The sequence below is a fragment of the Schistocerca piceifrons genome, chromosome 4, assembly GCF_021461385.2.
Source record: "Schistocerca piceifrons isolate TAMUIC-IGC-003096 chromosome 4, iqSchPice1.1, whole genome shotgun sequence".
NCBI classification, from domain to species: Eukaryota; Metazoa; Arthropoda; class Insecta; order Orthoptera; family Acrididae; genus Schistocerca; species Schistocerca piceifrons.
The window spans coordinates 300,603,387-300,675,475 of record NC_060141.1 but is presented as its reverse complement, the minus strand read 5'-3'; the positions used below and the strand labels follow the sequence as shown (position 1 = coordinate 300,675,475).

At 40.1% G+C, this 72,089-nt stretch overlaps 1 protein-coding gene across 1 annotated transcript; it reads right to left on the bottom strand.

Moving 5' to 3' along the window:
- Positions 1-29,522: 29,522 nt before the first annotated feature.
- On the bottom strand, positions 29,523-51,535 carry LOC124795081 (V-type proton ATPase subunit e 2-like). Its single transcript, XM_047258900.1, has 4 exons — positions 51,335-51,535; positions 51,156-51,203; positions 30,749-30,836; positions 29,523-30,638 (listed from the first exon to the last, which is right to left on the bottom strand). Exons 1-4 carry the CDS (start codon positions 51,430-51,432, stop codon positions 30,618-30,620), a joined length of 255 nt encoding a protein of 84 aa, XP_047114856.1. The 5' UTR covers positions 51,433-51,535; the 3' UTR covers positions 29,523-30,617.
- Positions 51,536-72,089: the final 20,554 nt, after the last annotated feature.

Below are 72,089 nucleotides of genomic sequence, written 5' to 3'. Positions count from 1 at the left end.
ATCACGATGCACTTTTGTACAGCTCATATGTCACTTGATCTCACCAGCCGATGACAGCGGACATTCAGAGCATACGACACTTGATGTAGTCCGCCAGTAGCACGAACACACAAATAGGAAAAGTTAATGGTTTAAATTAATATACACAGTGTTGCTACAAGAAAAGCAAAGCTATCACATACAATATTGGTCTAAGATTAACCCTTTCGACCATGAATTTTTTTCCTTTAAAAAATAAAAGGGGGGGGGGGGGGAGAGAAGGGGACACAAAGTGTCCCAAATGAAAACATTGTGTTCAAGTGGGTGCAGTATACGTCGAAAACTCAAAAGTATTTTATTTGATTTTTTTTCCATCAAAATACATAAAATACACAAAGCTTACTTAATGATTATATAAATAAACTATGGTTTTACACTTGTGAAGAATGATAAAGAATCTTTTTTTCTATCCAGACATAAGGGAATGTTACATTTTGCACAATAAAATTTGGTTTTGCCTTAGCAACCCAGTTTCTTGCACCTGTCAAATGATCTTTTTGTCACTGACCACTGGAAGATGCCCAATGTTGTCCAAACAAACATCAGCTTCTGGACGAACTTCCACATTGACTCGTTTTGAAGTACTTGGAGAAGGCATTGGACTCTCACTAGTGTGCCCCCCCCCCCCCTCATCCTTTTCCTGTCAGCTGGCTTATCTATTTTTGTCACCACTTTGACCACAGTTGCCCTAAAGTGAAGCAAATCAAGTGTCTTATTTTTTAGGAACACCTAATTCTGATGCATTTTCTTGTACTTAGTCCATTCATTTACACATGCAATATCAACTGTATGAACAAACCTGGTTGTTGAAAATCATGTACGGTTTCAAAAGCAGCAAACAACATGTTGCCTTCAGGTGCAAAGCCAGCTAAATGCTCAATAGGTGTGGTTGTCACCCTGCCATGTCTGGACACAAATCATGGGAACAGACATCAGAATTATCAATCTGACATTCAAAGCTACCTTTCAGTCTGTTACGATTAGACTGGGTATTTTTCTTATTCAGCTTTAGGCTGGCTGCGCTGTAACAAATTCGTACACAACAATAAGATTCTCGCTGCCAATGCATTGTCGTTTGTATGGGAGGAGTGTTTCGTGAGTATCTCAGTGTCACTTACCATGCAGTTAGTGGGCTTTGCGTCTGGACTACTCAGCTCGCTGTATACCGTGTGGTATAAAATGATTAACATTACTTCCATCATTGTCCTCTTGCTGAAAATTATCGCCACAATCCTCCAATTGATCGTCAATTTCAGATGAATTAAGGAGCTTTATAGCTGCTCACAATGTCCTCATTTGGATACTTGTATAAAGTTATAAATACGTCACTTATCTTTCGTTCTGAAAGACACCTTTAGTTTTCACCTTCAAGAATGCACCTTTCTACACACATTTTTTTTTTTTTTTTTTTTTTTTTTTTTTTTTTTTTTTTTTTTTTAGGAAACTCTGAAGATATTAACGTTTTGTTTTGTGGTACCACAGACTGACAGGAGATGTCGACCCTGTTCTCAAATACACTCTCTGTATGTGACAATATGAGGACAACAATCACAAATAGTAAAATTTAATGAATTTTAATAAACTAAGCATTTATTTGGTATGTCCTTATATGAGGACGCCATGACTGAAAGGGTTAATAAGCTGCAAAAGAAGCTAACCTTTCACATGTAATATTGATCTTTTTTGTGCATGTTATACTTTAAGATACTTCACACAAATGTGCCAGTAAAATTTTTAATAACATCATAAATGTCTGATCTTCTGGGCTCAAAATTCTTCTAAATATCTCGTCATCAAAGAGTCGATTTTTAAATGAGAGTCAAACACACTGTGATTGAAGAAATTCATTGTACACTCTTTGACATAAAACTCGACCGGCGGCCGGCCGCTTCAGAGGCTAAGTCCGCGCCGATCGCGACATGGGACAATAAAACTGGCCAACTCGCTAATTCTCCAAGTCCGGTTATCTGCACAATCTGGCAACACTGCAGACTGCGGCACTTCCTGGAGGAAAACATGTCCCATGATAGAGAAACACTAGGCTGATTACGCCTGTGGTCTAGCGGTAGCGTGCGTTGTTTCTGTTCGTGATGTCAGTGGAACGAGAGCAGCTGGCATAAAATATTTTTATAGCCTCTTCTGTCTGAATGCTGAAGACGTGAATGTAACGGTAGCGCAGATTCAATCTATTTCGCTTTCTGACACACCGATATCAAAATTTTATCCAGTAACGATTTTGCGGCAGATTTCCGGCAGACTGTCCTCCTCTGGACGCCGTATGCGGCAAAGCTCCGGGATCCATTTGCTGGCTACCGGCAGCGGCCGTGGCGACAGCAGCGGCGCTGCACTCCCCCGTTCTTTATCGAAAGCGCCTGCTCCCGCTCATCGCTTTTGATGATTTAAAACGCTTTATTATTAAATGTTGCTCCACAGAAAATTTCTACGATTTCCATTCACGCTCAAAAGCAACGTAGACAGACGCCCTGATTAGTAAGCGGGTATTATATTACATTAATCGGCAAGAGCTGAGTATGGCCCGCAATTAATTTTATAGACTGGGACGAAATTAAACCACCTCGCTACATTCGATGAATTTATAAATGCTTCATACCTCGTTTCTTTTCCTTTCAAACTCAATTATTTGTGCAACTTTTGGTCAATGTTCAGATGTTTTCGTCAAGCCGGGGTGAGCGTCTGTGGTGTAAAGTGCATTACAGTTCTTGTTTCATTCCTTATGGTAACTCTATGCGATAAACTGTTTGAATACCTTGCAATGCATGCTCTGTAGCAGTGCAGGAACACTGCACATTTGGAGTTCCATGTATGGGTTCATGAAGTATTTAATGTTGATCGGAAGTGATAGTTAAGGTCATCAGATTTAGACCAGAAAAATTTGTCGTTTTGGAGGTTTCAGAGAACGGAAAGGAATTGCTAACGCCGGTGTTAGAAAACGTCTACAGTTAAATGCTATTGCAAAAATTTAGAAGAGGGGAACTATATTAATCAACATGTGCACTTCATAAACAACCTTCTGACATGTTAGACCTATATGACGAACAAAACTCAAATTTATATCGTTGACAGTCGCTTTGAATCTTTTCAGGATCTATTTTACAGTGAAGCACCTTGGCATTTGCAAAGCAGACATCCATGATATTAACTTAATTTACTAAGTCGAATCGGACGAAGATTGATGTTTAAAGGCATTCTTCAGATTTCGTATAAATAATTTTTACTAGCCGTTTGCAACTCCATTAATTAAAATGGAAAATAAAAGGTTGTAGTCAGCGGCTTCCACTGAGATTGGAACTGCTGTGTCATACAGTACGACCACCGCAACGCACAAGGGAACCTCTTTTTTTTAATTTTGCTTTTTTTCTTTTACTTTTTTTGATGATTACCCCTTTTTTTCTCTCTTATTTTAAAGCCCCTTAGGAAAATGGCAATAAAAAAAGAAACTAAGTGCCACCGCCACTTTTCATCCTATAACAAAAAAAAAAATCTGGTCCACTTCAGGCGTTGGCTCCTGACTAAACCTACCCCAAGAGCTGCCTATATACCAGGGGAAATATGGGAATTCAAGGTTAGGGCTATCATTACAAACAAAACAAAATCTTCCTTTTTCTGAATTTTATTTTTATTTTGATTTTTGTTTTGTTTATTTTTGTTGTGTAATTGATCAGATGCCTTCTGCACCCCGCTGGTAATATGTTGAGTCACGTCTTCTCGTAATTGGTGTGTTCCGTTCAGTAGTTCAGAAATGTTCATTGGTTCAAACTGGAAACCTTCTTCACTCTTGGCTTAACACATTCCAGCTGCGAGGCGGGTCGTGGAAAGCACTCCCAAGGAAGTTCGAGAAAAATTGTCTGTATTTTGGGAGGCGGACAACGACATAATGACGGTCGAGGAGGTATGCCCAAAAATCGAGTACAGAGTCTACAGTTTGTCCAACTAGGTAGTGAATGGCATGTCCGCGAATCCAATTCACAGCATTGGTCTTTGTCCGAGGAAAATAGTCACGTCCCGGAACTAATAATGAAAGGGGAGTATTCCGATTCAGAATGTCCCGCGTTAGAAAAGCCACAATATGACGAATAACCTCTGAGCTAACGACACACTGGCGACCACAGACGGACTATAGTCACTGCGATGTTGCCTGAGCCTCAAAACGCAACCTTAAAACACACAAACAGGTGTTACTTATGTGAAGAACGCCGTTCTTGGAGTCCAGAAATTAATTATACTTTCTAAGTGTATCATCTTACAGTGGATTCTATAGTACGAGTCTTCGATGTGGAAAACGAATGTCAAGTGAATTTAGCGAGGTAACGCCGGCCTACACCCGGAAGTAAATACACTATCAGAGTGTTGACAAATACTTGCTACGACGCTGCCATTTCTCGGTTCTCTTACGAGGCAGCTCTTCAGCGAAATGCTCGCCGTGATTCTCCGATACGGTCCTTCAGAGTGGAGACGCGCGCGCACGTTTGGTTTTTATGCGGCGTTCTCCCCTGATGGTTTCTGACGTCGCCTTGTGGGCTATGTCTACATTTGAGACATTCAATTATCATTAATCCAGAATGATACAAGTTTCAGCTTCCGGCGTGGAAGAAGGCTGTTGACGCCGACATTATATCATTTCAACGTAGGGAAAGCAAAACGGGTCATTCAATGTTTCTCATTCAACATAAAGCACGTGAGATAATTTTCCGTAACGTTCATAATCATCTAAAAATACAAACGAAGTAAAAATACATCTGAAGCTTATTCGAATTGAATATAATGTAAGATACCAAACGCTTTGCACCTCGATGTCGAATTTGTCCACGTGCAATCTTTTGCAGCATACAAAAAGAATGTCATGATTACCACGAGAATGAAGAAATATGTTGGTACGGATGGAAGCAAGGAGAGACGCAGTCAACAAATATTCGATTCCTCATGGCATTCATTTCATTTGAGACGTAAGAAGAGTTAAAGCGGGATATTACTTTCGTTAACACGAAAAATATGCCGCACATATTGATAACGAGGAAGTCTGCGTCTTCATACGTTTCCTCCTTGAAATCTGTATGCTCTCTTGTATACTAAGTAGCCTGATCATTGTTTCAGTAATGTTACCCTCTTGTTTGACCCCGTAACGATGAACAGATTCCAAATGCATGTCTCTGCATGAAAGTAGCTGTTCGAACCCTTCCTGGGTTGCTTTTTGTGTTTTATTGCTTGGAATTCCTGAAGCAGGCCACTGTGCCTTCTCCCCTTGTGGGTTAGGTCTCAAAACTAAACCGCTTTTTATCCAATGGCATAATTTATTCAGACAGCATCAGCACAAGACTGTCAAACAAAGCCTTCCATTTACAGTTGCAACACTCTAACCAGCACTGACCGAAGTGTAATCCACCGTCATGGTCCGAAATTAGCAGCTGTCTGCTACTGTGGAAAAGTCCGTACTACACTTTCGATTCCGCAGCACCATTTTATCTGGTAACACTGTGTAGTTGCAGAGTTGTGCCAGCATGTCTGTCCTCACACTGTCAACTTTATGTATCTCACTTCTTCTGCAGCGTTGATCACGAGGAGCAGAAGTAAATGAGTGTATTCTGCATGACGTAACATTCAGTATTCCCGTCTTTCATAGCCACTCTTCATGTGCATCGATACCAAATAGGAATGTGAAAACTCTTGCGAGTGAGAGAATGACAATAACAATCGTAACAAGAACAATCAAATAATGAATGATGTTTATTCCAACGACAATGGCTTTAAATATAAAAATCTATATCTATATCCATATCTATTGATCTTTGAGTTGGCACAATGCAAATATATTCTTAGCATTTAGTTACTGAATTTAGTTCGGGATGTTTGCAGAGAAAAGGAAAAGTCGGTACTTCTCGCTAGTGTAATATAATGTGAACCAGCAACTACCCTTTCCTTAGAACACGACTCAAGCAGGTCCCCAAGTAGGTACCAAGGCACTGCTGCATTCTGTTCCCTGACATTGCTCTGATGACGGTTAATGCAGATAGTTCCGATTATGAAATACAAAACGTATTGCAGGTTAGTTCCTAGGATAGTAACATTAAATTTGCGTAGTAGATGGCACATGAACGTGACGACTATCCATATTACTCATCAATATAAAAAGACAATATTATGGGAATTTAGCAGGATTACTCAACATGAATTCTGAAATTGGTTGACTGACCGCACAGGTGCTAAACGTCGTCAAGAGTATACGATGTCCTAATCGCATTAGGAATATGAAGATCGTCTTCGACAGCTCGCAACTTTCACATTGCTATCTCCACCCTACTCCAGACAGCCCTCGGTGGAGTTGCACTAAGTTGCCGATGCAATGTAAGGCCTTCAAACCGACAACATACCACATATTGAAAAATACAAGCGAGTTCTCTTGCAGCGTAAGCTTATTGTAACTAATCTAAAAATTATTGGACAGGAACATTGTCCTATTAAAAAAAGCTGTCTAGCAGGTCCTCTAATCGCTCCTTGGTACAGTCGTTTGACTATTGAAAATGGTTCCAACAAGCCACCACTAGAAAACACTGCTCTGTACCGCAATAACTCAAGATGTAAAGTAATACCACGATACTACAAATATCAGGGAACACCTTATCACAGATAAGACTGTCCTTAAGGCTTGTAAGCTCACATTTATTACAATAAATGACATACCTGAAATGTTACCACTCTCATTATTACGTCAGATTGGTAATGCACGTAGTAAGTTCGTCGTATTCATGATTTCCTCTTCAAAGTAACATACCGTACTTATTATTTAACACAATATGACATTAAAAATTTAAGTTATTCACGAGCAGCTAGTTGAGAATATGTATGAACTTCAAATGACGCGACGAACCGTCTTGTTCCGCATATGGATTCAAACCCAGCTCATGCAAACTAAGCAAAGATTTCGTTACTGACGGAAACCAACAGTCATTCCTGATTAAGCATACAGAGAGTGATATACCTCGATTTTAGACAGTATCAGTTAGCAAATATCAACTTTAAATTGCATAACGCAAACATGTTTAACAGACGCGAATTCCTACCCATCATCTATTGTCCCTGTTAACGAACTACGAGAGATGTTAAATATTGCTTCTTCACAAGTAACTTACTTGAAATGCCGTGAGGTAAAGCTTTGTGTTGGACACGGATTCGAACCCAGAACCTAATCGGATTGCTATCGAAGCACAGTCAAATGTGACATATCGGATTTTCGCGGCCGTAGCTAGATGTTTTAACTGAAATGGCGAGACGAAACATTAATTTTTTCCTTCCCAGGACTTCTACCCGGCACCTATCGCTGTTATATTCTAGAGAAAACGAACGTTAAATATCGGTTTGTTGCGCCAGCAGAGATATGTGAGCATGTTTGAACTAGAAATAATATGACGAAGAGTTCAGCGCTCACTGGGAATAGAGCCCCACATAAATCGTTGTTGACTACACACGAAGAGACGTCAGCTACCGAATTTTTCTCCACCAGCTGCTCAGAATAACATCTTGAACTTACAGTCATCTCGCAAATAGTTCTGTGTCTCACTGGGAGTTAAAAACGTCAGATATCGTTAGTGTTGACAACGAATGAAAATACATTAAAAACCAAAATTCTTATCCACCAGCAGATAGGTTTTCTCATACTAGAGCTTGATAATACATAATTAAATCTTTAGTACCGGGCCAGGATTCGATCCCATTCACGAGTAATATGTGGAGATGTTGAGGAATCTGCAGTTTTGAACAAACAACAAATTGTAGCCGAGCTGTATTGTCACGAAGGGATCAAATTAAGCGTTAAGGGCGGTCTGAGTTGCATTCCCAGTTCAGAACCAATCTTATCGACATACAGAAGCTCAGATAAAAGATGGAATAAGTGTCCTGTGACCATAAATAGCGTTTGTTCCGTCACTTGAAATAAATAACTAGTATAAGAAAGGTTACTGGTGATAGAGTTTCTACAAGTCGCCACTCCAGATTTTATTGTGGTTCAACCTACCGTCTACTTGGTAGAGAAGGAAAATCATTTTTAATGTGAATTTTCAGACCACACTGCCATTACACCTTCTTCACTTGGTGTAGCCAGGAGAGAATGGACTCTGTCTCTCCCTATCTAAAATCATTGACAGAAGTGGGAATCCAACCCAGACCATAGGTATAACAACCTACCATCCGTCCAACAGACCACGAAATCCTCTTCTCTCATTTTTCTATCGTAACGCCGTTGCGCCACACTGGATGAGAATTCTGACACACAGGCGTCCTGTAGTAATTTGCACCATGTTCAGTAAATTCATTTACTTGGTTGACCGAATCACCATGAACTAGCTGCCTCGGCTACCCAGTGCATACATTCCACTCTATATTTTGTAATCACCGAAATAAAATCACGTAACTGCCACCTACACAGACTGCCAACAGTGTAGGATGCAGAAGTTTAAATAGGAAGTGTTCCTTTCCACTTGAGCTATTCTATTGCGCTATCTGTTTGTAGAAAACGTCGTTCAGTAAAAAAAAAAAAAAAAGAAAAGCTGTAACTGTTTGTCTCTCAGAAGTCAAGACCTGGCCATATGCATAATTTCACAGTGCTGTGGAATCAAAAAGTTCTGGAGGAATAGTTGCCGAGCTCTGGAGCTGTTGTAGCTACGTGTCAGCTAGTAGCGTAGATAAGATGTCGCGAGTTCGAATACATTCAGTGCTACATTTTTTAAAACGCAATTCTGCTGTCTGCTGAAGTTGTCAATCTAATGGAACTTTGAACATACTTCCCTTCACTTCTCAACCCAAAGTAGTCGCATGTGGAAAAAGGGCTAACTACTGTGACATTTTGTTCTGTTCAGGTTTAATAGACAGCAGGCAGCAGATGCATCTCGAAGATGTGTAGGGAGAGCGCATCATGCCATAATATGTCAGAAAAGTATTTTCTACATTAGCTGTCGTGTGGTAGTGAGATTTTATTCTTCTTCAAACTTTGTTTGACAGCTTTAACTCAGAACAAGTTTTCTACATGCATGTAATCAATAAACTGCACGTGCATTGTCATACTGTCATGGATAACATCAGAGAATTCGCATATATCGTTGATGATTAATTTCTCTCTCATGTTTACTATTGTTTTAACAACACTAAAGGAAACCTTACGAAAATTGTGCACTGTATTATAAGAAATGAAATAAAACTAACCACGATAACCTTACGACGAAAGTATGTTTTAATAAAACCGAGTATCTGTACACAAATGTGCCTCTATCGACACGAATTAGTAAAATACTACTCACTTAGATTTTGATTGGGTCTGTGTTTCATTGGTATGCTGTGTCGTACTCAAGGGGTATGCAAATGTGGCATTTCATAAATATAGTTACGTATTCCTAGAAACCCAGAATTCGCTTGTCAGCAGCGGAAAGAGGCGTTGCCTGTTGTGCAGCATTGTAAGTTTTTCAACGTTGCACTATGAGCCGAAAGTATTTTCTTGCGATTTCCTTATTGATGTTTGATCCGACTCCTTGTAGCTCTTTCACAGAAGGGATAAAAACGTTGCAGTCAGTGAGACTGGAACTGCAAACCATAACATACGCTTTTCCACAGGTCAGCACATTACCACAGAGCTGCCGAAGAGGTATGGGTCTGGGCGTCCTCTTACGACGGCAATAGTGCCTAAAACTCGTAAACCGCTATTTAAAGGTCGAGATTAGTTGCGATTTTCACCTGCAACGACTTTCCTGGGCTGAAAACCGTAAATTTACAATCTTTTGTTACCCTTCAAGCGATAATAACTCAGATTATTCAATGGAAATGACAGGTAAAATCAAGTGAACTTTGAGGCTTAATTCCGTGCGCACCAGGAAGTAACTCGTCGATCACAGAGTTGCCAAACATACGTTGCCTTGTTGCCAAATCTCAGTTACAGTACCAGCAGGAAGAAGACGAACCGATGTGATCCTACAGCGGGCTGGGAAGTGACCATAGCTGGTGTCTCCAAGTCGCGGCTGCTACGGCCTGGAATACGTAATGCGTCTGACTCGCTTACTGTAACTAGGTTTAGGGACTGGAGCGAAGTTACTAATAGTACTCAGAACTGACTGCAAACTAAGCATCTTAAATCAGTAACTCTCATTGTTGTTTTTATATTTCTTTAGTAAGTGTACTCAAAACTAAGAAACTCATTCACAGGCGTTTCCGTGCCTCGCCGATAGTCGAGCACAACAAACAAATAAAAAAGAATGTTTGTGTGTGTGTGTGTGTGTGTGTGTGTGTGTGTGTGTGTGTGTGTGTGTGTGTGAGTGAGAGAGAGAGAGAGAGAGAGAGAGAGAGAGAGAGAGAGAGAGAGATAAAAAAGAATGAGAGTGTAAAAAATTGTTGTAAAGAAATTGAATCATGGTATTTAAAGAAATCTTTCATTGTAATGACACGTTCCACATCATTACGAAATGTCGTATTCATGATCTATGGAACAAGAAGTAATCTAATGTAATGTCATCTAATCTAATCACATCATATTGATGACTAGCCATAAAGAGTCATGAATTACCGAAATTTTTGCCAATACCAGTAACCAAATCTAAACTTGAAAATAAAAGACGACAAGTTTTGTAATAAACCTTAACTCCTATCAAGACCCTTTCGTCCCTGTTATCTAACCACGAAAGATGTCTGATATACCTCCATTCTGAAGTAACAAAGTGTGCATGCATTTAAAGATGAAGTGCATGATGTGAAGTTCTGCGACGGAGATACAAACCCAACACGTAATCGGATTGTTAACTAAGAAAAATCAAATGTTACGTATCGGTTTTTCTTACGAGCCGCTAGGTGTCTGAATCTAAAATAAGGATACAAACTTTTGTGCCTAAGAGACAATCGAACTGCACACCTACCGTGCATCCACGAACGTAGCTCAAGTATCAGTTTCTTACTCACGAACAGTAAGATGTGTGCGTGTTTGACCAGAAATAACGACACCTATTGCGATTGTTGGCAACACATGAACAGACATTAAAAATGCGCGATAATTTTCACTAGCAGGTGGGTGTGCACTTGATAGAGCTGGAAATGAAATTATGAATATTTTTGTACTGAATCAGGATTCGGACCCACATATTTACCTTTGGAGGAGACCTAGAGAAGACTGCAGTCTTGGGAAAAGGAACGAAATGGTTGAACTATACTGTTCCGAGAAATTCAGATCCTCGAAAGAGGAGATACGAATGCTAATCACAGTCCAGCGCCAAATTTTTCAACGTCTCTAGTTCAATCAAGTACAAGTAAACTAAGAGCCCTGTCCCTTTAAATGGCTATCGGTTCATCAAATAAAATAAAATTTGCTAATGTAAGTAAGCTTACTGGCGACTGTATTTCTGTTTACAATGACTTCCGCTATGTGATTTCCCAACGTAAACTGGCTCTGCCCAGTTGGTAATGAAGGAGCGTGATGCTTAATGCTGATTCTGGATTATAACGTGTTTCTCTTGAGGTTACCAGAGGTAAAGTAAATCTGTTTGTGCCTCTTAAAAGCAAATGCCTGAACCCACGCATTGCACCTGTGATAGTTCGTTCCACCAGACCATTGTGGCCACATCTCCCAGCCCCTGGAGTGTGCTGTAACGGATGATGTGCTTAGCTTACAAAATTAATCACGGTGGAAAAAATGCGAGTCTATTAAATGGTTAAGTAGAAGCAAGCTTCTGACGCAGAGATTATGCTATTCTAATGTCAGCAGGATGTGAAGAATCTACTATGCATCATAGGCTGGATGTGAAGCCATTTTGATTTTTCACAAATTCCGCAAATTTCTTAGTTCGAGAAAATCCACTATGAAGTGTGAAGTTGCCGGATAATTCGATTATTACTGTTATTATTACTATCATTTAATTCATACCGCTGCTGGAACACGACAGTAGTCTTGAGGTAAAACGCGAGACCAGCTAATATGACATCTGGCGACCGAAAGCACATATCGACAAAATTTTTATCGCCCCTTTCCTCTCGGTGCTGAAGCTATGAGTGTAATTCAAGCGAATCTACTATATAATATTATCTGGACTCGCGTTTTACCTCAAGACTACGGTCGTAGTGAAGAGTAATGTACTAAGACTGGAGTCAAGACTTCCTCTGGGAAGTGCCGCAGTCTACATGTTGCCAGACATAGAATTCTGAGAGGAGCACGACTGTATTGTCCACCTTACATGAACGACTCGGCGGTCAATTTTTTGGTCTAAGACTGTATCTACAACACATATTGCACGCTGAAGACCCGGAAGAATTAAAAAAAACAAAAGTAGTTTATGAGAGCAACGTTAACCATAGCGTTCGAAGTATTCATAGTATTGTATACGTGTGTGTAAACGCCTTCAATGACCACTCAAGGAAGACAAGGATACACAGTCTAGCTTCAATATTATAAATACGCCTCAGTTTGTGGATGAACTCAGACTTAGGTTGGTAATAATTTTGAATATTTAGCAGCACTGTATCAATTGGTGTTAAACTCGTTTTCAACCAATGATTCCCATAGCTACAGGAACACTACTTGTGATACCTCTTAGACATAATACTTAAGAAGTGTTATCAGACGAAAAGATCAACCTGACACAAACTGTGGGAAGTTTGTTTCACAACCTTCGTACCTGGATAATGAGCTTTTTCCTATTTGAGATATCTGTGAACGTTGCTGCTTAAGACGACTTAAGCAGAAACTAAATTCTCTCAGCTTCGATAATGTTTGAAGAAATCGTCTTATCGGCACTAACTCGTGTTTGTGAATTGCTTACCGGCCGCACTCTGCCGTATTTCGCCGGTTGGAAGGCAAAAGCTTACTGACAAATTTCAGACAGAAATTACTGTTACAGTGTACTTATGGAGCCAAATGAGTGGATTGCGTATTTTCCGGTGAGAAAGAGCACTGGCAAACAGTCTTCGCTACATGAGGTTATTTAAACTGGTGTCACTCTTTGCTAGAATTTATGGTCAGGTCAATGTTTCGGATGCGAGTTTTGCAACTGTGAAATACTTTCCTACATTATAGAAGCGAATATTAAATTTGAACTAATATTGCGAAATTTTGTACTTGGACAGCTTAGAATGAAAATACTTCTGTTTATTTCAAAGGGAAACAATAGATTTTCTAAAACATTGTCTGTCATACACAACTTGAAACAGGTCATGTCGACCACATCATGTGGAAGAACTGACAGCGATGTATATCGGAAGGCAGTAAGATCTCTTGCCTTTTGGTTTGTCAGTACTCGATAGCCATTTCTAGGTGCAAGTAAATGACGAAAGGCAGCGCGTTTTTGTCATCAAGTAACGTCTTCGTCAATTACTTTAGTTTTAATGTAATCTAAGAGTAATTGCTGATGTTTGATATTAACATGAAAAGGATTCCGTAGACAGGGAAAGAACCTGTTCTTGGGAAACTACTTCTATAGTAATCCAAAGGCATTAAATGATCTTCAAGCACTTGTGTTCCGGCAGCGGTATGAATAAAATGATAGTAATAATAACAGTAATAATCGAATTATCCGGCAACTTCACACTTCACAGTGGATTTTCTCGAACTAAGAAATTTGCTGAATTTGTGAAAAATCAAAAAGGGCTTCACATCCAGCCTATGATGCCTAGAGAGTCTTTACATCCTGCTGACATGAGAATAGCATAATCTCTGCGTCAGAAGCATACTTCTACTTAACCATTTAATAGACTCGCATTTTTCCACCGTGATTAATTTTGTAAGCTAAACACATCATCCGTTACAGTACACTCCAGGGGCTGGGAGATGTGGCCACAATGGTCTGGTGGAACGAACTATCACAGGTGCAATGCGTGGGTTCAGGCATTTGCTTTTAAGAGGCACAAACAGATTTACTTTACCTCTGGTAACCTCAAGAGAAACACGTTATAATCCAGAATCAGCATTAAGCATCACGTTCCTTCATTACCAACTGGGCAGAGCCAGTTTACGTTGGGAAATCACATAGCGGAAGTCATTGTAAACAGAAATGCAGTCGCCAGTAAGCTTACTTACATTAGCAAATTTTATTTTATTTGATGAACCGATAGCCATTTAAAGGGACAGGGCTCTTAGTTTACTTGTACTTGATTGAACTAGAGACGTTGAAAAATTTGGCTCTGGACTGTGATTCGCATTCGTATCTCCTCTTTCGAGGATCTGAATTTCTCGGAACAGTATAGTTCAACCATTTCGTTCCTTTTCCCAAGACCGCAGTCTTCTCTAGGTCTCCTCCAAAGGTAAATATGTGGGTCCGAATCCTGATCCAGTACAAAAATATTCATAATTTCACTTCCAGCTATATCAAGTGCACACCCACCTGCTAGTGAAAATTATCGCGCATTTTTAATGTCTGTTCATGTGTTGCCAACAATCGCAATAGGTGTCGTTATTTCTGGTCAAACACGCACACATCTTACTGTTCGTGAGTAAGAAACTGATACTTGAGCTACGTTCGTGGATGCACGGTAGGTGTGCAGTTCGATTGTCTCTTAGGCACAAAAGTTTGTATCCTTATTTTAGATTCAGACACCTAGCGGCTCGTAAGAAAAACCGATACGTAACATTTGATTTTTCTTAGTTAACAATCCGATTACGTGTTGGGTTTGTATCTCCGTCGCAGAACTTCACATCATGCACTTCATCTTTAAATGCATGCACACTTTGTTACTTCAGAATGGAGGTATATCAGACATCTTTCGTGGTTAGATAACAGGGACGAAAGGGTCTTGATAGGAGTTAAGGTTTATTACAAAACTTGTCGTCTTTTATTTTCAAGTTTAGATTTGGTTACTGGTATTGGCAAAAATTTCGGTAATTCATGACTCTTTATGGCTAGTCATCAATATGATGTGATTAGATTAGATGACATTACATTAGATTACTTCTTGTTCCATAGATCATGAATACGACATTTCGTAATGATGTGGAACGTGTCATTACAATGAAAGATTTCTTTAAATACCATGATTCAATTTCTTTACAACAATTTTTTACACTCTCATTCTTTTTTATCTCTCTCTCTCTCTCTCTCTCTCTCACTCACACACACACACACACACACACACACACACACACACACACACAAACATTCTTTTTTATTTGTTTGTTGTGCTCGACTATCGGCGAGGCACGGAAACGCCTGTGAATGAGTTTCTTAGTTTTGAGTACACTTACTAAAGAAATATAAAAACAACAATGAGAGTTACTGATTTAAGATGCTTAGTTTGCAGTCAGTTCTGAGTACTATTAGTAACTTCGCTCCAGTCCCTAAACCTAGTTACAGTAAGCGAGTCAGACGCATTACGTATTCCAGGCCGTAGCAGCCGCGACTTGGAGACACCAGCTATGGTCACTTCCCAGCCTGCTGTAGGATCACATCGGTTCGTCTTCTTCCTGCTGGTACTGTAACTGAGATTTGGCAACAAGGCAACGTATGTTTGGCAACTCTGTGATCGACGAGTTACTTCCTGGTGCGCACGGAATTAAGCCTCAAAGTTCACTTGATTTTACCTGTCATTTCCATTGAATAATCTGAGTTATTATCGCTTGAAGGGTAACAAAAGATTGTAAATTTAAGGTTTTCAGCCCAGGAAAGTCGTTGCAGGTGAAAATCGCAACTAATCTCGACCTTTAAATAGCGGTTTACGAGTTTTAGGCACTATTGCCGTCGTAAGAGGACGCCCAGACCCATACCTCTTCGGCAGCTCTGTGGTAATGTGCTGACCTGTGGAAAAGCGTATGTTATGGTTTGCAGTTCCAGTCTCACTGACTGCAACGTTTTTATCCCTTCTGTGAAAGAGCTACAAGGAGTCGGATCAAACATCAATAAGGAAATCGCAAGAAAATACTTTCGGCTCATAGTGCAACGTTGAAAAACTTACAATGCTGCACAACAGGCAACGCCTCTTTCCGCTGCTGACAAGCGAATTCTGGGTTTCTAGGAATACGTAACTATATTTATGAAATGCCACATTTGCATACCCCTTGAGTACGACACAGCATACCAATGAAACACAGACCGAATCAAAATCTAAGTGAGTAGTATTTTACTAATTCGTGTCGATATAGGCACATTTGTGTACAGATACTCGGTTTTATTAAAACATACTTTCGTCGTAAGGTTATCGTGGTTAGTTTTATTTCATTTCTTATAATACAGTGCACAATTTTCGTAAGGTTTCCTTTAGTGTTGTTAAAACAATAGTAAACATGAGAGAGAAATTAATCATCAACGATATATGCGAATTCTCTGATGTTATCCATGACAGTATGACAATGCACGTGCAGTTTATTGATTACATGCATGTAGAAAACTTGTTCTGAGTTAAAGCTGTCAAACAAAGTTTGAAGAAGAATAAAATCTCACTACCACACGACAGCTAATGTAGAAAATACTTTTCTGACATATTATGGCATGATGCGCTCTCCCTACACATCTTCGAGATGCATCTGCTGCCTGCTGTCTATTAAACCTGAACAGAACAAAATGTCACAGTAGTTAGCCCTTTTTCCACATGCGACTACTTTGGGTTGAGAAGTGAAGGGAAGTATGTTCAAAGTTCCATTAGATTGACAACTTCAGCAGACAGCAGAATTGCGTTTTAAAAAATGTAGCACTGAATGTATTCGAACTCGCGACATCTTATCTACGCTACTAGCTGACACGTAGCTACAACAGCTCCAGAGCTCGGCAACTATTCCTCCAGAACTTTTTGATTCCACAGCACTGTGAAATTATGCATATGGCCAGGTCTTGACTTCTGAGAGACAAACAGTTACAGCTTTTCTTTTTTTTTTTTTTTTTTACTGAACGACGTTTTCTACAAACAGATAGCGCAATAGAATAGCTCAAGTGGAAAGGAACACTTCCTATTTAAACTTCTGCATCCTACACTGTTGGCAGTTCTGTGTAGGTGGCAGTTACGTGATTTTATTTCGGTGATTACAAAATATAGAGTGGAATGTATGCACTGGGTAGCCGAGGCAGCTAGTTCATGGTGATTCGGTCAACCAAGTAAATGAATTTACTGAACATGGTGCAAATTACTACAGGACGCCTGTGTGTCAGAATTCTCATCCAGTGTGGCGCAACGGCGTTACGATAGAAAAATGAGAGAAGAGGATTTCGTGGTCTGTTGGACGGATGGTAGGTTGTTATACCTATGGTCTGGGTTGGATTCCCACTTCTGTCAATGATTTTAGATAGGGAGAGACAGAGTCCATTCTCTCCTGGCTACACCAAGTGAAGAAGGTGTAATGGCAGTGTGGTCTGAAAATTCACATTAAAAATGATTTTCCTTCTCTACCAAGTAGACGGTAGGTTGAACCACAATAAAATCTGGAGTGGCGACTTGTAGAAACTCTATCACCAGTAACCTTTCTTATACTAGTTATTTATTTCAAGTGACGGAACAAACGCTATTTATGGTCACAGGACACTTATTCCATCTTTTATCTGAGCTTCTGTATGTCGATAAGATTGGTTCTGAACTGGGAATGCAACTCAGACCGCCCTTAACGCTTAATTTGATCCCTTCGTGACAATACAGCTCGGCTACAATTTGTTGTTTGTTCAAAACTGCAGATTCCTCAACATCTCCACATATTACTCGTGAATGGGATCGAATCCTGGCCCGGCACTAAAGATTTAATTATGTATTATCAAGCTCTAGTATGAGAAAACCTATCTGCTGGTGGATAAGAATTTTGGTTTTTAATGTATTTTCATTCGTTGTCAACACTAACGATATCTGACGTTTTTAACTCCCAGTGAGACACAGAACTATTTGCGAGATGACTGTAAGTTCAAGATGTTATTCTGAGCAGCTGGTGGAGAAAAATTCGGTAGCTGACGTCTCTTTGTGTGTAGTCAACAACGATTTATGTGGGGCTCTATTCCCAGTGAGCGCTGAACTCTTCGTCATATTATTTCTAGTTCAAACATGCTCACATATCTCTGCTGGCGCAACAAACCGATATTTAACGTTCGTTTTCTCTAGAATATAACAGCGATAGGTGCCGGGTAGAAGTCCTGGGAAGGAAAAAATTAATGTTTCGTCTCGCCATTTCAGTTAAAACATCTAGCTACGGCCGCGAAAATCCGATATGTCACATTTGACTGTGCTTCGATAGCAATCCGATTAGGTTCTGGGTTCGAATCCGTGTCCAGCACAAAGCTTTACCTCACGGCATTTCAAGTAAGTTACTTGTGAAGAAGCAATATTTAACATCTCTCGTAGTTCGTTAACAGGGACAATAGATGATGGGTAGGAATTCGCGTCTGTTAAACATGTTTGCGTTATGCAATTTAAAGTTGATATTTGCTAACTGATACTGTCTAAAATCGAGGTATATCACTCTCTGTATGCTTAATCAGGAATGACTGTTGGTTTCCGTCAGTAACGAAATCTTTGCTTAGTTTGCATGAGCTGGGTTTGAATCCATATGCGGAACAAGACGGTTCGTCGCGTCATTTGAAGTTCATACATATTCTCAACTAGCTGCTCGTGAATAACTTAAATTTTTAATGTCATATTGTGTTAAATAATAAGTACGGTATGTTACTTTGAAGAGGAAATCATGAATACGACGAACTTACTACGTGCATTACCAATCTGACGTAATAATGAGAGTGGTAACATTTCAGGTATGTCATTTATTGTAATAAATGTGAGCTTACAAGCCTTAAGGACAGTCTTATCTGTGATAAGGTGTTCCCTGATATTTGTAGTATCGTGGTATTACTTTACATCTTGAGTTATTGCGGTACAGAGCAGTGTTTTCTAGTGGTGGCTTGTTGGAACCATTTTCAATAGTCAAACGACTGTACCAAGGAGCGATTAGAGGACCTGCTAGACAGCTTTTTTTAATAGGACAATGTTCCTGTCCAATAATTTTTAGATTAGTTACAATAAGCTTACGCTGCAAGAGAACTCGCTTGTATTTTTCAATATGTGGTATGTTGTCGGTTTGAAGGCCTTACATTGCATCGGCAACTTAGTGCAACTCCACCGAGGGCTGTCTGGAGTAGGGTGGAGATAGCAATGTGAAAGTTGCGAGCTGTCGAAGACGATCTTCATATTCCTAATGCGATTAGGACATCGTATACTCTTGACGACGTTTAGCACCTGTGCGGTCAGTCAACCAATTTCAGAATTCATGTTGAGTAATCCTGCTAAATTCCCATAATATTGTCTTTTTATATTGATGAGTAATATGGATAGTCGTCACGTTCATGTGCCATCTACTACGCAAATTTAATGTTACTATCCTAGGAACTAACCTGCAATACGTTTTGTATTTCATAATCGGAACTATCTGCATTAACCGTCATCAGAGCAATGTCAGGGAACAGAATGCAGCAGTGCCTTGGTACCTACTTGGGGACCTGCTTGAGTCGTGTTCTAAGGAAAGGGTAGTTGCTGGTTCACATTATATTACACTAGCGAGAAGTACCGACTTTTCCTTTTCTCTGCAAACATCCCGAACTAAATTCAGTAACTAAATGCTAAGAATATATTTGCATTGTGCCAACTCAAAGATCAATAGATATGGATATAGATATAGATTTTTATATTTAAAGCCATTGTCGTTGGAATAAACATCATTCATTATTTGATTGTTCTTGTTACGATTGTTATTGTCATTCTCTCACTCGCAAGAGTTTTCACATTCCTATTTGGTATCGATGCACATGAAGAGTGGCTATGAAAGAAGGGAATACTGAATGTTACGTCATGCAGAATACACTCATTTACTTCTGCTCCTCGTGATCAACGCTGCAGAAGAAGTGAGATACATAAAGTTGACAGTGTGAGGACAGACATGCTGGCACAACTCTGCAACTACACAGTGTTACCAGATAAAATGGTGCTGCGGAATCGAAAGTGTAGTACGGACTTTTCCACAGTAGCAGACAGCTGCTAATTTCGGACCATGACGGTGGATTACACTTCGGTCAGTGCTGGTTAGAGTGTTGCAACTGTAAATGGAAGGCTTTGTTTGACAGTCTTGTGCTGATGCTGTCTGAATAAATTATGCCATTGGATAAAAAGCGGTTTAGTTTTGAGACCTAACCCACAAGGGGAGAAGGCACAGTGGCCTGCTTCAGGAATTCCAAGCAATAAAACACAAAAAGCAACCCAGGAAGGGTTCGAACAGCTACTTTCATGCAGAGACATGCATTTGGAATCTGTTCATCGTTACGGGGTCAAACAAGAGGGTAACATTACTGAAACAATGATCAGGCTACTTAGTATACAAGAGAGCATACAGATTTCAAGGAGGAAACGTATGAAGACGCAGACTTCCTCGTTATCAATATGTGCGGCATATCTTTCGTGTTAACGAAAGTAATATCCCGCTTTAACTCTTCTTACGTCTCAAATGAAATGAATGCCATGAGGAATCGAATATTTGTTGACTGCGTCTCTCCTTGCTTCCATCCGTACCAACATATTTCTTCATTCTCGTGGTAATCATGACATTCTTTTTGTATGCTGCAAAAGATTGCACGTGGACAAATTCGACATCGAGGTGCAAAGCGTTTGGTATCTTACATTATATTCAATTCGAATAAGCTTCAGATGTATTTTTACTTCGTTTGTATTTTTAGATGATTATGAACGTTACGGAAAATTCTCACGTGCTTTATGTTGAATGAGAAACATTGAATGACCCGTTTTGCTTTCCCTACGTTGAAATGATATAATGTCGGCGTCAACAGCCTTCTTCCACGCCGGAAGCTGAAACTTGTATCATTCTGGATTAATGATAATTGAATGTCTCAAATGTAGACATAGCCCACAAGGCGACGTCAGAAACCATCAGGGGAGAACGCCGCATAAAAACCAAACGTGCGCGCGCGTCTCCACTCTGAAGGACCGTATCGGAGAATCACGGCGAGCATTTCGCTGAAGAGCTGCCTCGTAAGAGAACCGAGAAATGGCAGCGTCGTAGCAAGTATTTGTCAACACTCTGATAGTGTATTTACTTCCGGGTGTAGGCCGGCGTTACCTCGCTAAATTCACTTGACATTCGTTTTCCACATCGAAGACTCGTACTATAGAATCCACTGTAAGATGATACACTTAGAAAGTATAATTAATTTCTGGACTCCAAGAACGGCGTTCTTCACATAAGTAACACCTGTTTGTGTGTTTTAAGGTTGCGTTTTGAGGCTCAGGCAACATCGCAGTGACTATAGTCCGTCTGTGGTCGCCAGTGTGTCGTTAGCTCAGAGGTTATTCGTCATATTGTGGCTTTTCTAACGCGGGACATTCTGAATCGGAATACTCCCCTTTCATTATTAGTTCCGGGACGTGACTATTTTCCTCGGACAAAGACCAATGCTGTGAATTGGATTCGCGGACATGCCATTCACTACCTAGTTGGACAAACTGTAGACTCTGTACTCGATTTTTGGGCATACCTCCTCGACCGTCATTATGTCGTTGTCCGCCACCCAAAATACAGACAATTTTTCTCGAACTTCCTTGGGAGTGCTTTCCACGACCCGCCTCGCAGCTGGAATGTGTTAAGCCAAGAGTGAAGAAGGTTTCCAGTTTGAACCAATGAACATTTCTGAACTACTGAACGGAACACACCAATTACGAGAAGACGTGACTCAACATATTACCAGCGGGGTGCAGAAGGCATCTGATCAATTACACAACAAAAATAAACAAAACAAAAATCAAAATAAAAATAAAATTCAGAAAAAGGAAGATTTTGTTTTGTTTGTAATGATAGCCCTAACCTTGAATTCCCATATTTCCCCTGGTATATAGGCAGCTCTTGGGGTAGGTTTAGTCAGGAGCCAACGCCTGAAGTGGACCAGATTTTTTTTTTGTTATAGGATGAAAAGTGGCGGTGGCACTTAGTTTCTTTTTTTATTGCCATTTTCCTAAGGGGCTTTAAAATAAGAGAGAAAGAAAGGGGTAATCATCAAAAAAAGTAAAAGAAAAAAAGCAAAATTAAAAAAAAGAGGTTCCCTTGTGCGTTGCGGTGGTCGTACTGTATGACACAGCAGTTCCAATCTCAGTGGAAGCCGCTGACTACAACCTTTTATTTTCCATTTTAATTAATGGAGTTGCAAACGGCTAGTAAAAATTATTTATACGAAATCTGAAGAATGCCTTTAAACATCAATCTTCGTCCGATTCGACTTAGTAAATTAAGTTAATATCATGGATGTCTGCTTTGCAAATGCCAAGGTGCTTCACTGTAAAATAGATCCTGAAAAGATTCAAAGCGACTGTCAACGATATAAATTTGAGTTTTGTTCGTCATATAGGTCTAACATGTCAGAAGGTTGTTTATGAAGTGCACATGTTGATTAATATAGTTCCCCTCTTCTAAATTTTTGCAATAGCATTTAACTGTAGACGTTTTCTAACACCGGCGTTAGCAATTCCTTTCCGTTCTCTGAAACCTCCAAAACGACAAATTTTTCTGGTCGAGTTTTATGTCAAAGAGTGTACATTCTCACACACAGTTCATCTTGGGTAAAAGTAAATTTACTTTGAAAGTAATGCTTTTCAAACCACCATTCATTCACAATATTTTCCCGCAACCAGAAAGAAACAGGTTTGTTCTAGCAGTTGCCAGAGAGTGCCAGATAACAAGCATCACTGCGCTCGCGCAGCTACGATGACGTTGGAAGCCCATATGTTCGTACATGTAAAACACTAAAAGATCTTACATTACGTCATAAAAGAAATCAGAGGATACTCCACGAGCATCGGAATTTTGTGAACCATACTAAAATGCATAATTCAGCTTAAAGTGCACAGTCATATGTTCAGATTCCCAATGAAGTACAGGCCTCAACTTGCTATTAGTGTGGCTTAGATGTAAATTTTCTTGAAGTACCAGTACTGTATTATTTCATGTTTGGTTGTTTGTTATGGCACAACATCACACATGCTACAAGATGAAAACGCGCACTTTCAACACAGTGAACAGTTGAAACTAGCCAATAGTGTGGAATTAAACACTTCGTTTCAAATGAATTGACTGCCTCAGCAGAAAATATTAATAAAAGCCAAATTTCTGTAGCAGAACAATGAAGTTTTTTGTGTCAGCTTGTAAGGTGATTAATACTAATAACACATTTTAGCCCTCCATAATTATGTGACTGTATTTTAATTCATTTTATAGCTCCTGGCCACTGCATTCTGTTTTTATTTGACATGAGAGCAGTTAGCCAAGAGGAAACAGCAAAATCACTAAATGTAAACATGTGTCGCATGCAGACTACCCACCTCCCCACTACAATGCAGATTGCTCTACGCTTGATTCCCAGATTTAAGATATTTCCGAACAGGGACAATACTAGACAGAGAGATTTTCAAAAATGTGTTCATTTTGTAACACACATCTATCTGAATAGCATGATACATAAAATATATGTTTGAGGAAATGTAAGACATGTTATTTGGTTCAATTCGAATCTGCAGTCGCGCGGTTCCGGACTGAGCGCCTAGAACCGCTAGACCACCGCGGCCTGTTATTTGGTCTTAAGTGTTCCAAAGTGCAGTGCTATGCCTCTTCATACAGCACTCTTCTATTGCACGTCACTGTATTTCGCTCTGTGGAATTCAAGCATGTATATTTTGTAATGGATGCCATCAAACTATATTTAGGACAGTGGAAATTAAAATGTCCTGCGGTGCCTCTCTTGCTCCCAGTCGGCCGGTCTGACAAACCTACCACTCTTTTTTTTTTTAAAAAAAAAAAAAAAAAAAAAAAAAAAAAGAACACCTTGAAATTAATACTTGATGTTTTTGTAACCGGGAGAACAAGAACTCTTTTGAAAATTTGCAATCTTTATTGCCTATTAGCTAATAACTTGCTGTTTTGTGTGACATAAAATTAAATGTAGGATACATAAAACCAGTAAAGGCAAGAGACAAGCAAGACAGTACACATTTCTTCAATCCTTAGGTCCTAGCAATTTTTTTCTCTCTAATCTTGCTACAGCTTTACATGGTGTGCTTTCCTTTCTGCGAATGAATCTATTATCTCATCAAAGTTCGTCAAACATTTTGCAACTTGAAAAATCGAAATGTCACTGTCTAATACTGAAAAAGCTGTTAATACACTCCTGGAAATGGAAAAAAGAACACATTGACACCGGTGTGTCAGACCCACCATACTTGCTCCGGACACTGCGAGAGGGCTGTACAAGCAATGATCACACGCACGGCACAGCGGACACACCAGGAACCGCGGTGTTGGCCGTCGAATGGCGCTAGCAGCGCAGCATTTGTGCACCGCCGCCGTCAGCGTCAGCCAGTTTGCCGTGGCATACGGAGCTCCATCGCAGTCTTTAACACTGGTAGCATGCCGCGACAGCGTGGACGTGAACCGTATGTGCAGTTGACGGACTTTGAGCGAGGGCGTATAGTGGGCATGCGGGAGGCCGGGTGGACGTACCGCCGAATTGCTCAACACGTGGGGCGTGAGGTCTCCACAGTACATCGATGTTGTCGCCAGTGGTCGGCGGAAGGTGCACGTGCCCGTCGACCTGGGACCGGACCGCAGCGACGCACGGATGCACGCCAAGACCGTAGGATCCTACGCAGTGCCCTAGGGGACCGCACCGCCACTTCTCAGCAAATTAGGGACACTGTTGCTCCTGGGGTATCGGCGAGGACCATTCGCAACCGTCTCCATGAAGCTGGGCTACGGTCCCGCACACCGTTAGGCCGTCTTCCGCTCACGCCCCAACATCGTGCAGCCCGCCTCCAGTGGTGTCGCGACAGGCGTGAATGGAGGGACGAATGGAGACGTGTCGTCTTCAGCGATGAGAGTCGCTTCTGCCTTGGTGCCAATGATGGTCGTATGCGTGTTTGGCGCCGTGCAGGTGAGCGCCACAATCAGGACTGCATACGACCGAGGCACACAGGGCCAACACCCGGCACCATGGTGTGGGGAACGATCTCCTACACTGGCCGTACACCACTGGTGATCGTCGAGGGGACACTGAATAGTGCACGGTACATCCAAACCGTCATCGAACCCATCGTTCTACCATTCCTAGACCGGCAAGGGAACTTGCTGTTCCAACAGGACAATGCACGTCCGCATGTATCCCGTGCCACCCAACGTGCTCTAGACGGTGTAAGTCAACTACCCTGGCCAGCAAGATCTCCGGATCTGTCCCCCATTGAGCATGTTTGGGACTGGATGAAGCGTCGTCTCATGCGGTCTGCACGTCCAGCACGAACGCTGGTCCAACTGAGGCGCCAGGTGGAAATGGCATAGCAAGCCGTTCCACAGGACTACATCCAGCATCTCTACGATCGTCTCCATGAGAGAATAGCAGCCTGCATCGCTGCGAAAGGTGGAAATACTCTGTACTAGTACCGACATTGTGCATGCTCTGTTGCCTGTGTCTATGTGCCTGTGGTTCTGTCAGTGTGATCATGTGATGTATCTGACCCCAGGAATGTGTCAATAAAGTTTCCCCTTCCTGGGACAATGAATTCACGGTGTTCTTATTTCAATTTCCAGGAGTGTACATAGTACCCAAGACTGGTGTGGTTTCTTGATCTCGTTACATCTATTTTGTCACTGACTGCTAGATCAAACGAAATAGGCTTTCTAATATTGCAGCAATTTTAGCATACATCAAGTAGTAAACGAGACTGTTTGGGCACAAATGGTCATTTTTATAACACAACAGAATATAATTCACAAAGTACCAAAATCAAATGCCTAATACGCCTAGGGCAGGTACCCCCCAACTTTAACTCAATGAAACGTCTTTCTGATGAGTTAGAATGTCTACTTCACTTCATATCCCAGTGTCCAAAATCACTACCTTTTCTGGTTGGGGTTATTTGGGGGAGGAGACCAGACACCAAGGTCATCATCAGTCTCATCGGATCAGCGAAGGATGGGGAAGGAAGTCAGCTGTGCCCTTCCAAAGGCAACCATCCCAGCATTTGCCTGGAGGGATATAGGGAAATCACGGAAAACCTAAATCAGGATGGCCACATGCGGGATTGAACCACCATCTTCCCAAATGCGAGTCCAGTGTGCTAGCCATTGCACCATCTCACTCGGTCCTTTTCTGGCTTCAGCTCTTGAAGACTGATTGCAAGTCCTGCACAGATATTTAGACACCTTACTGAAAGTGTCACCCACAGAGTTCAAGCCATCAAAGGCACACAATATTAATGTCCAGTAATGGGTGACCAGATACTTTTTATCAGATAGTGTATAGTACATAATAATCTTTTGGATGTTGATGCACTCCTTTCTTTCCATGCTTCCTGATAAAAGTTTTAGAAATATTCCACATTATGCAAGACACCATTTCTTTCATTTTTCTTTATTACTAAAACTACATAGTGTCTCGCATAAAACAAAGTACCTTTACAGCATTTTACATTATAATTTTGATAAAATGAAGCACGATTTTTTCTTGTTTTGCAGCAAGGAATTCGCTTCCCCAACTTTGTAAATGTATTTCTGAAACACAATGTAGATCGTATCAAAGTTGAATTCCTGTTTATCCACTTTAAGGTTACTTGTCAGTGCCACTTAACATTTTTATTAGTATCCATCACTTATCTCAGACTTTTTCATGATTTTCTATTTAAATTCTTTAATTCAATGATAATCTAACAATGTAGTAAATGAATAATCCATATGAGTATATTTTTGTAACTTTACTTCACAATTTGTGGGTGTTTTGGCACCTGTTGGCTGTAATTGTGTGGAGACGTGATTTCAGATAGTTAAGTTAAAAAATGGCATCAATAATCATATTAATACTATGAAAATTATTTTCTGGAAAATTATCAGTCCTTTTGGATATACCAGGTTTTGTGTGTCTTGTGGCACAACACCGAACTAACTCAGATTTGCAAAGAATGACAACTTGAGAAATCTGCACCCCACCCCTTCTCCAATGACATCACAATGTGCTGAACTGTAACTCCGCTCTAGTTTGTGAGAAATACACATGTCTAGAATGCACCAACTGAATATGTGAACACCAGGAACTGACTAACTGTGTACCGATCTTGCTTTACTATAGGTCATCATCTGATAATTATCATCCAGCATTCATAACTCCTATGAACTACACTCTCTGCACAATTTCTGTTCTTTTGTAAGACAGTTTGCATAGATCCTTTGGAAATACCCACTTTGGTAGCTCTATCACTCACCCTTTCAACAGTAATTCATGATCTTTTGTTCACCTCATGGATTCATTATTTTGTTCTTTATGAGACTTCAGTATCCTTTTTATTTTAATTCAATGACAACCCAGCAATAGGGTCTGTCTGGCCCACAACATATTTTTCAAATCTATAACATCATTGGTAGTTATACTATACTAATAATGAATTTTCATACACGTGGAGGAAACTGATTATTTCATACTATCAGTCTAGCCTGAATGTCTTCTATCTGGAAGTACTCTTTGATACAACAATTCAACTCTGTGTCAGTGTATAAAAATCACTCTCCCTGCCCATGTTACACAATGAACACATTTTTGACTTTGGAAGCATTATCTCATAGTGTAGTGTATGCTTCTATTGTATTTAGCAAGAAACTACAAAGAGTGCAAATAGACAGCGGTTGGAAAAAGTATGGAAACATGATGAGAAATGCATTCTTCAACATAAATGCCTGCAGACTCCACTGTTGTATTTAATTGAAATTTATTCATAATTAATAGAGGTAAGAAGGAAAGATAATTGCTTTGAATAAAACATAATAGCAAAGATTGCATTCAGTCCTACTTATTCCTGATGCCAATTTCAACAGTTAAGATGCATCTTCTGATCTCTAAAGTGATGCATTTACGTAGAGCACCTGTACAAAAATTTATATTTGCCATCAGAAATGAGGAAATGGAAATTTTATGTTTTCATGTTTTTAAAAAAAACTTGTCACCAACCTGTTCCATTATGACTGTATCATACATGTTATGTTAACATTGTAGTGGATAGTAAGTAGCACAGCCCACACAGGTTTCTTAAAAATAAAGACAGCTTTATCAAACCTCTGTGGAATGTGCTACATACTATCCACTATAATGACAATATGGTGTGTGTGATACTGTCATAATGGAATAGGACATATAACAAATTATTTAAAGGTATGAAAACACATAATTTCCATTTATTCATTTGTGAAGGCAAATATAAATAATGACTGTACATGTACTCCATATAAATGCATTACATTATAGATCAGAAGGTGACAGTTAACTGTTGAAACCTGTCTGAATGTGATATTGGCTATTAAATTTCCTTCAGTGTTGTATTCCACTATGAACAGCACCTGTGTGATGTCCTGAATATGTTGCAATTGTCAGTCATGGTCAGATCAATATTCTGTCTAGTTATGAGTGCATTATGCTGGACCTAACTGAACTGGAATGTGGGCAAATTGTTGATACTTTTCTAGTGGGTGCTTCCATAACCAAGTTACCATATCTAACTTTTGTATCACATGCAGGGAAAGTGGAAAAACATCATACACTACGTCATAAAATGGACAAAAGTGTGTCGAGTGATCATGGCAGTCACTGAAGTGGATTGTGATGCAAAATAGAACAACAGCTGCAACAGTCACTGCAAAACTCAATGTCTGAACTCGAACCCTGTCAGCATCCAAACATGAATGGAGTTCCAAACGCAGGGAATTGTAGGGCAAGCTGGAATTCCAACAGCACTCATCAGCGACACAAATGCCCATAACAGAAAAATGGGTTGCCAGAATCATACAATCTGGACCTATGGAGCAATGGAAGAGTATCATTTGGTCAGAGTCTTGTTTCACAATGTTTCCAACTTCTGACCGAGTTTACATCTCAAGAGTGAAGTATGCCAGAGATTTTATGGTAATTTGGGCAGCCGCCTCATTGAGTTCCATGGGCCCCATGGTTATTCTGCAAGGTTGCATAATCACCAAGGATTATATGACCATTTTGGCTGATCAAGCCCACCCCATTGTACAATATATGTTCCAAGACAGGGTCCCTGTTCACACTGTTCATTTTGTCCAGGACTAGTTTAGTGAGCATGAGGATGAACTGTCACATCTCTTCTTGCCACCAGTCACCAGACCTAAACATCACTGAGCCTTTGTGGTCTACTTTGGAGGGAACGGTGCCCCGCTATCATCATCTCAGAACTTGCCATTATTTTGTGGGAAGAATGGTGTAAGACTCCCTTACAAACCACAAAGAACCTGTATTTCTCCATTTGAAGAGGACTTTAAGCTGTTTTGAGTGCCAAAAGTTTCTCAGTATTGTGTTAGGCATGGTAATGTGTTTTGTTTTTGGTGTTTCCATATTTTTGTCTACCTCTTGCACTTAAAGTGCAAGACCATGCTGCTTTCTATGATCAGTTCCCATAATAAAATAGACAAACCTTTAAAGGTGAGTGCAGCACTACAATGACATCTGGCCAGATTTAAAAGACATGTGTAATCAATTTATTGACAATAATGAAACAAGATATTTTATTACACTGATGAAAAATTTACGTTAGTAGCTTTCACAGATAGTAAGTATCACTGCCAGAAATCTATGCTACTCTAAAACATTGCAACAGCTGAGAACTGATAACGATTACTTCGATACAACTACATGACTGTACACAAACACCGTATTACCCTTTCAGGAATGTTTTTATTAAATGATTATATTAGTTTATTTTAAATAATAAATGTTATTATACAACAGTATTTACAATGCTTTCAGAAATGATGAACAGTTCTGACAATAATATAGACAATAATAACAACTTAATGGAAAGAATAAATTGCTACTCACAGACTGAGCAGCAGACAAGCACAATGAAAGAGAATGTTTGATATATTCAGTAGGTAAAGCATGTGAACCTCTGGAGTTAACAAAATACTTTTGTTGTTGCAGATACTCTGTTATACAGACTAACTGATGAAGCCTCACCTCACCCAGAAATTGTTTCAAAAGTTTCAAAATCCAGCCTCATCAGCTCTTTCTTCAAGTTTCCGAGCCACTGGTTATTCAATGATGGCAAAATAGATTAGCACTGAAAAGAAGTCTGTTACAAGGAGAAGCATGCTAATCAAATCTGAATGAGCAGCAGCTACGAAACTTGAAAAGCAGCTCATGGGGCCATATTTTGATGCAATTGTTGAAACACTGACTTGGGGAAACTCTTCCAGCAGTTATAATCAGTACGACAGAGCAACTGAGAGAACAAGTGAAATTAGTGAATTCTTAAGTGTGCGACAGGCTTTGATTGCTGAATATATCTAGCATTCTTGTTCACTGTGCTGCTCTATGAATAAATGCCTCCTCTGTGTGGTGAGTAGTTAAGAATCCTTTACATATTGTTATTCCATCTTTGATTTTACATTGTTTGACAATAACTTAATCATTTTCTGCTACATATACACAAACATACAAACACCAACAAATAAAGTGACAGTTCTTTCCTGAACTAGAATGGTAACACAAAACCATATTCTCATGTGTAGAGAGATGTCTTCCCTATTTTATGTTATGTTTGTGACCCATTTATTTTGGTGTGTATCCACTCTGAAACAAACAGTTCGATGCATTTTTCACGTATCTTATAAAATCATGTTAAGACTGAAAAAGAAGTCAGACATTATGATGCATGTAATCAGAAAACAAATAATACTCACCCACTGAGTGGCCATAATTGCAAGAGTTGTGTTTGAAATTTTAGGGCCAATCAAAGGATTCATCTGAGCCATGTAACAACATAACCAGCTGGAAAATAATAATAATAATAATAATAATAATGCAATGAGTGAATAGAAAAACATTCAACTGAGGGATGCAACATGGAAAAGTTGTACGTGTGTGACACACACACACACACACACACACACACACACACACACACACACACACACACACACACCTCTTTAAACCAGCACTGAAAGTTTGTGTGTATTAAAACAGATGTGGCTAACAATTAAACAGGTTTTTCTTAAAAAGTGCATATTAGCCCTCACTTCGCCCTATTACAAGTTGCTGAGGTCCAGCCATCCTTCTCTCAAGTTCCTGTGTGCAAGCTATTCTCTGTGCCCTGTGATACACCACCCTAGGACAATGGCTCCTGTACCAAGGTGGTGGTTCTGAATGGTAAAGGTACCAGAAGGTAAAAACTCCTTTAAGTATTCACCATATTTTAAGTAAACATATGAGAGGTTGATACATTGTCTAATGTGCTTTTGTGAGCATTCATTTCAACTGTTTCATTTTGATTCTACCGTAAGAGGCATTTTGAAATACATGCCACAAGTTGCTGCCTTTTGAGTAATGGGTGAAGACCACAATAAAGTGTTTCTCAATACTGTTGATCTTACAAACACAGGGTTATTACAAATGATTGAAGCGATTTCACAGCTGTACAATAACTTTATTATTTGAGATATTTTCACGATGCTTTGCACACACATACAAAAACTCAAAAAGTTTTTTTAGGCATTCACAAATGTTCGATATGTGCCCCTTTACTGATTCGGCAGACATCAACCCGATAATCAAGTTCCTCCCACACTCGGCGCAGCATGTCCCCATCAACGAGTTCGAAAGCATCGTTGATGCGAGCTCGCAGTTCTGGCACGTTTCTTGGTAGAGGAGGTTTAAACACTGAATCTTTCACATAACCCCACAGAAAGAAATCGCATGGGGTTAAGTCGGGAGAGCGTGGAGGCCATGACATGAATTGCTGATCATGATCTCCACCACGACCGATCCATCGGTTTTCCAATCTCCTGTTTAAGAAATGCCGAACATCATGATGGAAGTGCGGTGGAGCACCATACTGTTGAAAGATGAAGTTGGCACTGTCGGTCTCCAGTTGTGTCATGAGCCAATTTTCCAGCATGTCCAGATACACGTGTCCTGTAACGTTTTTTTCGCAGAAGAAAAAGGGGCCGTAAACTTTAAACTGTGAGATTGCACAAAACACGTTAACTTTTTGTGAATTGTGAATTTGCTGCACAAATGCGTGAGTATTCTCTACCGCCCAGATTCGCACATTGTGTCTGTTCACTTCACCATTAAGAAAAAATGTTGTTTAATCACTGAAAACAAGTTTCGCACTGAACGCATCCTCTTCCATGAGCTATTGCAACCGCACCGAAAATTCAAAGCGTTTGACTTTGTCATCGGGTGTCAGGGCTTGTAGCAATTGTAAACTGTAAGGCTTCTGCTTTAGCCTTTTCCGTAAGATTTTCCAAACCGTCGGCTGTGGTACGTTTAGCTCCCTGCTTGCTTTATTCGTCGACTTCTGCAGGCTACGCTTGAAACTTGCCCGCACGCGTTCAACCGTTTCTTCGCTCACGGCAAGCTTTAAACTGTGCATACCATCGCCGAATGGAGTTAGCAGTTGGTGGATCTTTGTTGAACTTCGTCCTGAAGTGTCGTTGCACTGCTATGACTGACTGATGTGAGCGCATTTCAAGCACGACATACGCTTTCTCGGCTCCTGTCGCCATTTTGTCTCACTGCGCTCTCGAGCGCTCTGGCGGCAGAAACCTGAAGTGCGGCTTCAGCCGAACAAAACTTTATGAGTTTTTCTACGTATCTGTAGTGTGTCGTGACCATATGTCAATGAATGGAGGTACAGCGAATTTATGAAATCGCTTCAATCATTTGTAATAGCCCTGTATATTAACTACAATTGCAATGTAGCTTCCTCACCAAAAATTACGTATCTTCACATGGAATTATGTCATCTTTAAATGAAAGAAGTTCTTCCTGTCTTAGAACACAATTCAAAGACAATGTAAGCACTGTGCTCAACAAAGAATGATTTTCTGTATTTGTTCTTGTGCTTTCAATGTGGGTATAATGTGTTCTCTCCAAGTCTACGTCATGCTATAAGGAAACCATGTCATTAATCTAATAGTGTACAAGTGCAGCTTGCAACAGTGCAAAGCTGGGCACATTTATTGTGGAATCAGTAACATCAAGACTGGATTGTGAATGGAGAAAAGTTACGTACACCAGTAGCAAAAAACAATCAATACCTTCACTGTGTGGTATCACTGGTAATGTTACTGACTGAAAGCAACTAAAGTGGAGTCACACAATTTGCAGTAAGTATTCTTGAATTTAAATCAGTAACAGCTGTCATCATGAATGATTTAGAGGTACATGTAATGAAGCAATTTCATACAAGCTTTTCAGTCCAGGCTGTAAATGAAGTAAGTCCCTTTCAGAGTTTGCTGATGAACTAGCTCCACTTTTTAGTAATCATATACAACTTTTCATTTGATGAAAGATCTGTACCTAAAGGCTGGAAAGTTTCATAGATGACGTCATTACACTAGACAGGAAATAGAAGTAATACACCAAATTATAGATCCATATTTTGATACAGATCTGTAAAACTATTTTGGAACACATACCAAGTTCCAGCATTACAAATATCTCTAAGAAAATGATCTATTGACACACAATCAGCACAGATTCAGAAGATGTAGTTTTATTCACAAAAGGTAAAGAGTGTTATAAAAATGGAATCTCTTATAGTTTTAGACTTCCAGAAGTCTTTTGACATAGTTCTTCACAAGCAGCTGCAGATCAAATTGTGCACTTATAGGGTATTGTCATGACTATGCAAATTGATTTGTAATTTCCTGCCAGAAAAGTCATACTTTGTAGTAATTGCAGGGAAGTCATCCAGAGAAACTCAAGTAATATGTGGTGTTTTCCAAGGAAGAGTTATAAGTTATTTCCTATTCTTAACCTACATAAATGATCTGGAGACAATCCAAACAGCCCACTCATATTATTAGACTGACAGCATCATCAGCAAATGAAGTTATCAGCCAATATGATTCAGGCAATATCTCTGCATGGTGCAAAAAGTGGCAACTGATCCCAAAAAATAAACTGCGAGGTTCTGCACAGACTAAATAATAATAATAATAATAATAATAATAATAATAACTTCTGGTTACATGATAAATCAAAGAACTTTAAAGGTAGTCAGCTGAACTCAACATCCTGGGATCACAGTTACAGATAATGAACTGACACTATCAGACAACAAAAATTGTGGGGAAGGTGAACCAAAGATTGCATTTTATCACAACATTTTAAAGGTGCAACAAATCTAATAAGATGACTGCCTACAATACACTTGTCCATTCTTATCTGTAGCACAGCTGGGCAGTACAGTTTTCGTACTGAATGACTGTTGTGACTCGTCGATCATTCAAAGTGCTGCCGCGCAATTACGCGCGTCCTCTACATGCGGCGCTGTCTCCCAGCCATGAAGCAGCTGTGCCACCTGAGCGGCCAGCCAGCCAGCGGCCGCTAGACTTGGACTCAGTGCTTATTTGAATGTTACCATGTTCACATGTCTTGCTTGGTCAACTTGCTCAGTGACTTACATGTGTTGTGTCGTTTTGAAATATAAGTGTTCAACTTGACATTACAACAATGACAATGATGGAAGACATTCAAAGAGTCCAAAGAAGGGCAGCTCATTTTGTATCATCAGGAAAAAATGAGGCTAAGTATCACTGATCTGATATTTGAGCTGGAATGCAAATCATTAAAACAAAGCCATTTCTTGTTACTCAGATATGTGAAATTTCAGTCAACTTCCTCCTCCAAATGCTAAAATATTTTGTTGACTCCCAACAAAACAGAGCGAAATGACTATCATAGTAAAATATGAGACATTGGAGCTTGCATGGAGAATCTTAGGTGTCCATTTTTCTCATATGCTATATAGGGGTGAAACAGTAGAGAAACAGTCAGAGCAGTTCTACGAACCCTATGCCAAACACAAGAGTGTAAACAGCAGAGGAATTATATACAGGCACTCTTCACAAGCAAATTACATTTTTGTTTGTAGAATGATTCACTTTAATCTGTTGGGAAAGTACATCACAGAAAGGTATAAGTTTGGTGGTGGTTAGGGAAACATTCCACGTGGGAAAAATATATCTAAAAACAAAGATGATGTGACTTACCAAACGAAAGCGCTGGCAGGTCGATAGACACACAAACAAACACAAACATACACACAAAATTCAAGCTTTCGCAACAAACTGTTGCCTCATCAGGAAAGAGGGAAGGAGAGGGTAAGACGAAAGGATGTGGGTTTTAAGAGAGAGGGTAAGGAGTCATTCCAATCCCAGGAGCAGAAAGACTTACCTTAGGGGGAAAAACGGATGGGCATACACTCGCGAGCGCGCACACACACGCACGCACGCACGCGCACACACACACACACACACACACACACACACGCGCGGTAAGTCTTTCCGCTCCCAGGATTGGGATGACTCCTTACCCTCTCCCTTAAAACCCACATCCTTTCGTCTTTCCCTCTCCTTCCCTCTTTCCTGACGAAGCAACCGTTGGTTGCGAAAGCTTGAATTTTGTGTGTCTATCGACCTGCCAGCGCTTTCTTTTGGTAAGTCACATCATCTTTGTTTTTTTTTATATATAAACTTGTGCAAGTGTGTTCAGATTTGCTATTGATATGGACTTCTTCCTCATGAATGATAATATCTACCCACATCATCGAGTGACTTTTCTTGCAGGTGCATTTTTTCTCTAAACGGATACCAGACTTGCCAGAGAGATCTTCAGGTCTACTTTTTGCCATCAATCTACCAACTGTTCAATGCAGTTCACCATGAATTCTTCCCTTGTGACAACCTCTTCATCCTACATCCTCCTCAATTATTTGTTGAATGAATTTAAACCTCCATAACCTCCATCTTCCCCTAGAGTTTTTACCATTTACAGCTCCCTGTAATTCGACGAAGTTATTCCTTAATGTATTAACATGTCTTATCACAGCCCTTTTTGCCAATGTTTTCCGTATGTTTGTTTCTTTGTCAATTCCGTGGGGAACCTCCTCGTTGCCAATCAATAAGACTAGGAATGAGGAGGTTCTCAGCCGGACAGACAAAAAGTTCATCTACTTTTAACATTCTTTTACAGCGTATCTTAAATGCTCTTCTTTTCCACTTTTCCCACAGTCCAAGATTCACCAACCTGTACAATACTGTGCTCCAAAAATTTGTTTTCAGAAATTTCTTTCTCAAATTAAGGCTGATTTTTGATACTAACAGACCTCTCTTAGCCAGGAATGCCCTCTTTGCCTTTGCTGATCTGCTTTTTATGTCCTCCTTGCTTGATCCATCTTGTAATTTGATTGTGACATATCAAAATCACTTAATTTGATCTACTTTGTTGTTCCCATCTTTGATGTTAAATTTATTGCTGACCTCATTTCTGTTGCTCCTCATTACTTTTGTCTTCCTTCTGTTTACTCTCAATCCATATTGAGGACTCACTAGACTGTTCATTCTATTTGACTCACCCTTTAAGTCTTCTGCACTTTAACTAAGGGTAGCAACATCACAAGCAATTCATATAACTGATATCCCTTCATTCAGAATTTTAATCCCACTGTTTAATCTCCCTTGTATTTCCATAATTGCTTCTTCACTGTATACATTACATACTACAAGCAAAACACAATAACTGTCTTACAATCTAATTCAAGCACATCATTCTTGGTCTTCCATTCTCACTGTTCCCTCTTCTTGTACATGCTGTATTTTATCAGTCTTTCCCTATAGCTTACTCCTATTTTTCTCCGAATTCCCAACATCTTGCATCATTTTACATTATCAAAGCTTTTTCTAAGTCAGTGAATCCATTGAATCTGTCTTGAGTTTTCTTCAGTTTTGCTTCCATTGTCAAACACGACATCTGAACTGCATCTCTGGTGCCATCACCTTAGCAAAAGCCAAACTGATCATCATCTAACTGGTCCTCAACTTTCTTTCCCAGTCTCCTGTACATTATTCTCGTCAGCAACTTGGATGCACAAGTCGTTAAGCTGAATGTGTGATAATCCTTGCAGTTATCAGCCAGTGCTATCTTCAGTATTATGTGGATGATATTTTTCTGAAAGTATGATGTTATGTCTCTCAACTCAGATTCTATAAACTGACAAGTAGTCACTTGGTTCATAGTTCCCCAAAGATTTCAGAAATTCCCTAAGAATGTTATCTACCTCTTCTACCTTATCTGATCACAAGTCTTCCAAATCTGCATTGAACTGACTAATACTGGATGACCTGTGTCTCCCATATCAACTCTTATTTCTTCTTCTACTACATCCAACAAGTCCCCGCACTCTTAGAGGCCTTTGGTGTACTCTTTCCACCTACCAGCTCTCTCCTGTCCACTTAACTGTGGAATTCTCATTACCCTTACTTTCAGTTTCACTAAAGGTGATTTTGACATTTGAAGGGCTCAGTGAACTAATGGGGTATCCCCCAGTGTGATGAAAATTTAACTAGGTGCACATTATGTGAGCTGGGTCCATCTGGCATCAGTACATTGATCTATCAAGAGTACAGGATAGCTCCACATCAGTTCTAAGAAGGGTAAGATAGCAGACCTTACAAAGCAGTCTCAAAACTTCTTAATAGAATAAGGGTGTATCCCATATCTCACTGATACCTGGGTTCTGAATCGCTAACTGGTTACTGAACTGACCAATGGGAGAGCAGCCTTATACCTTGAGTTTATTATAAACATAACTGACAATTTTCTTACAAATAACGAAACTATAAAAATTAAGGCAAAAAGAAGAAGAGAAATCCAGAACATTGGAAATATTACAGTGGAAAGAAGGCATCTAACCGTGGACAAGAATGTATTACAGAGGTAAAACTATACCTGCTAAAAGTGCGCAGCAGCATTCAATGCTGCCAAATACTGTACAATGGTGTAGGTACAAAGATACTGCAGAAGGCAGAAAGAAAGGACTTTGTAATACTTATAATAAAGTAGGAGTTCAAAATGCTCAACATGGCTATCTTTTAAGCTCAGTTAAACGGGTTTCTTGTAATAGACAGTACATTAAAGACATTAAATGCTGAAGCATGAAGAAGACAAAAGTTTTAAATATAATGTTAAAACAATAACCAAGGTCAAGTTGTGCAAAAAGTGCATTTCTGTTTGTGCATGGAATCTCAAAGAAGCGATTCGATTATTTAAAAGGTATAGATTCCATTTGTTATTTCAAAAAACGATTCTAAGTCTCCTAAATTATATTCTTAATGAAGTTTCAATTAGTATGAAGGTTATCGACACTATTTCATACCCACAAGACTACTCCAATATAGCGCAAATCTCAGTTTTGAAATACGATAAAATGTATTTGTAGTTCCTAACAGGAGATAGTCATTGTAAGTATTATTTAAGTTGTTCCTCCAAACACCAATGGCAAGACATCTAATTTACATACTCCAACAGACATGGAAAATACCACAACAGGCCTCATGTGTGCAAATATCATGTCAAATCTGCAAAGCAGCACACTACATTGTTCACTAGGTACTGATATCATTCACTTTCTCAGACTGTACACAGACCTTATATCCTCAATTTCAGTTCAGTTAAGACGTGTATCGACTGTATGTCACATAGTTGCTTTTTAAACCTACGTGAATACAGATTAGTTTTCAGTAACTATTTCAACATATTCCTCAAACTTCTATGAAAGGGCATACGTAGGATAATGACAAAGCTGCAAGCATCCCACTTGAAGATATGGTCTTACATAATCTTCTACATCTAAAGAATACTAACCTGAGCTACAGAAGTGCATCTGAAGCAAAGAAAATGTTTCTCAATCCCACATGTGACACACTGATTATTGCAACAGAAAAGCATTACTGACACCTACAATTTCAACCAAAGTTGTGTTTTATTTAAGACAACTATGGACCCAAAACTTTGGTGTTCATGTTTGTAATACAATTGATGTGCTTGCATGTGTTTGGCCAGAGTGTACAGCAGGACAGGGAGCAGATGAAGTGGGTAGCTTTCTGCTTCAAGCTATCCCAAAATTAGATAAAACTAACACATTGTTTATAGTGACTTTTGTGTAGGACAAAATAAGTACTTATGTGGGTTTGGATCTCCCAGATTGAAATAGGCTGGATTGAGAGTATGGAGAAAAGATTTTTGGTACCTGGCCATACCTATTTGCCTTTTGATGCAGATTCTGACATCAGTGGAAAGTTACTGACACACACAACATGTTTACAGCCCTCAAGATCAGGCAGACCTGATCCGAATGGAAGGAAAAACAAACTGTCTGCTGCAGTGGAAATGCAGAACGATGATTTTGTTGGCTTAACTCCATTAACAAAAATAACACAAACTGTCTGGTAGGACCTTCAAAAGATATCAGTTCCAAGATTTCAGGGAGGGCATAAAGTTCATGTACAGTGATATAAGGCGGCTATATTAGTAGGGTGTGTCATTTTAGAGGGCAAAAATAAAATTTCATGATTTTTGTGAATGAGGGGGCCCAAAAATTTGGCTTTTGATGTGTAATATCCTTTTTAAAAGGTTTTTCTTAATTGATAAACATTTAGCTCAGTACATTTGGGCTTGATTATAATGCATATCTAAATATCCAACAAAAGTGTCATAATTTAATATAAAATAATGAAAAATTTGTTCAAAAAGTGGTTTAATGAACTATTGTCTTTGCAATCTGTCAAACAATTAAAACACATTATAAAAATGTAAAAAGCTTCAGTCAGCAATATTCATCAAATCTTGCTCCGATTCGTTCCTAGAAATCATTCTTTTGAGTGCTTCCTGGCTTCTAGCACACCCCTCTCGCTTCTCGGGAATACATGCTTTGCCAGAAGCCTTTGTTCCTTGTTTTACACACCTATCTAGTGACTGTCTATGAATAGGCTATTTTTGAACATACATTGGCTCTAGAACAAACTTTCATATTTCTATTTTGATTTTAAAAGTAACTGAAGGTTCAGATACTTTTTCTGACCACTCCATCAGTTCTAAAACTGAAATTGCATATGAATTTACTATAGGTGTCTTCCTAGAGGGAACAGATAGGTTTCCTGGTGTATCATCATCATCATTCCTCAATTCAGTCATCTTCCTTCGGCATCCCTGCTTTCTTTTCTTCTTGGTCTTCCATGCATAAGCTGTCTAACGCACCAATTCACTAAATGTGAACCATGATGAACGTTGAATTGATGGCAAAACAATATATGCTAATGCCTTCTTCTGGGATTTTAAAAGCTTCAGTTGAAGAATGTGGTGGGGTCCTTCCATCTGAGAGAATTTCGATTTTGATTGTAAACCAACAGGGATAGTAAAAGGCATCAGTGAATTCCATAACAGTTTTAACACCACCAAGTTGTTGCTTTTAAGCCCATGTTTTCAAAGCCGTATTCAACAAATCCTATTTGCAGTTGTTAACCACCAAGAGTGGCTTGCAGGACCAATTTCTAATACTGACATTTCAGTTGGAAGTGCATCTGCCCTTATAGTCAGAGTTATCCTGTGACCACAAGCCTGACATGTAGAGATGTCTTTTACAACAGTGTCACTCATTGGAACCAGAAGCTCTGGCAAGGAAATTATGAGAAACGAGGACTGATTTCAAATTCTGTTCCACTATGAAGCATGTTGCCAAAGTTACAGCTCCACTAGTGTTAGACAAAGTTTTCCCATCCAACTGATCAAGTGGTTCAAAGATACTCATTAGTATGAAGAGCACAAACCAACCAAATGAGTTTACGATTCTTCTTTGTCTCAACCCAATGCATAACTCCTTCCCAACCAGTGTTAAAATTCATTCAGTCTCCACCAATAGTCTGCAAACTTCTATAAATACTGTTTCTTTTTAAAAAATCCACTAAATGATTATCAATAACTTCAGCAGGTTTATTTCCAATTAAGTTGTTCTCTGGAGTAAATTGGCAAAGGTACCTTCCACCTGGCTGACTGCAAACAGTGTAATGCTCTTTTTTCACAATACTTGGAAACTGACAGCTCGAGTTATCTGCTTGTAACACAGCTTCACTGGAATTTTGGGGTTCATCAAATAACATACATTCAATCTTGCCTATCCTGCATCGATCATGAAATTCTACAAGTTATACACGATTTTCTCTTGCGTCCTTTTTACTGTATTGTAATAAACCACTTGTCTCCTGTCTCCTTCAGTAATTAATCCAGCACCAAATGTGTAGCTATTTCAATGGCATCTGTAGCACAGAGTGGCACCATATCTAATACTTCGCACTGCAACATTGTGCAATTGTACTGTATAATACTAGCTTGTATTTCAAATAGAGGGTACATCAGGATTATCACATCATGTCTGCAAAGGGTCTTCAGAATCTTCATCTCTAACATCATCTGCCTCTTCATCTTTTATCAAAGAAAATAATTTCATTTGATTGTAATGTTAACTCTTTCTTGATTTTCTGCCTATATTCAGGAAGTCTTCTTAATTCATTCTCTTGCCTCTTCTGCATTTTAATTTGTCTTCTGTGCTCTGGTATATCTGTTAACCCAATCTGATACCGACCAACAGATCCAACTTTCTTTGACCTTTAATAAACATCAGTCCTTTGACAGGGATCTTCACATCCTTAGAACAAGAGGAGGAGATGTGCACTCCATGTTTACAGTTAGCTTCCCTTGGACACTGACCCTCAAATTCTGAACATAGCTTAATCTCACAGTTGCAATTGAGGATATCAAGGTGCTTGTCTAACGTTGCTACGTTTCACTTTTCCTCTGCCAGGCGATATGTTTTGGCGTTTTCCCAGTTTTCCTCTCCCTTCTTCAGGACTGTGTGGAGTGTTTATTAAATGGCTGATGACTTCTGTATTTGGCTAGTGCGGCGATCTTTTAACTGCTTAAGTAATGTCTGTTCTAGACCTATTATTCCCTGCAGCTAGACGTAACGCCACTGCCGTAACACTCCCTTATTACATTAGTTTTGGAATTCAGCCTTGCAACTCTTGCGATTTACTTCAGGATCCAGCTATGCTGTGCCCCCTTCTTCCTCGGCATTTTACTTCTTTCTTCCAGGCAGATTTCTATAAATGAAGTGGCTATAAAACAAAACACTGCTTCTCTACTCAAAGTGGAGATTGGTTATTATTAGCTCTGTATATTACCACAAACTTTCACAAAAGGTTACACGTTACATGGAAACCAACTAATATTACTGCCTCAAAGACCTCTCGTTAATATTCTATGAATAGTATATAACAACAAATGTTGATATACATCACATTAGTCTTCCTTTGGGCTGAAAATCTTCCCAAGTAACACAGCTCCTTCATCACTTCTTGCTCCACAAAGGTTACAAATGCACTCCAGCAGGTAGACTCTGCACCTATTGAGTAATGCTTTCCCACAGTATGTTGCTCCATGTTTACCACCTAACTGCAATCACGCGCATCTTTACTTTGAGCTCTATATTTGACATATGTGATACATGCCCTTCCATGAATGGCATGGATCACTGCATGTGATTCTAAAATTTATAATTGGTATCAAAAAACAACTACTTCCTAGCAACCACTTTTCAAGCACTTCTGGATAAATATCCTTTGCAAGAGTGACTGTAGAGTAATTTCTGGTGTTCTATCCACTTTTGTCTCTTAGCAGATGCACATATCTTATGACATCAAGCAAAGTTCAGAGAGCAGCATTTCTCAACCAGTTCCTACGAAGTAACTCATTTGAGTGGTAGTTTCCAGCCTTGTCTTCCTTTTACTAGCCATGGTTCCTAATTTCCAGTTTTTGAAAATGGAAGAAACTATTTGTGCTTGGAGAAAGAAAAACAAGAAACTTAACTACTTGTGCAATATTAAGAAAAAGACACTGCTGTAAATGAGTATTGCTACATTAAAAACTTTTACAGGTGGTTTAAAATGATTACAGATTTTATAGTATATTCTTATCCTTAGGGCAGAAGTACAGAGAGAAATAATGATAAGGCAGTTCTTGAAAGAAGACAATTTGGGCAAATTTTGCATGAAACATCAAAATACCACGAACCTGCAATAGCTATTTACCTAGCAAAACAATGTAACTGCCATTTCTTGTAGATATAATTGGGAATTGCTAACCAAAACACAACTTTAAGACCCCGTCAATTTTTGAAAGGATTGGACTGGATTGTTTGGGGGAAGGGACCAGACAGCGAGGTCATCGGTTTCATTGGATGAGGAAAGGACAGGGAAGGAAGTCGGCCGTGTCCTTTCAAAGGAACCATCCCGGCATTTGCCTGGAGCGTTTTAGGGAAATCAAGGAAAACCTAAATCAGGATGGCCGGACGCGGGATTGAACCGTCGTCCTCCCGAACGCGAGTCCAGTGTGCTAACCACTGCACCACCTTGCTCAGTCATTTTTTGAAAGAATGAAGTCAAAATATTTAACATGCCCTACTACACTAGCACAAATCTGCATGAAGGCATAGGTAACCAAAGAAAATAACTGACACTGTTTTGGAACCTAAGTATCCTAATAGCAGGTCCATCAAAGCTGCTATACTGTGTGACAGAACGTTTATGTCGAAGTTTGTAGCCCTGTTTACAATAACTTTTATCAAAATTTGAAGTCAGACAATGGAAATGAAACACAAGAAGATAATGAGCATGGTGTTATTTAGTGTCTTCAACGAAAATGATATTTAGTTATCATTTCTCTATTGCTTTCATGAGAGAAACACAAAACGTACAAAAAGCAAATGAAGGTGGACTTGTCTGCTTCAACTACATAAGCAAGTCAAAGAGTTTGAAAAAGGGTGTAACAGTAGTTGTGACACGATAAGCAAAAGAAGAGAGATAATCGAAGCAGCATCTTGCACAAGAGGGTCTAAAGGCACAACAATGTGAGAGGGGGAAGAAAGTAACCTGTGGTCTCATGGGGGGGGAGGGTACCTGCCGCAGGGGTAGGCTCTCCTCCCCACAAACACCTGTAATACTGAAAGTGGAGGAGTATTACAGTTCAGTGTAAAATCCACTCTCCCTCAGGAAATGTAATACTTTGGTAATGGCTGTATCATCCAAAATCATCTGAGATAGCGAGGTAGGCAAACTGAGTGCATACCGCAGGTTGACCAACAATAACATGCGCTGTCATCAGTAGACTACTGCAGCTCCAGTGAGGGGGACCCACCTGACACAGAAGGAACTTGTGGGCGAGTCGTGTGGCCGAAGCGCAGTTGGTACAACACAATGGCATTTTCCGAGAGGCCTGGAAATGCGTATGCCACACCTTAGTGGACCCTTTAACCACTCTCAACTTGTTTTGGGTCATAGTAACCAGCTGTTCCTGTTCCCAGACCACCAAAGTTGTAATTGTAAGTTGGTGTCCAGTTCTCTGACATCAAGCTGACCTCCTGTACTTGCTTCTTAGCTAGCCTGTCTGTTTGTTCATTTCTTGGAATGCCTATGTGGCTTGGTGTCCAGATGACTGTCACTGTCCTTTCAGAGCTGTAGAGTTCAGCCAGTGGGTTCTGGATGGTGGCGACCAAAAGATTTTTGGGACAGCACAGGAATATGCTTTTTAAGCAAGCATGGAATCGCTACAGTTCGTCAAGGTCAGGGATTTGACGTACCACAAAGCCTGAGATATGGCAACCTTGAGCCACTGGACACATGATAGCCAAGTTACCTTGTTATCAAAAAAGATCATAAGAACTGAAAAGTTTCAATAACTTAAAGTAAAAACAAGATAAATTTGTAGGTGTAGGTGCACAGTCCGGACACAGTAAAAACGCACAACTCATGATTTTGCAAAGAGAAAATTGATAGCTTTGATACACGGTCCCGTCTTGTACACTCCAGACAGTCCCCTGAAGTTCGAGCTCAGTAGAGCACAGTGGTTCAGAGATTTAATATAGACAATGATTATCTACACACAGTGACAAAGAGACTGTAGGACTCACTACCATTGGTAGTGATAGTAATTATGCTCAGAACCGATACCTGAGGGACTCCAGTTTCTTGTACATATTTGTTGCTGAGAGTGAACCTATCTGAACCCTAAAAAGTCAGAGGTAGGAAATTCTGAATAAAAATGGGTAAACTGCCCCAGAAACCACACACACCTAGTGTAGATAGGATGTGATGTTGCCAGGTGGTATCTTATGCCTCCTGTAGGTCAAAGAACACAGCAATCAGATGTTGGTGATGCACAAAAGCACTGAACTGCAGATTCCTAATGAGCCAAATGATCCTTGATGGACTGAAAAGCCCGAAACCTACTTTCGAATCATGATACAGGCCCTCCAGCTTCACGGCACCAACAAAGGTGGCGATTGACCATTCGTTCGAACAGCTTACACAGCCCATTCATAAGAGACTGGCCAGTAGTTAGTAAAAATGTGTGTCTCCTTTCCCAGTTTCAGAACAAGAATAATAATACCTTCCACATTGAGAGGGAAAGTCTTCTTTCTGCAAATACGATTAAAAAACCTGAGAACATGTTTCATGCTGTCAGCACGAAGATGTCCGAGTGTTTGGTTGGAGATTTTGCTAACACTGTATGATAGACAGCCTTTTTTTGTTTTGTTTTAGGGCACAAAAACAACTAGGATCATACACGTCCATGTCAGAACTGCAGAGTACAAAGGCAAAAAAGGAGTTACAAAACAGCTACATGTTAAGCACAACTGACAGAAGGAAAGACAGCTAAACACATGGACTTGCAGAAAAGGCCATAAAATACTGCATAGATACAGCAGAAGTCTTGAACTAAAGATTAAATGTCCTCTGCCACATTGCTATGACAGATGAAAAGTAAAACGCGGTTGACAGCCCACGTGTCATTTGGTAAAATGGCTGATAACTCATACAGCAAACTTACATGAGAATGTAAGTGGTTAAATAAGGACATTCATTCAGGAAATGGCATACTATCAATGACTGAGGACAATGAGGACTAAGTGGAGGTGGATCACCACATAACAAATGGCAATGGCTAAAACGACACTGTCTAATATGCATCCTAGCTATAATTATCTCCTCGCAGCGAGAGGGCCATGAGGGCAGCCAAGCCGCTGGGAGAGGTTTTATTCCCCGGAGCTTGTTCCCATGAAGGGAAGACCAGTGGTGATGTCAAAGTGACATTGCCTGCTGACAGAGGGCAACACAGAGATCACCTAAGGGAAGGGAAGAACTACTGAGCCGAGGTTCAAGGACTGCAGCTTTGGTAGCACCATCAGCAGCTCTGTTGCCTGTCAGACTGGCGTGACCAGGTGCTGACAAACATCACAGTGGCTTCATCAAGAGCGATCAAGTGAAAGCTTTCCTGGACTCGTTGAACTAAGGGATGGAAACTGTACAGTTCACAGAGGCTCTGAAGGGCACTGAGAGACTCAGAGCAAATGACACAATTTAAAAGTGTGTGTCACAAGATGCACTGCATGGCCTGATACAGGGCTCCACTGTAAATACCGAGCTGTGTTCCAGAACCCAGCACTGAAAACTGTTGGTGCCAACAATGAAGGCACACCCAACACCACGGTTAGTCTGAGTCTAAATGGATGTCATGATAGTGCATTGTATTGAGGTGGCATAAGATGGACAGAGGTGCAGATGCATAAATGAAGGACCCATAGTCGAATGGACAAGGGACCGGTACAAATGGAGGAGGGAGATCAGATCCACTCCCTGGAAGTACTGCCAAAGACACATAGGGAAGGACTGGGTACAGCAGACAGCCGAGTAAGACACGTGGAGGACCAAGAAAGTTTCCTATCAAGCATGAGCCTCTGGAATTTTGCAGTGTCAATTAATGGAAGAGCAACAGGCCCAAGATGGACAGACTCCAGAAATTCATACAAAAGGTTTTGTCAGTGGAAAAGCGAAAGCCCTTGTTGATGCTCCACAAGTAAAGAGAGCTGTGTGCATTGAAGGATAGTGGGCAACATTCAGTAAGGTGTTTCCAGGTCAGAAAATGAGGATGTAATTACTGTAAGCAGGCACTTCAGTGAAGTGTGCCACAATTCAGCAAATACCACGGAATCAGTGTAGATGTTACCACTGACAATGATGCCAGGAACTGCCTTGGTTTGTGGATGGTCACAAATGCGGCATAGTTTAATCCATACTTATGATGATGGGGTATGGGATCACATAGATTATACATATTGCTCCCAACACTCCTGTTTCATTTTCTGTATTAAAAAGTGCACCTTCACCCATACTCTCTTGAATACTGTTAAATTATCCATAGAGGGATGGCACTTGTGCCATTTAAGCTCCCTGCAGCATCCCCTAGTAGCTGTGACTATCTTCAAATCACCATGCACTGGTGGTTATTAGGATGAGCTGGAGGAGTAGAGCATCATTGCTGCTACAACTTGAATAGTATCAATAGTATTCTGTACCACTTTGTCAACATTTGTCACACGAACGGCTGCTAAAGTGGCTGTAGAGGAGAAAGCCTGACAGTCACTTTTCTGAAGACATTAACGTGAAGCATGTCCCTGATGTCTGAGAGGAGAGGGAGAGAACAATAGGAAAATAGTCACTGTCACAAAGATCACCACGGATGCACCATTGAATCAGGGGTAAAACACTCAGGTTGCAAAATGTGGGATCAATAGTTGAGTGTTCCATGGTCTGCACTGAAATGTGTTGCAGCTCCAGTGTCGAATAGGCAGACATCCAATTCTGAAAGGAGGTGTTCTTATACTCTCCCTCAGCGAGAGAGAGTGCCACTATCCCACAGAGGATTATGGACACACTGTGCGGATTGGTCATAATAGCTGTCCTCACAGGACACCAGACCACATGCCCTACAGACAGCCTCATTAGAACAGTGGGAGGACATGTATCTGAACATTTGGCACCTAAAGCATCTTATCAGAGGAGGAAAAAAGGTCTGACATCACACCGATAAACCATGACCTCAATCTTGTCAGGCAAAACATTGCCTTCCACGGCTAGGATAAAAGCTCCGGTATCCACTATTATCCTTGGGTCCCCTCTGGATGTGCCTAACAAAATAGACTCAATGCTGCTGCACCAGATCAGTATGCATATCTTCATCAGTTTGTACCCTTAGGTCCCAATAGAAGATAACACCTTGAATTTTATTGAGCTTGTTATGAGGAGATTGGTTGGTTGTTTGGGGAAGGAGACCAGACAGCGTGGTCATCGGTCTCATCGAATTAGGGAAGGATGGGGAAGGAAGTCGGCCGTGCCCTTTCAGAGGAACCATCCCGGCATTGGCCTGGAGTGATTTAGGGAAATCACGGAAAACCTAAACCAGGATGGCCAGACGCGGGATTGAACCGTCGTCCTCCCGAATGCGAGTCCAGTGTCTAACCACTGTGCCACCTCGCTCGGTGTTATGAGGAGAATTGGTGACGTATATCTCCTATCTTGACACAGGCCTGAAGTACTTGCGATTGGTTGGCATGATATGTTTTGATCAGCACAGACCTATTTCTCATCATCTCTATTGCAGCAACCTCCCCAAACCAATCTTCATTATTTTCAATGAAAAACAGGCTTCACTGTTAAAGATTCACTATCAGCCACATGGATAGTAGCTCACTGAAACAGGGCACTTTTCCAGACAGACTTGAATAACCGAACATCACCCATTGGGATATTTTGTGATCTCTCAAAGGTGTTTGATTGTGTGAATCATGAAATTCTTCATGAGAAGCTTAAATATTGTGGTATGAGTGGGACAGTTCACAAATGGTTTCATTCATACTTAACTGGAAGAATGCAGAAGGTTTAAATTAACAGTACAGATAGTCTGCAAAAACCAGCAGAGTCCTCTAACTGGAGAGATATCAAGACTGGTGTCCCACTGGTTTCAGTCTTGGGACCCTTATTGTTCTTAATATATATTACGAACTTGCCACTCTATACTAACGAAGATGCAGAGCTAGTTCTTTTTGCTAGTGATACAAGTATAGTAATAACACCAAAGAAGCAGGAATCAGCCGAGGAAATTGCAAACAATGTCTTTCAGAAAATTATTAAGTGGTTCTCTGCAAATGGACTCACTAAATTTTGAGAAAACACAGTTCATACAATTCTGTACAGTAAATGGCATAACATCATTGATAAATATAGACTATGAATGGAAGTCTGTTGCTAAGGCAGAATACTCAAAATCTCTGGGTGTGTGCATTGATGAGAAATTGAATTGGAAGAAACACATCGATGATCTGCTGAAACGGTTAGGTTCAGCTACTCATGCTATTAGGGTTATTGCAAATTTTTATGATAAACATATCAGTAAATTAGCCTACTGTGCCCATTTTCATTCACTGATTTCGTATGGTATATTTTGGGGCAATTCATCATTAAGAGAGAAAGTATTCATTGTACAAAAGCATGTAATCAGAATAATAGCTGGAGCCCACCCAAGATCACCTTTCAGACATTTATTTATGGAATTCGGGATATTCACAGTACCTTTGCAATACATATATTCACTTATGAAATTTGTCATTAATAACCCAGCCCAATTCAAAAATAATAGTGCAGTGCATAGCTACAACACTAGAAGAAAGGATGATCTTCACTACTCTGGATTAAATCTCACTTTGGCACAGAAAGGGGTGAATTATGCTGCCACAAAAATCTTTGGTCATTTGCCAAATAGTATTAAAAGTCTGACAGTTAGCCAACCACCATTTAAAAGCAAATTAAAAGAATTTATTAATGACAACTCCTCCTACTTAATGGATGAATTCTTAGATATGAAGTAACCATAAAAAATTAATTAATTATTTTATGTAAAGAAAATTTACATTAAAGTGACACATTACACGTCATTATGAAATGTCGTATTCATGATCTATGGAACAAGGAGTAATGCATGTATGTATGTATGATACAATACAATGGCCTATAATCCCTTTCAGTAATTTTGTTACATATACAGTGCAATGTTATGATTCACTATGGGTGAGGTGTTTTCCTTCTGTTGCAAGATGGATGTCCTCTTTTCAAAATTTGGGATCAAAACCAGCTTACCACATATTATTGAACAACCAGACAAGAATATCTTTTGACAAAAGACTGATACCATATAACACGTGGAGAACTGATAGTTGTAGACTTCACTACTGTCTGAATAAAAATTTTCCTGTCACTTTAATTATCGGCTGTCATGAATGAAAACAGGATTTAGACTGGTTGTGCCTGATGTCAGAAAAAAATGCTTAATCATTTTCAGTAATCTAAGTTCATTCAGTGGTGAGTGTCACTTCCTTACAAGCATTAGGTGCTTTTGTGCATTCCCTTTCATTGGAGAGCCTTCCAATTAACTCCAAAACTCTACCACGTGTTGTGAAAAGACTAATACGACAAGCACAAATATGCGATTTTTTAATCTCAGGCTAGTAAATAGTGTGGTTAGTGTTAACCCAAGGAAGCTAAGTCTGTACAGTATTCTGTAGTCTGGTTGCATTTAAACCCAATTACAGAGCTGCATCTGTCAATTCATCAATGGCAAGACAATGCAATGTAAGACTTCCCTGAAATAATGGGAATGGCCATGAATGCTCAAGGATCGCTATAATGGTGTAGTTTAGTCAATCCTCTTTGTTCAAATACTGTTGATGGCATTGTATCAGGGTTGGCTTACTGCAGAAGAGAAAGAAGTCATTTTTTGGAACACTGATTACCTACAACATTGAGTTTAGAGAGCAAGTATGTTCATCTAGACTTAGCTAATGATTTTGTTTTGATCCTGACTATCGTTATAGCACCTCAGTGTAATATGCATAACACAAAGTCCTTCATTACAATTACACGATACATAACATGCAGGAACTTATAGGGCCATGATCCACTAATTTTACAGAACACCATAAAGTAATTCACTGTGGATTTTACTCTCCAAAACACACACACACACACACACACACACACACACACACACACAGTGTTTGCAAACTACAACATGGTGTATCGTGATACAAAATACATACTGTACCAATATTTTTAATCAATATCGAGCCTCTCTCTCTCTCTCTCTCAATCTGCAGCTTGTCACACGCAATAAAGTAATGCAAGATTTGCTGCATACCTAGCTCAGAAAGTCTTTCTCTATTTTCATAACAATCCTACCAAAAAAAACGAAATACCTATATCCTACCCGAACTGTATGAATTTATACTTTTCAAGTCTTTAGATTGTTGTGAACGAGAGCCAAGATACTGCGAAAAGAAGGAAAAAAAATTGTACTTACAAGAGCCAACAAGTTGCAGCCGTCAGCATCAATACAACTTGTAATACCCTGTGAAAAGTTTTAACTGTTAGCTTTCTGTTGTAGCATATGCATGAAATATTCATGGCATAAAAGCAGAAACTATATCACTGTAACATAAATCGGACAAATTCTGTCGCTTGACAACCCAATTTCCTTACCCTCTGTTGGGTCCTTTAGGCACTACAAATGGTAAAACAATACCAACAACACCCCAGATTGCAGTAAAGACAATAATAGGAGTGGCTGCGGCTCCCATCTCGTTCAGCGCGTTTTAATAATAACACGATTCTAAGTCTCTTCGACGTACACGCCTTCTTTTCTCCTGTTCAGCAATCACTAATCATATGATCTGTTACGTCAGTCATACAAACATTGTAACAAAAGGTTCTCAAACTTCGAAAGGATGTCGATTTCTTCTGATCGATATAACAAGAAGATGCATTGTACTGGTAGCAATACATCATAACAACAACTTACCTCCTGTGCAGCCGGTGTACATTAATTTCTACGTCTAAAAGATATCCGAGTTTGGAGAAATCCTGATTGTTAGGTTTTGGATATTCTTCGTAAGACCCTCAACACGCAACGGATTGTCTGCGCAAAATTCTGTGAATACCGTATCTGCGCAAACCGATTATTGCGAGTGAGAAGAAGATTTGCGCAGATACGACATGTGCGCAAAACCTGATGTTTTGAGAAGTTTGAGAGAGACTACTCAAATTTGTAGGTTTAGATCACACATCTGTACAAAGAAACTGTACCCATCAAATCAAGCACTCGCTTTAAAATAGGATCTGGATACTTTAGAATCTGATCCTTATATGACTGCCAGAGACATTCTGCGTTATGGCGTTGTGTAACATCTCATCACTATAGTACTTTCGACACTCACCTCTGAATTTATTCTGTCTATTCAGACCTCTTAAGTCTGCTATCCATTCCCTGTTAGTTTGATTGGGATGTCTACAAAGTTTGTAAAATTTGAATCTAGCACCTGCAACATGAATCTTTTCATCAATGCATCTATAAAGGGCAGCAACTAGTTCTATATACGAAACACTTTCAGGGTTGGTCGTTGGAAACACTTTGCAACAAAGGTGTTACATTTCCAATCCTACTGTGGTCAAGAAATGTGTATGTCGATCCATAGCTTGGATATGGTGCACCGCGAAGTGTGTGTATGTAACTGCGCTGTATAGTTCGCCCATTCTTCCTATGCTTTAAACTGCCTGAACTGCAGGGCATATGCATGTGTTGTTCACTATGGAGGTGCTGAAGTGGCGGAAAACAGTGCTGACACCTGAGTCCGATTGTCCAGGAAGTTGGTCATTCCTTCCATCTATTATTGTATCTGCCATACCTGAAACCGAATAGCCTGTGTCTTGTATGGCTAGGGTCACAAAGCAAAACGTGATAAAGACAGACAAAAGTTCTCTCACATAAACAACCACGTAGTCTTTGCTAAAAATGAATCTCCCACAATTTTAGGTCGTCAGGGAACGGGACCTCCCACAATCCACGACGCCAATGATGTTACCATGTAAATTCTCATCACCAAAATTATGATGTGTCCTGTTGGGATGGTACATGGGTTTCTGGGGTAAAATCAAAAGAATGGGAGAACACAATCACTGTAAGAAATATTGTAATATAATCAACTTACTACACTGAATCTTCATCGAAATCCTTATACAAGTCCTTGCGCAATGTTGGGACTCATTAAACATATTAACAGTACGTATTTCACGTCCGTCTTGCAATACACAGAATTAAACATAAGTCAAGTCTTGAGATAGTTCTGTTGCACTACATTTGTAGGGAAAGATGCGTGCTGCTAGACTGGAACTACTCAAATCAGGAGAGCTGCAGTCAGACGTCCTCTTAAGCACATTATCCATGGCGCTAGTGGCGCCTCAGCTCTAGACACAAGGCACTCACACAGCCAACATTTGGACGGCACCGGTCACTGTTGCTGCCACTGTTGGACAACAGCTGGACCTTATAGTGCCAACCTCTGTACCTGAAACAGTTGCCCTCTGTGTGATATTGACAGGCTACAATATAACAATCTAGTTACTGTAGCACATATTGTAAAATAATGTGGTGTGTATAGTTTTTCCTTTCCAGAGAAGTGTATATCATCTATGCTTATCATAAATTAACGCTTTTTCGAGTTTATTAGCTAATTAAACCTCAAAAGTTTTTAGGAAACTAGTAATTTTTAACAGAGTTTTTCTGTTACTTTAACGGAAAGCGAGTTTTTTGTACTAACTGCTTTAGTTCTTAAAGGGAATTAGTAATACATTTAGCTCAACAGATAAATAGAAAATCAGCACACTTGCTTTAAAGTTTTTTGCTTACAGTCCTGTAAAACATTGCAGCAGCTACACTACAGCCCCATCATGAATGCTATTCTCTCACACAGGATAAGTTGGTTGACATTTCTTAAGTAGCTGGAAATCACCCTGACTACTGTCAAATGGCTAGCAGCAGCTGTCAATCTGTGCATTGAGAAAGCTCTCCAGAGTTTTATATCAGAGATATCAATGGTACCTCATATATATGTTTTCCTGTGGATCCTGTCTCCTCTGTAGGAAGTATGGAATCTATCATTAGTCGTCCACTTGATTGTGAGTAGTGTGTCACTGATAGTGCTGGGCGCCCTGCAAGGAAGGGAGGGGGCAGGGAGAGCTCATGGTGTTATACTGGTACCCTTAACCAACAAGTCTGGTGTGCTTCCTTTCACTGAAAATGAAACTGAGCCAGTGAGAGTCACTTCATTTGATGGGAAACCTGCTGCGTCCTGTGTCAAGTGCAGGCAAACAAAATGGGTCTATTAATTTTCGGCAGTCCAAACATACAGCGGATAATAGTACCCCTTAGGAGAATGGCAGCAAGGGAGAGGAAAGAACACAAAATACATTTCCGTATTTCACATTGTCTATATCCCTAGACAATAGTCTCATATTTTCAGCACTGAATGCTTGCAGCTTAATTCTGTATTTCTGCATTAGTAAGAATAAGACTATGGTGAATCAAGACCTATGAATTATCATCTAGTTCCCACCTTAGCATGTAATATTTACATTGGTGGTGACTGACAGTTGTTTGAAATTAGATCGAAATAACTCAGTTGTATAGGGATGTAGACAGTGCGACATATGGAAGTTTGGGTCAGTCCGAGAGGTGTGCACAGATAGCCTAATGCTAAGGTGACTTCTCGCAATAAGAAGGAAATCTGGGTTCCAGTCCCAGTCTGGCATAATTGTCAATTGCACATAACACACGTGACACAAGCTATTCACACTCAGCCAATTTATTTTGATCTAATTTTGAGCTGCTCTCAATCATCATTAATGTAAATATTACATGCTGAGTTGGGCATTAGATAATAACTCATAGGTCTTGATTCCCCAAAGTCTTATTCTCACTAATGCGGGAATACAGAGTTAAGCTGTGAGCATTCAGAGATGAAAGTTTGAGGTTATTATAAAGGGAAGTAGACAGTGTGACATATATAAGTATTGGTTGGTCCAGGTCACGTGCACAGATAAGCTAAAGGTAAAGCGACCACTTACGATAAATGGGAAATCCGGCTTCGAATCCCAGTCCAGTTAAAATTTTCATGTCACCAACAGGTAGAACAACTGCACCTAATACAACTGACGCCAACTTATTCTCTTTCAGCGAATTTATTTCGATTAAAAGAATAGATGACTGTGCACTGGATAAATATACACCCAGTTGAATGGTTCATAATGGCAGGGACCCTCCATGGCATACAGTCCCTGAAGCTTCTAAGGAAACAGAGACTGCTGCATAACAGGTGTAAAACAAAGCACAGGGCTATAGATGGAGAGATGCTGAATGAAATGCTTTTAGCTGTGAAGAGAGCAATATGCAAAGCCTTCGTTGACAACTGTAATAGAATACTGCCAAAAGATCTTTCACAAGACCCATAGAAGTTCTGGTCATATGTAAAGACTGTCAGTGACACTAAATTAAGCATCCCAAGACAGGAACTGAAATTGACATTGGCGAAGCAAAAGCAGACATTCTTATCTCTGTTTTCAAATGGTTCTTTAGAAAGGAAAACTCAGGAGTAGTGACCCAATTTAAATTTCGTAGCACAGAAAAGATTAGTGAAACAGACATTAGTGTTAGTGGCATTGAGAAATACCTGAATGCGTTAAAATTGTAAAAAAGTTCATGGGCCAGCTCGAATCCTGTACAAAAATAAATTGTTCTTTCGCACTGATGGCATCCAGATAAATTAAACACAATAAATGTACTGTTTCTGTACTTGTAGATATAATTAACGGTTCTTTCAGCACAGGTACTTCCTCTAAAGAACATAAACTATCAATTACAGAACCATTACATAAAAACAGTGATACTTATGATGTACAAAATTACAAACCTCTACAAGAGTCCTGTTTCTCAAAAATTATAGAATGAATAATATGTGAAAGACTCTTTGCTTTCCTGACCAAAAGTGGAATATTTGTCAATGAATTAAATGGTATTAGAAAATAATAAATCAACTGAAACTGCTATGTATAATTTCCTAAAACTTGTTTTAAACTCCATTCATCATAATGAAGCAATCTGTGGGATGTTTATAGATTTATCCAAGGCATTTGATATTAATGATCATAATCTCTTGCTCAAAAAACTATACCACTGCAAAGTCCACAGTATTGCTCACACAGGGCATAAATCATACTTATCTGATGGATACCAGAAAACAGGAATAGCTCATGAAGAGAAGTCACAATTTTCTGGCTATAAAGAAGTTAGTTGTGGAGTGACCCAAGGTTACATGCCAGGAAGCATGTTGTATTTGATATTCATAAATGATTTATCAAGCTAATTATCACAAGCTGATGCTGTACTTTTTACTGATGATGCAAGTCCCATTATTAAAGCTCAGAATGAGATCTGAGTTCCACAAAAAAATAGAAAGAGGAAGAAGCAGGTAATTGTTTATTTGCAATTGAGGAAAAAATTATGGATGAATAATATGAAGCCCAAAATAATTGTGAAGTTTGGCTAACCAGAGATACAAAAAACTCCAAATAAAAAACTTTCAGAAATTTTGTTAGATGAGCTTCTAAAGAGGGGTAAACATTCAGAAATAAAAAGTCTCACCCTCAGTTTCCTTCTTTAACAGTGGATTCCATAAATATCCAATAAGACACAGTAATGCTTTTCGTAGAGAAACACATAAGTAAGCCCAGTATCACAAAATTGCAATGTATCATCTCAAAATTCTTCTTAGTGCTCTTGTCTTCAGAATTAAAAGGATAGCGAAGTTGTGAAGTTTTAAAAATGAGCTTAAAAATGGTAATAAGTGAAAATTTTTATAGCGTTAGAGAATACTTTAATTTTCAGAATTTCAGTATGCCTACTGCATAATTCAATTTACATGCTGCCATGTGGCCCTAGATATATGGACTGACTGATGCACTGAGACATACAGAAATTCGTTGTTCATAATTAGCAGTGCTATTATCAAGAGCTGCTTAAGGTAGTGTCAACCACATGGTATAGTGGTCAGTATAATTTACTTATTTTTATGTACACATAAAAAGTAATTAATCTGCCAATAAATCGTATTACATAACTAGTTGTTTCTATCAATCATATATATATATGATTATAAGTTGTGTATTTGTGTGATGTGTGTGTGTGTGTATGCGTGTGTGTGTGATTTACTACTAATTTTAATTGGTTTACTGCGTTTACTGCGCTGTTGTAAGTTTAGGTCATGAAAATTTGATTTATTTGGTTTATGTATCTGTTTTTCATTTTCTTATTACATAAGATGCTTTTATTAATTTTTTTCTGTATCAGCACATGACAAAGTCTATATCATTGCACATAATAAAATGGACAGTCAATAAATAATAATAATAATAATAATGTCTATCAGATTCCACAGCGGATTTGTGGCTGACTTAGCCCCTTTAGTAATTATAATCTAATGTAGGTTCTGCAAACAAAAGAACACGCTCAGAAGCTGGAAGAAAGCTCGGGTCACACTCATCTGCAAGAAGGGTAGCAGATGTGACCCACAAAACTACCACATCTTTGACATCAGTTTGTTTTGAATCTTAGAACGTATTATTAGCTCAAACATAATGTGAACAGAATTACCTCCTCCATGGGAAAGAGCATGTGAAACCCACCTTGCACTTTTCTCACATGACATACTGAAAGCCTTGGGTCAAGGCAGTAAGATAGTGCAGTATTTCTCGATTTCCGAAAAGCATTTGATTCAGTACTGCATCTCTGCTTATTATCAAAAGTATGATCATTTGGAATATCGAGAGAAGTGGACTGAAGATATTTTGGTAGAGAGGATGCAGCGAGTTATCCTGGATGGATGATCATCAACAGATGTATAAGTAACTTGAAAAAGACATAGTATCCTAGAACTACAGCACCAGTGAGGCACACTTGGAATCGACCAATTCATGCAAATATCTGAGTTGAACACTTCACACTTCGTAGGGATGTAAAATGGATTGATCACATTCGGTTCAGTCATGTGTAAAGCAGGTGGTATATTTCAAGTTATTGGTATTGTATGCACTCAGTCTACAAAGGAGAGTGCTTAGATATCATTCCAGTGACCCATCCTAGAATATCTCTGATATGTGTTGAACCTGTACCAAATTGGACTAAGGTCATTAGCTTCAGTCCATAGTTCAGTGGAACTGCATTTTGTTGAAACAATGGAAAATAGTAGTGACAATGTGTGTTACAGAACGACTTTAGCAACATATCTAACAAATTTGAAATAAAATCTCGCTTTTCAAAATGGGAATTGTTGTTTTTGTGTGTTTTCTTAACTTAGGGTAGCTAAAAGCCTTTCTGTGCTTGAAATACTATCTCAAAGAACATTTTCGTATGTAATATGAGAGGAAATAATAGGAAGTAACATATCAAAGTGGTTGCGCAACATTCTGTTGGAGTCCCAAAATTTTGAAAGGTTAATGTCAGTTCTTCATATGAAATATTAAATTCATGAAACTTCCTGGAAAATTAAAACCGTGTGACAGGACGTGACTCGACCTCGGGACCTTTGTCTTTCACAGGCAATTGCTTTACTATCTCAGCTACCCAAACATGACTCACACCTGTTCTTCACAGCTTTATATCAGCCAGTACCTGATCTCCTACCTTCCAAGCTTCACAGAAGCTCTCCTGCGAAATTTCATTATTTTCAACTTTCACTTGACTTGCATTTAATACTGAGTGCACCTAACATTTTTGCCACTGTTTCTTCTGTCATTATGTTAAATTTAGGGTTTAAACACTTGTCACTATTTCCAGATTCCTATCTGTGTAAGACGTATGAGACAGGCGAAATACCCTCAGACTTCAAGAAGAATATAATAATTCCAATCCCAAAGAAAGCAGGTGTTGACAGATGTGAAAATTACCAAACTATCAGTTTAATAAGTCACGGCTGCAAAATAGTAACACGGAATCTTTCCAGACAAATGAAAAAACTAGTAGAAGCCAACCTCGGGGAAGATCAGTTTGGATTCCATAGAAATATTGGAACACGAGAGGCAATACTGACCCTATGACTCATCTTAGAAACTAGATTAAGGAAAGGCAAACCTACTTTTCTAGCATTTGTAGACTTAGAGAAAGCTTTTGACAATGTTGACTGGAATACTCTCTTTCAAATTCTGAAGGTGGCAGGGGTAAAATATAGGGAGCGAAAGGCTATTTACAATTTGTACAGAAGGCAGATGGCAGTTATAAGAGTCGAGGGGCATGAAAGGGGGAGCAGTGGTTGGGAAGGGAGTGAGACGGGGTTGTGGCCTATCCCCGATGTTATTCAATCTGTATTTTGAGCAAGCAATAAAGGAAACAAAAGATAAGTTTGGAGTAGGTATTAAAATCCATGGAGAAGAAATAAAAACTTTGAGGTTCGCCGATGCCATTGTAATTCTGTCAGAGACAGCAAAGGACTTGGAAGAGCAGTTGAACGGAATGGACAGTGTCTTGAAAGGAGGATATAAGATGATCATCAACAAAAGCAAAACGAGGATAATGGAATGTAGTGGATTAAGTCGGGTGATGCTGAGGGAATTAGATTAGGAAATGAGACACTTAAAGTAGTAAAGGAATTTTGCTAGTTGGGGAGCAAAATAACTGATGACGGTCGAAGCAGAGATGATATAAAATGTAGACTGGCAATGGCAAGGAAAGCGTTTCTGAAGAAGAAAAATTTGTTAACATCGAGTATAGATTTAAATGTCAGGAAGTCGTTTCTGAAAGTATTTGTATGAAGCGTAGCCATGTATGGAAGTGAAACATGGACGATAAATAGTTTGGACATGAAGAGAGTAGAAGCTTTTGAAATGTGGTGCTACAGAAGAATGCTGAAGATTAGATGGGTAGATCACATAACTAATGAGGAGGTATTGAATAGAATTGGGGAGAAGAGGAGTTTGTGGCACAACTTGACCAGAAGATGGGATCAGTTGGTAGGACATGTTCTGAGGCATCAAGGGATCATCAGTTTAGTATTGGAGGGCAGCGTGGAGGGTAAAAATCGTAGAGGGAGGCCAAGAGATGAATACACTAAGCAAATTCAGAAGGATGTAGGTTGCAGTAGGTAGTGGGAGATGAAGAAACTTGCACAGGATAGAGTAGCGTGGAGAGCTGCATCAAACCAGTCTCAGGACTGAAGACCACAACAACAACAACATCTGTGTACATTGTCAATAAATGATAAAATGTTAATGCATGTGAACTACCAACACCCAGTTTACAAAATGTCACTGCACACTGATTGGCTAAATGATAGTCAAATGACGCAAGAATCGATCGTGCACACCTAGCCTCAGATGCACACGAGAGAAATTTTTTGGCGTCGCCATACATTTCCCCCAAAATCACGAGTCTATATTATAGTGTAAAGTTTTCCTGCAAGTGCCCTGCAGATTTGAATATCATTGCTTTGGCAGTACAGAAAAATCTTGTTCTAAAGTATTATGGAAATTGTACACTTGATCCATAGGCACCTTAACAATTTGTAATCGATTTTTGGAATATATTTAGTTTAAAACTGTGAAGAGGTAAATTCAAGGGCATTTTGATTCTTTATGATAAATGTCACAGTTTAGCTGTTGGTATGATTTTGTTGTAGGAAAGAAGACATAAACACTGCTATTGTTTAGGTTTTTCCCTGCAGTTTATCGTACTTTCCAAGTTTCTGTTTTAGTATATTATCCTGCAGTGGCATTGCGAAATGGCTTTGTAGTACGCCAAAGTGAAAAATCTCCAGAAAACCGTCGCAGTGCAGCTATGACATGTGGCTAGTGAACGATTTATCATAGGCTTGAATTTTTTTAGGGACCAAGTTCTTCCGTTTTTTCTCTGTGCGGTCTTTTTATTCTAGTTTCAAACAACATAAACAATGTTTTGTGATGTCTGCAGCTGTGTGAATAATTATTTTAAAAATAAAGTGAAACACTAGGAAAATTGCCATAAAACGATTCAAAACATTGGCATTCTTTTGCAAAAGAAAGTATATACATAACACATCAAAAAATATTTAGATGCCCATTCATAGAGCATTTTACCTTATCCACTATGTTTATTTTCTTTTTAAGAACCAAATAACATAAGTACCGCTATCTTTCTCCTTCAGTACAGCTGACAGTAAGGGGACAAGGCTGTTTGTGGTGCTTTTTGTTAGTGCGGGTTGCCTACATCAGGGACAGGTATTCACTCAGGTATTCAAACCTCTTGTTCTGTAATTGCTTTTCCATGTCAACCTATTGTTCTATTATACTCCTGTGATTGACAGGTACTTAACCTATTGTTCTGCTAAGTGCTTTCCCATGTCGCTGCACTTAACCTATTGTCCCCCAGCACCTCCCACTTCCCTTCCCCTTAGGAAGGGGATGCTGACGCATTTTGTTAGTGTGGGTTGCCTACATCAGGGGCAGGTATGCACTCAGAGGCAATCCTGTTGTTCTCCTTTGATTGACAGGCACTTAACATAATGTCCTATCACCCTTCCCCCTCCCCCAACCCCCTCCCCACTCACTGCTACAGGTACAATTTCAGGTCTCAGTTAACCTATTGTTCTGTTAAGTGCTTTTCCATGTCACCCCAATTTTCTTTTGATTGACAGGCATGTAACGTAATATACCCTCTCCGCCTCCCCCTCCCCCAACCCCGTCCCCCTTGCTGCTACAGGTACACTTCCAGCTCTGAGTTATTAGAATAGGCCCCCCTCTCACTCTTATCAATTTGATTGACTACTTAATTAAATTGATCAATTGATCAGCCTCTCTTGTGGGAAGTTCAAATTCCATCAGGACAATGCAACCTCTACTAATCTAAGATAATGGCAGGAAGGTGGGTCACATTGATACTTAATTAAATTAATCAATTAATTAACCTCTCTGGTGGAAAAGTGCCACACCCCTCCTGCCACACCCCCTCCCAGGCGGAAAATTCAAATTTTGTCAGATTTTCACGAGTGCCATGCCCACGTGGACTTGGAATGAAATAGTTAGTCTCCACCACGATCCTCAACCGACCGCCACATCCCCTTACGAACCCATGTTGGCAGGCTAATGTGCACTAACATGTACTAATGTGCACTAACGTGCACAAGGCACAGCCTCATCCAAGATGGCGGCCATGACGTCACTTGATGATGCAAGTGCCACACCCCCCTGGCTGCAAGTTTGAATTTTGGCGGGTAAAAAGGGCAGTTTGCCTACCTTCACTAACCTATGTCATCTAACCGCCACCTCTTCCCAGGAAGTGGCGGGAAAAAGACTCAGTTGATCGATCATTTAGAGGGAATTCGATTGCACTGTGTGGAATATTGTTTAAACAGTTTAGACAATGTATGGAATATGGAAATGGTAAATTGTTTATTTATAAAAGTATCACTTTGTGGGGGCTGGATTTCTCTTGCTCATCATTCTCGGCTGTTTGGAAGCATGTAGGTCTTGCAAGAACTAATTACATGGGGCAAACATGTTGCTCACCTTAATGTTAGGCACTGTACTCTGGTGTCTTAATTTAATGTTTGGGCCTTTGTTGGTACTTAACCTATTGTTCTGTTAAGTGGATTTTTGTGTCACCGTACTTAAACTATTGTACCGTCTTTGATACCAAATTATGTAATCAGTTATGTCCTCCCACCATTTTCCGGAACACTTTTCGAATTTCATATGCTTTTCAATGCTATTTTTGGCGCATTCTTCTTTGTCACCCACCCCTTTAAACTATTGTACTGCGTTTTACATAAAAATTATGCAACTTAATGTAGTGTTCTGCACATAACCTACTCTTCAGCTCCAAGTCACCCATTCATGCACTCCTTCCCATTAACTACTGTACCGCTAACACCACATTGATATAAAAATATTACGCAAATCAATTAAATCGGTATTCTTCACATGTATGGAGTAGTTTTGTTAATTCGCAACATCCTTTTGGTCGGTGAAATAGATGGAATATAGTTTAAACAAAAGATTGCTAATAAAAAACACATCCCGCCACTCGACGCCCGACGTCGCCGCCGCCGCCGCCGCCGCCGCCCCCGCTGCAGCCGCAGCCGCCGCCGCGAGCCACCGCCAGTCACAAGCCAGCGCGAGCCATCGCTCTCACACAGCTGCAGGTGAAAGCTGGGTATATTTTCTTGTATACAGTCAGAATTCTTCGAGTGTTATACTGATGTCACAGAACTCCAAGGCGCGCTCACGCAGCTCTCATATGCGAGAGACCTCTCGGCAGCACTTGTCTTTACCATTGATGACAGAGTAGCACAGGGCGTTTTGTTCCTATCGCGACATTAGAGACGTCTCTAACCGTGTTTAACCGCCCATCGTGACTAACGTAACACCGCGAAATGCGCACGCTTAGCTACAAACCTTTGCAAGCGCATCTAACAACGTTCTCAATCTTATACTGATGTCACATGACTATGTAAAAAATAAGAGCCAAGTCGACCTCGCTGAAATTACATAGTTTCCCAGATATAGTTAACGCTCACTTTCTTGATGTCTCAAGCTTGCAAGCACGGAAATTCTTGCCATAACAGAACATGTTTACGAAAATAGCGTGGAATAATGCCGAATGCAGTCTTTCTCGCGGACCTAACGTGGTACCCAGTCCATCATGTGTTACCCTTCGTACTTTCAACACACACAAACGTTCCCTCCGCTATGTAGATGCTCCTATATCCCAGCACAAAGGATGTGAATTAATCGAGCATTATGATTTGATCGTATCGAATTTACCCACCGAATACAGAAAACAGAGCAAACGCTCTCCGAATGTGGAGGTGACTGGATACAGTCTGTATATTACACCTCCAATCAGTGCGTTTTGGCTACTTGTTGGCAGCTGTGCTACATTTACAGGATATTTTAGAACACAGAACTAGTGGTTATGTCATGAGCTCATGGATAGATCTGACATTAAATCGATAGAATTGCGATAAATGATGAGGGAATAGGTATAAATTGACCGAATATGCACCGAAATGCGGGGAAATTGAAGAAGTACTTCTGGTTCGCGACAAACAATTTGTACGTGGGAACAAGTATGCGGCAACAAGAGGAATCCGTGAATATGTCGACACCGAAACGAAGGGAATCAGGGAGGCAGTCAATTTTTTTCCGTCGACGCAGCATTGTACCGTATGTCTAATGAGGTACCAGTGATACACGTGAGTTGACTCTTGATTTGATGCTTTTCAGGATGACAGAGAAGCATTCACCTCTAAACTTACTTGCATCTGCATTAAAGGATAACAGGGAGTGGACAGGGTGATCTATTGAGCTGGAGCTGTAACGAGGTAAGATTTGATAGTTGACTGATGCATTCTCGAGAAGGAAAAGTTGCTGCAGGTCAGTTTTTCCAGTGTTCTGTCCAGATGCATCAGTCGCGTGACTCGTATACAGCTATGTGTTCTGTATGTGGTTTAAAGCACTGTCTACTTGCGATCGTTAATGATAAACCAGTCGGTCAGCAGAGGACTTCCATAACTTGTGTGATGAAACTTGACACATTCATCTAAACGAACTTTGATTTACGCGATGTACTCCATCCCCCTTGTCGCATCCTGGGTGTAAAATCGAGACTTCAGCATCGTAACTTAAGTTAGCGATGGGAGCTTGTGAGGCGCTGGAGTCCACGTGTACACATTTGCCTGACAGATGTGCTGTTTACAAAGTTTGTGACGGAATGACTTGTAATTTTCACCTGTCAGATGCTCTGCTATGCGTTTATCTGTTTCCTTGTAGGAGGTATCCCCTGTTACTAACGATCATTTTATATAGGTCTGATGTAGGCATCGTTTAATTTCTGAACCGTGGTCGGATGTGAACATTGTACACTATATGTCTCCGGAAAGCTATATTGTGCTCGTATCACGTAGAGCAAATGTTTTACGGAAGTAGTTTTTTCATTTTACTGTTCGATAACGTAGTTTATCGTAGAGAAACCAGGAAGAAGGATGTATGTCATGCGCTTGAAATATATTTCTTACACTGGAATATTAACAACGCTACATTCCCTACGACTGATAGGTTGGAAATGCAGGCAATCTAACATTATAGCTCGTTTTAAGTGCAGAACGTTGTAGCCTCAGGAGTGCGTTTATTTATGTCTCTCTTACCGATACCTTCCAGGTACCGATCCTAGACTCTAGAACAATACTTTTAGAGTTGGCAGCTTGGTTCATTTACGTAAAAATACCTTGAACTCCAGCTGTCTGGATCTCCAGCATGCATAAAAATCAGTCGTTTATTGTTCTTCTTAGTCGTCTGGTATTATATCACGCCACTTTGAAATCTTTTACTACACATCGATAAGGAGTGCTAAGCTCCTCGAATGGGCGCATCTCAATAAATCTCTTGCAGTTGGATGGGTGAGGAATCGGAAAGCTCCATTCATCCAGGAGACGTGGAGTGTTGCGATCTTCTGGACGGTTGCATATTAATTCGGTAACGGTGCTGCATGGCGGGTTGGTCAATGACAGTGTGAGGAGGGTCTTTCACTCTCTAATTTTACCCTAAGACAGCGAGAATGCTCTATGACTCCCATACACATAGAGATAGATCGTAAATTAATCACTATGCTCGAAGTGTTAGAAATATGTGGAGCACTGTCTGGTATACTTTGATGATTTATGTGTTCGAGAATTAACACTGAATGGAGTCATCTATCCACGTTCGCAATGATACTCGCAAAGTGGAGAAGGGGTGGTTTAGCTATGATACTGAAATTGGGGAAACGTGCTGTCGCATCATTGGTCTGAGTTGAAGTTACTGTAAAATTGCTAAAATTGTTTGTGCTATCAACTGTGATGCTTATTATTACAGTACATCGACGGTGTCTTTTCCCATCCGTGCATTGGCGCTGTTGGTTACTACATAATGACTGACTGACAGCGCTTGTCTGAGTTGGGGAATGAGTTTTGTGGAGGGGTGACATCTTCTGAGGGTTGCTAGCAGCGAAACAGTGCTTGCATACGTGACTGCAATATGAAGAATCAGTCGAAATGCAACGTAGAGTTATCAGCTAGTCCGTCAGTGTGAGAGACGAGTCTAAATGTAGAGCTCATGAATCACCTTCGGGCTGTAGTTTGGAGACTCTGCACAGCACGAGCAGACTTCCGGTTTTCTTATGTTGTAACAGTCTTTTGATCCATGGCTTGTTATGGTATCTGCCATAAGAACATGATTTACACCATGCAACGTCTAGTTTCCTGCGAAAGGCCATAGATCAGAGCTTCTTAATGTCAGTTTAGAACCTGGCACAGGAGCTGAAGTCTTGGCAGAAAAACGAAATTTTTGGCATTGTACAAAAGTGAATTAGAAAACAGTGGTTCAAACAACTAAATAGTACCAGAGGGAGCGTCTCTTACGACTTAGTATAGTCTGTGGGATAAGATCAGTCGCCTAGAGTATAGGTGATCAAACTTTGAAGTGGCCTCTGCAGTGCCTGTATATTTAATAAGATCTTGTCACACAGGCAGCAGTTTGATGCGTAAATTCGGCGAGGGTGGGGGTATACCGTTAGGAATGCTTGGAGGGCTGCACGCTGCGCTATTCTAGGGAGCATTGCGAAATCCCTTTCTCCACGCTGGATCGCACTGCAGCTTTGCGTCATTGCGCCAACATCGGTGCCTAGGTGATTTCTATATTGGATGAAGTTAGTGGACCTTTTATAGTTTGTAATTTTTGTCTGTTGAGGGGTAGAGAATAACGATGGTAGCATGTTAGACTTGAATGGACATGGATCTGCTTCGGACTGTAGTAGCTGTATCTAGTTTGGATACGTAGCATATTGCACACATTTTCGCTGAATGGTCAAAACACGGTTCTGTTGCACTAACTCAGGTCGTTCTGTTTCTACACGGGTTGCAGAAGGTGGTGGATACGTCTTTCTCCGATTTCTGCGCAGTTCCAACTTAAATTAGAATGATCACATGCGGAAAGCTGTAGAAATGAAATCAGTTGCAAGGTGCGTAGGGGGTGACTAAAACCACGTTGGAATTTTAATGTAGCTGCTAGGCTCGGGAAAGTTGCCTCGTTTCAAGATATGAGAGTGCCAGAAATATGATTGAGTAGTGGTTGTAATCATTAAAGGAATTGTCAATAGGATCCAATGCAGGTATGTACTTGAATGGAAGGACCTGTCTCAAAATACCAGACATCATTTCTAGCGGATAGCTAGTGTACATTTTCTTATGACCTCAATCAGCACATCATCTACTACTACTGTTTGTGTTCCTTCTCAACCAATCATCGCCTATAATTCAGTGGATATATCACGGAACCTCTGATATGGTATCGACACAGAATGCATTACAAATACTATAGAATTATCTAGCTGGGGCGGTGTGAGGGAGTCGCAAATATCGCTTACATACCACGTTTCTTAGCTGAATCACTTTTAAAATGCGGTAATTTTATCACAAGATTGCATCGTGGGCTACAAGTTGGTCTGATAATACACATTCCTACGATCACCATCATGGTATTTGTCTGGAAAAAACCACCTCATTCAGAGGTAATGTTGTACCTCGATTTGTAAACCAGGTATAGCTTTTAACATGGATACTTGTGTACACCTGTAGAACCAAGGCCGCTTGTGACAATATACAGTAGTTGTTGCGATCTGGGTTTATTTTTAACATCTGGCCGATTACATCTCTCTTTCCAAGACACCGTGGTAGCACTCACAAGAAAAACCTAAGAGACATGCTCACCCATCGTTGATTTTCGGTCAGTATTATTTTGCACCGTGTGGAATCATTTATTGGTCAAGTATTATACTTAGTAGTAGTGGGGGGCTCGTGATATGTTAGCATTTGAGCATCAGGCTTATAATGGATGTGTTTGTGTTTCGACATGTGTAAAGGAAATGACTATGTCCAGTCGTAAGGAAGTTATAGGTATTTCCATTTCCAGAGCCACAGCCGTCATCAGGGTGTATTTCCAATACTGCGCTCATTGTCGAATGCCGTTCAATTGGACCGCGATCGTAACATTTAGTTGTAAGTACAGGGATAAAATATATATGTGACCGATTTCTTAGGATGATTGATTCTACCTATGCATGCTCAGCCTGCAGCGCCGGTGACCTGTGTCGGAATGATTCACGTTTCCCATTAATGGCAGCAGCTGTCTGAATGCAAAGGCCTGTTGGAGTGTAGGAATGCATCTGAGTTAACTTCGCCGTCCTCTAGACGATCGAATAGCGAACTAATAATTAGCATGTTTTGGGCGGCTTTCGTGATCAAGTAGAAATTTGAAAAGATTGTGTATGGATGTGCATTTGTGCTGAACCATTATTCCCTCCTATGTAAATTGTTTGGTTGACTGCTTCTGCACATTTCGCGCCTTTATTTAGTTGAGAGAAGATCGATTGTGGAGTGTGCATCTAGCATGTGGAAGACGCAGTTGTGGGTTCTCTACACATGAGAAACACCTTAGTTGACCTTGTAAATTATAGGGATGATTTCGAATTAGTTACATCACCAGGATCGGTATTCATGGGTGGAAATATTAGTTTTCATCTGTTTGTTTCTAGTTACTCAGTGGTCTACAGCATAATCCACCTAGCTAAAGTTTTGGGTTTGTATAGAAATAATTCCTAGTCTATATCTTCGGAATTATGTTGCGTGAGTGACCAGTAGGATGCTGCCTAGTGCTTGATATCGAGAAGTACCGCGAAAATGGTATAATATTGTGGCGAACCATGCAAAAATACGTGTGCTCTTGTAATCCCCAAACCTGGAGATGTGTGTAGAAAAGTGAGCAATCAAGGAAGCAGGTTTGGAGCAGAAACATTAACGTGTTTGTGCCGAGGGGAAACGATCCCGAATTTGTAGAACAGTTCTGAGAGTGACTTCGGTCCTCTGAGGGTGCTCTGATCGCGCGTAGGGGGTGGATGAACCGTGATCGTTGGCTGCAGGAAAATATCTAGTGCTGTGGGGAGAATACATATGGTACTGTCCGTTTTCGCAGTATATGTACGAATGATGTAAAAGGGTTGATTTTGTTTTAGGACAGGATTCGAATTGCATGTTTACTACATCAACACGGTATGCAGTGATATATCGCTGGGTTGGAGATCAGTTCCATGCACTAATATTCAAGCTCCTGTCCTTGGTGGGAGATTAGAGTAATTGAGTAGGAGTCTTCCCGTATTTTACTATATGTATGGTAGTTTGTAAAATTTAATTGCCAGTGCAATATGGCGATATGTGTAAAATAACTGCTGAAAGTCTCGTCCCCAGAAAGAAAAAAAATGGCGGACAGTGTTTCGATACTGACGGCATCAGTAATTCTGTGGGTAAATTCGATAAGAGCCAATCATAATGCTTGATTCATTCACATCCTTTGTGCTGGGATATAGGAGCCTCTACACAGATGAGGGAACGTTTGTGTGTGATGAAAGCAGGAAGGGTAACACATGATGGACTGGGTACCGCGTTAGGTCTGCTAGGAGGACTACGTTCGGCGTTATTCCACGCTATTTTCGTAAACAGGTTCTGTTATGGCAAGAATTTCCGTGCTTGCAAGCTGAGACATCAAGAAAGCGAGCGTTAACTATTTCTGGGACACTATGCAATTTCAGCGAGGTCGACTTGGCTCTTATTTTTTACATAGTCATGTGACATCAGTATAAGATTGAGAATGTTGTTAGGTGCGCAGCTGTGCGATAGCACTTAGCGGTGTTGCGTGTCACGCTGGGCGGTTAATCACGGTTAGAGACGTCTCTAATATTTCGCTAGGAACAACGCGCCCTGTGCTAATCTGTCATCAACGGTAAAGACAAGTGCTGCCGAGAGGTCTCTCGCATATGAGAGCTGTGTGAGCGAGCCTTGGAGTTCTGTGACATCAGTATAACACTCGAAGAATTCTGACTATATACAAGAAAACAGACCCAACTTTCACCTGCAGCTGTGTGAGAGCGATGGCTCGCTCTGGCTTGTGACTGGCGGGGGCTCGCGGCGGCGGCTGCGGCTGCAGCGGGGCCGGCGGCGGCGGCGTCGAGTGGCGGGATGTGTTTTTTATTAGCAATCTTTTGTTTAAACTATGTTCCATCGATGTCACCAACCCATAATATGTTGCGAATTAAATAAAACTACTCCATACATGTGAAGAATTTAATTAATTTGCATAATTTTTTTATATCAATGTGGTGTTAGCGGTACAGTACTTAATGGGAGGGAGTGCATGAGTGGGTGACTTGGAGCAGAAGAGCAGGTTATGTGCAGAACACTACGCTCATTTGCATAATTTTTACGTAAATCGCAGTACAATAGTTTAAAGGGGTGTGTGACAAAGAAGAATGCGCCAGAAATAGCACTGAAAAGCATATGAAATTCGAAAAGTGTTCCGGAAAATGGCGGGAGGACATAACTGATTACTTAATTTGATATCAAAGACGGTACAATAGTTTAAGTGCTGTGACACGGAAAACCACTTAACAGAACAATGGGTTAAGTGCCGACAAAGGCCAATACATTAGGTTAAGACACCCAGAGTACAGTGCCTAACATTAGGTTATGCAACATGTGTGCGTGTGTTTGAGGTTTACGGGCGCTAAACAGCGGGGTCATCAGCGCCCAATACAACATGTTTCCCCCATGTCATTACTTCTTGCAAGACCTACATGCTTCCAAACTGTCGAGAATTATGAGCAAGAGAAATCCAACCTCCAGAAAGTGATTTTTTTAATAAATGAACAATATACCAACTCCATATTCCATACATTGTCTAAATTGTTTAAACAATATCCCACACAGTGCAATCGAATTCCCTACCAATGATCGATCAACTGAGTCTTTTTCCCGCCAATTCCTAGATAGAGGTGGCGGTCAGATGACTTAGGTTAGCGGAGGTAGCCAAACTGCCCTAATTTCCCGCCAAAATTTTTCTCGCCAAAATTCAAACTTGCAGCCAGGGGGGGGTGTGGCACTTGCATCATCAATGGACGTCACCGCCACCATCTTGTATGAGGCCGTGCGCTGTGCGCATTAGTACTCATTACTGCACATTAGTACATGTTAGTGCACATTAGGGCTGGCCAGTGTGGCCGAACGGTTCTAGGCGTGGCAGTCTGCAACCGCGTGACCACTACAGTCGCAGGTTCGAATCCTGCCTCGGGCATGGATGTGTGTGCTGTCCTTACGTTAGTTAGGTTTAAGTAGTTCTAAGTTTTAGGGAACTGATGACCTCAGATGTTAAGTCCCATGGTGCTTAGGGCCATTTGAACATTAGCCTGCCGACATGGGTTGGTAAGGTGATGTGGCGGTCGGTTGAGGATCGTGGTGGAGACTTTAACTATTTCATTCCAAGTCCAGGTGGGCATGGCACTCGCGAAAATCTGACAAAATTTGAGTTTCCCACCATGGAGGGGGGCATCTCAGGGGGGCATGGCACTTTCCCACCAGAGAGGTTAATTAATAGATCAATTTAATTAAGCAGTCAATGTGATCTAACTTCCTGCCATTTTCTTGGGTTGGTAAAGGTTGTGCTGTCCTGATGGAGTTTGAACTTCCCACCAGAGAGGTTAATTAATTGATCGGTTTAATTAAGTATTCAATCAAATTGATAAGAGGGAGACGGGGCCTGCTCCAATAGCTCAGACCTGAAAATGTACCTGTAGCAGTGAAGGGGGGGGGGGGGGTTGGGGGTTGGGGGAGGCAGAGGGGTTGGGGAACAATATGTTAAGTGCAGTGACATGGAAAAGCATTTAGCAGAACAATAGGTTAAGTACCTGTCAATTAAAGGAGAACAATAGGTTGACATGGAAAAGCACTTAGCAGAACAATAGGTTGACATGGAAAAGCAATTACAGAACAATAGGTTCGAATACCTTAGTGAGTACCTGCTCCTGATGTAGGCAACCTGCACTAACAAAAAGCACCACAAACGGCCTTGTCCCCCTACTGCTGACTTCTTTAATGAAAACGGGTTCATCTCTTCTGTTTTTATGTGCAGTATGGGTTTTCTCATTCACCACATATTGTGAAATCTAAATGATTTCCTCTTTCAAGTATCTGGGCTCTCTCATGAAAGAACACTCACAGAAAGCATAGCCAAGTCGTCATAGAAAAATGTGCAGCTCTCCCTCACTGGGTGTTGACAGTGTTCCCACATCAGACAGTTAATAGGAAATCAACTTTCGCCAATTTACAGAAGCAATAAAAGTCAACAGGCTACCAGCTACCAGGATTTTAATAATGATTATCTGTGTAGTCTGTGATCATGTACGCTATCAAAAAGTTCAAACTTTTGGGGGATATTTGATTTAGTGTCGAGACTGAATAAGATATTGGAGACAGAAAAATCAACAGCAGTTTTAACAGAAAAAATATATGTATTCAGGAAT

Coding starts and splice junctions, on each gene's coding strand:
- LOC124795081 (XM_047258900.1), bottom strand. CDS start 51,432: ATGGGAGCCGCAGCCACTCCTATTATTGTCTTTACTGCAATCTGGGGT. Junction 51,204..51,334: donor CCTAAAGGACCCAACAGAGG/GTAAGGAAATTG, acceptor AACTTTTCACAG/GGTATTACAAGTTGTATTGA. Junction 30,639..30,748: donor CAATTATGGCCACTCAGTGG/GTGAGTATTATT, acceptor TGTTTGTTTCAG/AGTGGATACACACCAAAATA.